General features: G+C 43.2%; 2 protein-coding genes across 3 annotated transcripts; one reads left to right on the forward strand and one right to left on the reverse strand.

Moving 5' to 3' along the window:
• Positions 1-12,923: 12,923 nt before the first annotated feature.
• Positions 12,924-36,226, forward strand: TMPRSS2 (transmembrane serine protease 2). 2 transcript variants are annotated; one of them, XM_066314155.1, is made up of 15 exons: positions 12,924-12,945; positions 21,359-21,515; positions 22,783-22,853; positions 23,666-23,864; positions 24,148-24,231; positions 25,447-25,566; positions 26,877-27,006; positions 27,395-27,505; positions 28,349-28,392; positions 29,783-29,957; positions 31,512-31,687; positions 32,682-32,777; positions 33,398-33,540; positions 34,135-34,287; positions 34,489-36,226. In XM_066314155.1, exons 3-15 carry the CDS (start codon positions 22,839-22,841, stop codon positions 34,498-34,500), a joined length of 1,458 nt encoding a protein of 485 aa, XP_066170252.1. In that variant the 5' UTR covers positions 12,924-12,945; positions 21,359-21,515; positions 22,783-22,838; the 3' UTR covers positions 34,501-36,226. The 2 variants fall into 2 exon arrangements, with proteins under 2 accessions (XP_066170252.1, XP_066170251.1); XM_066314154.1 differs by lacking the exon at positions 12,924-12,945 and having other exon boundaries at positions 21,205-21,515.
• Positions 36,227-37,670: 1,444 nt separating this feature from the next.
• On the reverse strand, positions 37,671-53,397 carry LOC136358200 (interferon-induced GTP-binding protein Mx-like). The gene is made up of 13 exons (XM_066314151.1): positions 53,079-53,397; positions 51,378-51,570; positions 50,455-50,592; positions 48,532-48,686; positions 46,675-46,813; positions 45,990-46,188; positions 45,083-45,161; positions 44,036-44,158; positions 43,122-43,263; positions 42,056-42,214; positions 41,497-41,573; positions 39,990-40,226; positions 37,671-38,198 (listed from the first exon to the last, which is right to left on the reverse strand). The coding sequence occupies exons 1-13, from the start codon at positions 53,307-53,309 to the stop codon at positions 37,965-37,967; spliced, it is 2,106 nt and encodes a 701-aa protein (XP_066170248.1). The 5' UTR covers positions 53,310-53,397; the 3' UTR covers positions 37,671-37,964.
• Positions 53,398-70,862: the final 17,465 nt, after the last annotated feature.

The raw sequence follows: 70,862 nt of genomic DNA on the forward strand, positions 1-70,862 counted from the left end.
TATGAAGAGATAAACTGGATTTTGAAGGAACTGGCTGCTGCCATTTATTTTTCAGTGCATTAATTGCTGTCACTTCATTCTGTGATGAGGTGAGTGCTCGCTGCAGTCATACAGCTGATCATGTGAATGATCTCTAAGATTTAATATGAAAATGTTGCTATATAATGACAAAAATGGACTTGGTAGGTGTTCACGACAAAATGCAAGTGAAGAGGGTTCTGAAACACCCCTCTCCTTATGGACATCACAATCAGAAGGTTTCCTGATTCTCTTGTGTTGGCAGGTGTTTTGTTTTTTTTTTTTTTTTTTTTCTGGAATTTCATTTTTAGAGGGACCAGAAGGGAGCAATGGTCTCGTAAATTTAAGATCAGGGAAACAAGTCAGGAAGAGAAAGAGGTGGTCAAAAGAGGAGGAAACTGGATGGTTCTATGCTGGTTTTGTTGGAAAAGCAGAAGGTGGATGTGGGTCACACAGACACAGAAATGAAGGAGGTGTTGGGTCAGCAAGGAGCTCACCTCCACATCCAGATAACTCCTGCCAGCAGCCCTCAACCTCTGCTAACATGACCAAAACAGCTCCTTTCTAGGGGATGAATGACACTAAAAACCCCAAAGAACCAGAGATGCAGCCACCAGTGGTACCACCTTCTCCTGGCATCTCACACCCTGGACAAAATTGTCTGAGGAGAACCTATACAAGAGGGTGCCCTGCAACCTGATGTTTAGCAGAATAGGAAAGAATAAAGAGCACAAAAGAGCTCACACTAGCCTTAGACTAACTAAAGCAGATAAAAAACCCAAAGGCAAGTAAAAATCTTGCTTGGACAAAAAGCCCCAACCAAAACCAAGAAAAACAAAATCGATCACAGGACACAAAGTAACTGCTTTTCTCTTTGTTTCTCACGTAGCTTTACTGAAACAAGTTTTTCAGGTAGTCTTGAGGCAGCCTGTTTTATGCAATACCCCATTAAATGTTTTTCATCTTGTTTTTCCCCTCGTTGCTGCACTGCCAGTATGAAAAGCTTGTTGCAATTCCTGCCCCTTTGATGCTGATGGAGGCAGGCTGCCTCCCCAGGAGCATATCTGCCCATCAGTCAGTCTCTGGAAAATGTGGAAGATTTTTTATAGTCAACTCTCCACGTCTTCCATCTCTCAAACCATCCTGTAGGAGCTTGTTCCCTAATTTCATTCTTGTCTTTTGTTTGGAGGTCTTAATTTCACTGCTGTATGTTGCTTTGAGGTCAGGTGGTCTGGGACAAAACTAAATAAGGAGGCATATTTGATGGAGAAAGTGCCAGAGTCAGCAGGGCTCTTCCTTGAAAAAAAAAAAAAATTAATTTTTCCCTCTAGGATCTTGAAAACTGTGATTTTTATTTTGCAGTGGGATCCTCCACAGAGTCTGTCACTGCAGCTGTGAAATGGAAATGCAGCATGACATGAGGTGGACCATCCATGAATGTCCACAGGGTAAAAATAGGAATTTACCTGCCTCTTTGCCCTGGGGAACTGGGCTTTAAACCAGACAATTCCTTGGAAAAAAAAAAACAAACCAGTTTGTGACTGAATGTTCCCTTCAGGAGATCTCAGATTTAACTGTGGGTCTCTACACAATCTCTTAATTAAAACAAGGATCATAATGTACCTGAGCTTTCCCAGGCATTGCAGTAACCTCTTAAGCCAGGCCTGTGTAAATGTCAAACAGGCACAAGGAACTGGCATTTCTGAGGAGATGGAAAAGCAAGCCCAAGGATGAAGGAGCTCCACGCTTGTTCTCAGACTGAACACAACTCTCAATTTCTGGACATACTTCTTAAAAAGCTTCAGGGGCTTTACAGTCTGTGCCTCAGACCTTTCCTGGGTGCAGCCATAAAAACACTGGCAAATGTTTCACACGAGTACAGTGAGTGCTCTGTGTGCACCAGGAAGGAGAACCAGCTCCTTCTTGATTTGCCATGGATTTATGGTCCTGAATAGCTCGTCTGTTTTCTTTTTCCAGGCAAGGTTTCAATGGGACACATCAGATATTTGGCAAGAGTTCTTTAATGCTCTTAAATTATCTTTGATGCTCTTTGATATTCTCCAAGTCTTGGGAGGAATGGGTTAACAAGCAGAAGGCTGGAGGAGGGTTGTAAACCAGCCCAAGTGACCTTGCAGCTGGAATAACCCTTGATAAGGCTGTGCAAACAGCAGGGCCAGAGATCCCCTGGCATGGGCACGAGTTTAACAAAGTCTGTGTCTCCTCTCGTGTGCCTCTGCTTCGGGGACCCCCCTGCTTAGAGAGGTAATGGAAATCAATTTATTATTGGTGTTTTAGTCATGAATTCGTGGTTGTTTGTGGTTGTTCTGGCCGCCTGCCTGTGCTGACTCACACACACACCCTGGAGCTGACACAAGTCACACGAGGGTAGGGAAAAGTTCCTCAGTCCAGGTTTAACATCCACCCCATTTGAGCCCTTCCATTGACTAAACCAGGATTTTTACAGATCTACCAGACCTCCCCACCAGTCTTTGAACATACCTGAATCCCCCTGGGGACAAATTTCTATTTCAGGTCTATTTTTGTTAATGACAAACCCTCCTGGGGGGGACTCCCATGGGAACCTGTGCCATTATTCCCCAGCATGATCAGCAGCAGTAATGCCATTGCTGTACATTGATGCCTTGGAAGGATGCCTAAAACAGAGACTGGACAGAGATAGACAATAGAGTAGGTATTTATTGAAATGCCTTTAAATATCCACCGTGGGCAGGACAGGAGCCTGGCCAAGGCTACACCCAGGGTCCCCTAGGAATAGCCACAAAAATGGCGAATGGGTCACAAAACCTTACATTTTTACAGGTTTTGGTCCATTTGCATATTGAGGTTTAATTGTTCAATTACAGCTTTAGATTTTGAGGTCACATCCTTCTTGTTCCTCCCTTCAGCTCACTCTCGTTTGTGCTTTTGAGGCTGAAAGTTGTCCTTGGTCTTCAGCAGGAAAAGGATTTTTGTTTTGTCTCCCTACTCTGTGAAGAGCTGACTGACACTGAATATGAAGCTCAGAACTGCACCCCTGGGCAGCACAGAATAGGAAATATGCAAATATGAAAGCTTAAGCTTAAGGCATCAATCACACTGTGCCCCTCAAACTCCTTTCAGGATATATTTTATAGCTCAGTCAAAACACCCTGCTGACCCAGAAGTTGTGGGTGGCAGCCAATCCACCCCGGGTGACTCAGCCAGGAGGCTTTTGTGTGTTCCATGCAGAGCCCAGGAGGGAAAAATCAAGCTTCTGATCCATAACCCCACTAGACAATGGTCTCAATAGAAGGCAATTTGCAACTGCTCGGCTCCCAGGGGACAGAAATAGTGGCCCTGAGAACAGTGTGTGCTGTGAGGACTGGAGTGTTATGCATAACTAAAAGTGCTTTTCGAGCCCTGGCTGGAACATTGTTCCTTCCAGGGACCTGCAAAGGATGCCGGCATTTAGGAGGTACCTCCAGACAGCCTGGAGTGTGTGACCTAAAAAACCATCAATGTTCTTGTGGACACTTGACCAGAGAGAAAAAAATACCCCAAACCAATAGAGAACCTCAGAAGCATCAGAGTGAAATCAGGGCGTCTGTCTGTATTTTGGGTTTTTTTGTCCCTACACACCCATGCCTTACAAAGCTGCTCTGCAGTTTCATGCTCTGTAACCACTTTTCTCTGAAGCCAAGCCAGCCCCTTCTTTTTGTATCACAGCAACCCCTTTTTCTGAAAACCACACCGAAAATTTGCCTTCTTGCGGGTTTTAAACCAATCTGTGTCCAAGCAAGTGTCTAAACTCCTGCTATTAAAGAAGACTCAATCTTTCAGGCACCTCTGAGAGAGATGCAGGTTTCCCCTTTGGCCATTTGTTATGTTCACTTCCCTTTTATTCAGGCGATGGGAGAGCAATTGGGACATCTGTGATGGGTGTAACCCCACCACTTTCACGTTTTAGTTTAAGCTTTGGGTGAATTTTGTGCATCCACAAGAGCGGACACATAATTTCAGGGGTGTTTCACAGGACTGCACTGGGTCACTGGATGTCCCCAGGGCAAAAGGATTGTCCATCTCTCACAAGACAAGCAGGTTAAGCTCTGGCTGAAATAATTTCTACTTTCCTCCTGCAGGAAGGAAAACCTGAGGATGCTGTTAAGGGATTCCTGATGCTCCTGGGAGCCTTTCGAGGATGACGGCGATGAAGCCATGGGGAAACACCGGCATCAGGCTTCTCTGTTCACACGCACATGGATGAAATAATCCCACCAGAGCCAAACCCCGCTGTCCTTGCCCCGCTCACAGCCCGATCTCCCACCCAGGTGAGAGTCAAGGCTGCACAATTCGCAGTCACACGGCGCTACAATTTTTGGGTTCGTGCGGGCTGGTTGCATATGAATGACATAAAATTTCCCTCCTCTGGGTGCTCAGGATGCAGGAGAACCAGTGGCCTCCTTTAAGCCCTTTCTTGAGTGACTAACTCCGAGTGCTTGAAGGTCAAGCAGGCTGTGCTGATGGAGGGACTCCTGGGCATCTGGGCTGATTTGTCACCTTTAGCATCTCTAAGACAGAAATTCCAAGTATTCCCAGACTGGGATCAGGCAAGTGCTGAAGTACAGACACCCTCCTGAATTGTTAGCTCCAGCTCTGCCTTTCTGGGGCATGTAAGGGGATGCTGAAATCTGGTTATTTTGTGAATTCTCTTCCTTAAGGTCTTCTGACAGTTTCCCAGCACTTAAAGGGTAACTTCCTCTCTGATCTCTGCAAGGATACCCTGAAAATCCTATTTTTCGTCTGGAATCCCACAATCCTTAGTTTAAGTGTAGTCCACTATTAAAAGACTATGTATTGATTAGGCTTTCCCAACAAATCTGATTGGTAGCAAGATACACGAACTTTATAGAGATAACTTTAAAAAAGAGGGTTATTTTGTATTTAAAAGCTGTAGGGGAAAAATATTAACTATTAAAAATAAAAATTAACAAACGCTAAATATTAAAACCCACCCAAATGCTGCCAACACCTATGACATGCACTATGGTGAGGTGTCCATCCTGCTCCTCTTTGAGGGATTATCCAACCCACAGCCTGGGAATTATTATTTTCCAAGGTCTGGACTTCACGTGTTTACCAGCTGGGACCCCTGATAAGCCAGTCTCCCTTGGGAATGAGCCTGGAGAGCTCAGGAAAGGACAGCACACACAAGCACCGAGCTCTTGCATCACTCCTGAGCAGGAATCTCGAGTTATAAACTCTCTCTCTGCCACTTCAGCCAGTTCAAGAAGAGGTGAACTCTTTGCTTTCGTGCAACAGGCACCTTGCAGCTGTGTTCAAAGGTGTGGAAATCCTCTTTATCCAGCTGCAGTAGTTCAGCAGAACTAAATTCACAGGGGTCAGGGGCAGAGGATTGTTTTCTTTTGATGATACAACAAGGGCAGAGAAAAATAAAGCACGGTGAAAATTTCATTACTGCACAGTTGGTATTAATGCACACATGTACATAGGCACAAGGAGAAATTACAAAAGTTACAGAGCCATAAATAGGGGGACAAAATGAAGGGAAATTTAATAACTAAATAAATAAAATTAAAGCTATCAAAATTAAATTTAAGGAAATTAATTTAATAATTTAAAAATTAAAATAATGTACCTTCCTCAAAAGGGGGAGGATGATCTTGAATTAAACTTTAAAAAATAGTGCAGGGAATAGAAATAAAACTGCCCCACAACAAATCCAACTTGCTATGTATCAGGCAGCAGGAAAAAAAAGGTGGCAAAATAAAATCAAATCCCTGACTACAGACACGTGTTCATAAAATTAACTATCAGTTGGTCAGCCTCAGTTACCTGACTTCCATTTATGCCATCCTTCCTTTATTTTTTCCTTCAAAACCTGCCCACACAGGCAATAAAAATCATCAGTATTTTGCAATGACCAATTAGTGATAGTGATAAAACGTTAAGATCTGAAGCACAGGCTTTGTCAGCTTTGGGTATTTGTGGAGACACTAATTTCTTAAGGCCCTTTTCCACAGTGCCCATGCACTCTTGTCAAGTGGAGTTTATTGCACCTGCACTTTGAGCAGTTTCATGTACAGCAGCAGAGCAGATGCCAGCCTTAGATGGTATTTATGAGATTATTGCTGCTGTCCACACAGAAATATTTAAGAAAACAGCCCTGTCACCAGCAGAAACTCGTATCAGCCAGTTTACACTCCTTTCCCAGGATGGGTTCAAATTTCCTTCTGAAAATTACTCACCAGGTGCTTGTACAGGAGTCTGATGGCCAATGTCCAGCCAATCCCAGAGAAAACAAACACTTCCAGATAACTGCTTCCAGCTTCATATGAAGCTTTGATATCTTTCAGTGAGGTTGAGTTTGATAACAAAAGAAATCGATGAACTGAAAATCTGGTAATCAATTTGGTTAACCTAGCATGGGAATTTTTTCCTGGAAAATTTACTTGCTTAATTACAAAGGGTTTAATTAAAGCATCAATCTTTGACCTCTTAGAGGAAAACTGTAATGCCACAGCTTTTGCTGTTGACTAGAAAGGATTTGTTTCCTTGTGCCACCTTCTCTAAAGACAAAAAGTGTTTTGGTTTTATTTGTGCCTTCAAACACAAGGCTTCTTTCCATAGGCAGCAGGCAAGCAAACAAATTCTTTCTTAAGGAATTCAAGCAGCCACTGAACCAGAATAAAGAGAGAGTCAGACCTAAATTAAGACTGATGAAGTAAGACATATTTTAGTCATTAACGAGGAAAATGCAGCAAGAGTGACGAGTGTGTGACACCCTACTCCAAGTTAATCATTTTTATACCAAGACCTAGAAGAGTGGTAACTGTGATTGAGAAATAAGGTCAGAAATCATCTTTCCTCCTCCAATTAAAATGATACTCATAGTGGAAACAGGTTTCATTGAGGCACTTCAGTTCAAATTCAATAGAAAAGTAAAGGGAAATAATTGAACATACTGGTAGCAAAGTGTAACATCCTGCCTTAGTCACAGACAAAGTTGTCTTGTCGAAAGTTATGGGCAACACATTTGGCTGCTTGCATGGAAAGCACAGCTCCCTGAAAACTGCATGTGCAAACAGCACTTCCTCATAACCACAATTAAATAGATTTTGTCCTAAGTGAATCACTGGCTTGCTGAAGAATACAAACAGATGAAACTGAGCTGCATTTTTTTCCTCCTTTATAACCTGCCTGATCCAATGAGCTGGATCAGCTCTTTGTTGGTGACCAATGAGTGATTTACAGTTTTCTGACTTCATCTGCTCCATTTATCACGGAATTAAAACAATGTCCAATTGTTGATAAAAATCGAGTGCTTTTATACCTGGTACAAGAACAGTCTATAAAAGCTCATGTAGCTGCAGGTAAATATAAAGAGGACACTTTATTGTTACCCTTGTCAATCAACAAGTCTCCAAGGACTTTTACAAATATTTGGTTAAATGTGAATATAGCTGTTCTCCTCCTGATATTGAATACCATTAATTCCCTTTTGCAGAGCAGGAAATGCAGGCAGATAGGAACAAATTTGCTGAAGTTATACAGCAAATCTAGAGCTGAACTAGTATGGAAAGTGAAAAAAAAACCCTCTCTTTATTATTCAGACAAACAAAAGGCAATTCTTTTTGGATGGGATTTATCTCTGGTTATCTCATGCAGGTATTCAGAAAATGCAGCTGTTCAAAAGGTCTTGTTCATTTTTTTTTAATCTACCTAGCATAAAATTATTACCAAATAAATGAAAAACACTGGTCTTCATGGGGCTATAGAAAATAAAGTGGTTTTTTTTTTTTTTTTTTTTTTTTTTTTTTTTTTTTTTTTTTTTTTTTTTTTTTTTTTTAATATGAGATGGCACAATTAACAGTCAACATTTAAAAAACTTATTATAAACGACCAGTTGAGAAAATCTGGCTCCATTACATCAATGTTAATTTTGTCCAAGATTACATCCAAAACATAATTTTTGGTTTCTAATGCAGAAAAAAAAAATCTTAATTTAAGACTAAGATAAAAAGTGTTTTGTTTCTTTTTATTTTACTAATCCATTATTTTTCTGTATGCATCAGAAAGACTAAATGTATTTGATTCTAATGTGTACTGAAACACAGTTCTTTCACTGGTTGTTTGAAGATAATCACATCAGAACTGAGTAGGTTTTTTTCTGCAAATAAAAAAAAATTAAAATGTTCAGTTAAAATGCATTTTTGGCATTTCTTTTTTATAAGAATAGTGAGATCATTCTGCATCGAAACTTGAATTTACTGGGGCATTGTAGTTGCTTCAAACCAGGTTGGCATATGAGTAACTAAACCTTGGCTTAATTGGCTGAGCAGTTTGGATTTATTGCTGCTTTGTGCTACAAGTGCAAGACAAAGCTGAACTATCAGATCAGTGGAAAAAAAAAAGTCCCAAGTGTCAGGAAAAAAAACCATACAATAAATGAAAGTTGTGATTTGATTTCCATACCACAGGAGTAAGATCGTTTTAATGTGGATAAGAGGTCAAATTTGTAGGTCAAATTCTCTTCTGATATGGGAAAATGCAGCTGTATTTACATGATACACCCAGAAAAATCCAACAAAGAGCAAAGATTTGATTTTTTCTCCTCTCTTGTTATACAATAACAGAGGAGAAACCCATTGAAACAACACGCACCTGGACTAAGGTGAAGGTCACTTATTATTCCTGTCTTCCCTCTGAGACACAGCAAAGAATTTAATTTTGCAACTCTGAAACATTTCCTCCATACCAGAAAACTGAATTGGGAGGAAAAAGGAAAAAAGAAATTGAGAACTAAAAAGAATCTGAACAATTTTTTGTGTTTCCATCTGTGAGGGGCTTTAAACTCTTAAAATATTTTCTGAAAGGCTGGGAGATAAGTGAGAATGTTCACAAAGACACACCTTTCTAATCTGCAGGCCCAGGAGACCCTCCCCTGCTTCCCAAATAACGGGGTAATTGCTTGAAGGAGTTGTGGTTTTCCAGCATATTTAGTCAGTTAATACCCTAAGGAAGGACCACCTTCTGCTTCATTCAACAGCTGAATAATAATAATAATAATAATAATAATAGGATTGTATTTGAAGAGGTCTGCCCATTTATCTTGATTTTTAACTACACCTGCAGCAAGTAAATTTATGTGTGTGTGTATTCATGGTAATGCCAGCCAGATGCAAATGTACTTCCAAAGTCAACATTCACTCAGTTTAAGCTTAGTTATTAAATGACTAATTACGTTTCCCAGCTTTAGTAGTTTTATGGGTGAGTGGGTACCTGTAGTTTCTGTCAGCCACAGAGATCTTTCACGGTACCAAGGGAAGAAAAAAAAGTTCAGAGAAGACATCACCAATTGAATATCGGTGGCGTTTTTACCCTTTGTGGTCTTTAGCACCAAAATTCCCTGGAGATGGCTCTAATTGTAATTCTATTGGAATGGTAAAAGGAAGTTTTGTGCTTTAATCCCAAAGTGTCAAGGGCAAGCTCACCGTGAGTGTTCGGAGTAAGTACTCGGATGTTTGGATTTAGGGAGACTTTATCTGCCACTGCCCCGGGGTTTGGATTAGACACCCGAAAACCAGGCAGAAATCAGCATCCCAGGGAGCATATGGCAAGTCGGGCATTAACCGGGTGGGAAATGAGCCGTGTTGACAAAAGTGCCCGCAGAAACAAAGGGAGTTATGACAAATGACCCTATTGCGGTCTTGGGAAACAGAGGGGCAGGTGTGATGGTTCTGGTACCAGTCTCTTCACTCTCCTGACCTCAAAAACATCACGGAGCTGAGTCCGGAGCTTTAGGCTGGATTTTAGGGAAAGGTTTTTTTTTCCCCCAGAGGTGCTGGGCACTGCCCAGGCTCCAGGAGTGTTTGGACAGCGCTGCCAGGGACAGGATGGGATTTTTGGGGTGTCTGGGTAGGGCCAGGAGCTGGACTCGATGGCCCTGATGGGTCTCTTCCAACTCAGAATATTCTATGATTCTATAAATGGGTGGGCAGAGCTACCCCATAGAACAGGGCAGAGGAGGTGCCAGAGGAAGCCAAAGGTATCCCGGGGTGGGATGCACAATGCCAGTGATGCCAGACGTCTGAAAAGAGCAATTTATTCATCAGTTTATTTATTTAATCAGATGCTTAGCACTGTGGAAAGGTTAGCTGTGAGGAACCAAAGGAACACATCCGATCATCGTTTTGCTGCAGAAATACAGAGGAGGAAGCGGTTTGCTAAACATTTAACTTATTAATGACTTTTCTTAATAATGCCATTGAACTTATTGATATTCAAGTGCGATAAAGGTGCTCGGAGCGATTGCTGGGTCATGCTGAAGGTCTCCACACCCTGAATTCTGGGCAGTAACCTCTGGGCTGCCCAGCAAGAGCACATCCCTCTGCAGCAGACACCGCCTGCTCCTCCCAAAACACGCAGCCACTCGGAAAAACCCGGACCCTGCCCTGATCTCTCCTTTAGAGGTTGTTTATAAGCCATTAATAAAACGAATGCTCCGCATCCCGCTCCGTCACAGCGCGACTTAAAAACACAATTAGACGCTCGCGGAGATAATTTCAGATGAGCTAACAGGGCCAGGAGCTCAGCCTTCACCAGGGAGGACGAGCTGAACAGACCAGGCAGCTTCTGCTGCCAAGAGGAGGCAATGACCCCCTCCCCAGCGCTGCCTCTCCTGTTCCTCTGACCTTTGTCAGCAAGCTGAGTTAAAGTTAACCTCGGGGAATATTAACTCAGGCTGGGGAACGAAAAAAAAAAAAATTAAAAAAAAGCTTTTACTACTTTAGAGCTCTTTAGTGAGCTAGATACCAGCCAGCAGAGAGGAAATAATGGGGGAAAGAGGGTGGGAATGCGCTGATCGCTGAGCAGCTCGGCTCTCTGCGAGAAGAAAAGGTGTTAACAGCGGTAATCAGCGAGCTGCTGGCCAGCGCCCAAATCTTCAAGGCTGTAACTAAGCACAGCTCCATTCATTTGAACGCAGCTGCCCTGGATCTCACTCTCCTGCAGGTCTGGTGTTGTTTCCTAGAGCACAAAGCAGCGCCGGGTCCTCGTAAAGGGTTTAAACTCCCCTGGCACAGCAGCTCAGAGTATTTTTTACCTCCTGCCGTGTCCGTCTGCCCAGTTCTTCTCGTGACACCTGAATTGATGTCATTCCTTAAAGGTGCCTTCATACAGACTAACAGGAGCCAGGGTATATTTTTTTTAAATCTCTCTCTTTATCCGCAGATATGGTGCAAGATGTTTGGACAAATCCAAACCGAGCTCCAGGATGTTCTAAACTCAAAAGAAACACAGTTTTGAATTAGAAGTTATTAGGTTATGGCTGGAGAGAGGAACGAGACACTTTCAGTCCAGGAGTACATAACCTCCAAAAGACTTTCAAAGAAAAGAATACTGGAATTTCCAAAGAAGTTAAGTGTGCAGCTCCTCTAGTAGAACTGAACGGGTCTTGAGGGATTATTTTTTTTTCTTGTGGCCATGATGCCAAAGAACAATTTGTGGGGCTATTTCCCTCCGTTTTGGTAAGGAAACTTAACAGAGAAATTTTATGACCAGGCACCCTGTTTCAAACCTAAAACATCTCTAAGGTCTGAAGGCCATCTCTTGCTGTAAATTAAAGACAAGGGCATGCCACACAGGTGGGAATGTTAGACAACCACAGAAGGTGACTGTTCTGGTTTTTTGGTTGTGTCTGGGATGATTTTACCTTTTGCTTCAGATGAAGTTTGAGATTCCTGAAACTGGATCCCTACTGGAAAATGACTGAATCTCACTGATTCTTTTTGGGAGCTCAGGAGCAGAAGTAGCCCCCAAAAGAGTGCAGCTTGAAAACATAAGCTAAAGTTTAAAGATGTTTTAGACAATACTCCTCGTGTCTTTGTACTAAGGGATCTGCAGATTCATAGTTCTCTCTGAATAAACACATGGACCAGGAAAAATACTGAAGGAACGATCTTGGTGCTCTTGATATAATTCCTTGATATGCATTTAGAAATATCAACAAACCCCAGACACTTGCACGCCAAACTTGTGTACTTTGCCTTATCTGCAGAGCCCCTACAGAGATGTTAAGCATAGCATGGAGCAATATCGCAGCCAAATCAGAGCTGTTATTGACAGTGAGTGGAATTTCTTCATCTGAGAGCTTACTTTTCCAGTACTGCCCGAAGTTTTGAGATGTGAGTGGAATTTTTTTATTATTATTTGCTTTCTAATTTTTTTTTTCTGTAGAGCTCAGCTTTGGCAGAGGAAAACCCCTCCCTCACTGTAGGTCTGCCTTACAGGTGGCACCACAAGTCACCACAGCGTTGTAAGTAACGCGACCATTGAGCTGGCAGTAATTTTTCCGGCGCACTCCGTTATTAAATGACCCTTAAAAAAAAAAAATAGTCCAAAGAAAACGGAAGTCCTTTTACCCCGGCAGGTATTTTACCAGCAATCTTTATCAGGCGCTGACCTGCCCTGTTCGGGGAAGTGTTGCGAGTCCTTATTTGCCTTCAACACCCTGACACGGAGGCCCAACGGGGACCCGGGGGCCAGTTCATAAACCAGCGGGCTGGGTTAGAGCAGTGGGAGCCAAACCCGGGGTTTTTACACGGGGAGAGGACACAGACACCGCCTGCCCCTCGCTGGGCTCCCTTCGCTTTCCTCCGGCGAGTTGGGTTCCCAACACCCGCGGGAGGAGGAGGAGGATTGGGGACACCGGGAAGGGAAAGGAAAAGAGCCGTCCGTGTCCATCCAGGCCCGGCGGGCTGAGGAGCTCGGGGCCAGCGAGGCGGGCTGGGTCCCGCCCGCCGCGGGAGGAAGGGGCCGGCCGGGATCCACCTGCGGCCACCTGCCCCAGCCCCGCACCGAGACTCCTCCCCGGCCGCGCCGCCCGCTGCCGGCTCCCTCCGCCGCCCTCCATCCCCTGCCCAGCCCCAGGTAAGCGCTGCTCGCTCCTTCCCCTCGGCAATCGCACGGGGGAATCGCCGTCCCGGCCGCTGCCGGCTGCCTTGGCTTTTCCCTGAGAAACTTGGGGAGGATGAGGAGGGAGCGCGGCGGTGTTTGGGAGCCCCTCATTCCACGGGGGAGGAGGCGCCGGGGGATTGAAAACCGAGAGGGGACGTGGCTCTCGCTCCGTTCCCCCACTGCTTTCCCCGCCGTCCCCTGTCCCCAGGCGGATTCTCTCCAGCGGGAGATGCAGCGCGATAAAGTTTGGGGCCGGGGTGTAAATGGAAAACGGGAGCCAAAGCTGCAGGGGAGAGGTGGATGGGGGAGTCAGGGCAGCCGGGATAGCCGGGAGCCAAAGGTGAAGGGAGGAAGGAGGTGGATGGAATAATCAGGATAGTCCAGATAGTCGGGTTCCAAAGGTGCACGGAGGAAGGAGGTGGATGGGGAAGTCAGGATAACCCTGAGCTAAAGGCGCACGGAGGAGGTGGATGGGGAAGTCAGGGTAGCCGGGATAACCGGGAGCTAAAGGCGCAAGGGGGAGGCGGATGGGGAAGCCGGGATAACCGGGATAACCGGGAGCTAAAGGCGCAAGGGGGAGGTGGATGGGGAAGCCGGGATAACCGGGAGCTAAAGGCGCAAGGGGGAGGTGGATGGGGAAGCCGGGATAACCGGGATAGAGGCGACAGTCGGGAACCAAAGGAAGGAAGAGGATGGGCGCTGTGGATTCAGTGATAAACGCTGTCCCAGGAGGTGCGCAGGGCTCAGCCAGCGCCGGCCCGCACCGCTCCAGGTGGAGCTTGTCCATCTCTTGCCCTGCCGATGAAGGGTGAAAGATTGGGCAACTTCCCCAAGATCACCGAGTGAGCAGAGAGAATAAAGCAGAGCGACGTTTAGTTCTGGGGCCTCTTCAGGGTGGATTGATGCACTGGGTTTTAGCAAAAGCGCTAATTTTGGGTGGAAATTGGCACAGCTCGTCAGGTGATTTTGGAAAAGTAACTTGAAGAAGAGGCTCACCATCAAAACTTCTGTGCCAAAGCTTTGCAGGCTGAAGTCAATCCAGTCCACACCTCCTCACAGTTGGCTTTATGTTCATTGCTTACCTGGGCATCAAATCTCAGCCTGGACTTCCTGGGTGGGTGGGTGTCTGTGGATTTAAGGGAGCATTGTCACACTGAGCCTTTGTTCTCAGTGGCCCTGTTTGTCCTGAGTTAGGTCACACTAATATCTCCAGTGCTTTAGAAAGAGCCAAAGGAAGCAGCTTGGGTTATTTGCATCAGCCAGGGCAATATTAGGTGTGGAAAGAGGTGGACGTGGTGTGTGGCATAGATCAATGAACTGGGAAAATGGCAAGTTGTGGCTTTTCCCTACAGGTGTAGACGTAAAGCCAAAAGACAGGTGGGCTAAGATAAATGTTGATGTCAAAGTAAGACTTCATGTACCTTTTTGTCTTTCTTCCTTTCATTCTTAAACTGTTAAAATTTATTCTGGGTCATAGTCAACCTAGAGCAAATCTGTCATGGTAGCCTAGCCTGAAACTGGAAATAAGTTGGAACGACGTTCCTGGATGTTGATGGAAAAACAAAGCAACACGTTATTCTGGCATGCTGGTCAAAATATTTGTCTTGGAGTTGCCAGTTCTGAAGATGTGGGCTTTTCCCTCCTGTGCCAGTCCAGGGCTGGTGCACGCTGAGTGGTGGCTCAGTGGTGCCTGTGCTCTGCTCCTTTGGTGTGTGCATCCTGAAAACCTGTTCCTGGCAATACGAGCCTCCCCATGGAGTGAATTCCAACCTCCTGCCAGCAAGATTTGCTTTTCACTCTTATCTGCCACAAACCTCTTAGAAATGGTTTGCAGCTCCTCAGGACCTGTGGGTCACAGGTTAAAAAAATCGCTGACCTGGACAACCAAATAAGTCTGGTTTGTTAACATTGCTGGGTTTTATTTTTCTGCAGCGTGGGTACCTGCTGCCACCTCACTCGTATCACATTAATTTGCAGCTGAAATATGGTGAACAAGAGTTCTTGAGAGGTTTATTCCCTTGCCAGTGACTTTGAGTGGCATAGACAGACACTTGAGTTTAGCCAGAAGGTATTAATCAAATATGAAGATGATTAGCAAACATGCTTCTACCAGAAAGTGATTTGCTTATGCCTTGGAAGAAGAGCAAGGGCAGAACCTGGGATGTAGTGTAAGGGAAGTAAAAATCCAAAGAATCCACCTCTTGTGATCTGGTCCTGGGTGCTGTGGTTTGCTGTTGTTGCCTGAACAACAATGGGCCCATGTCCTACCATGCCTCTGGTTCTTCTGGGCTCTTGGTCCTTTCTGTTTCAGAAATGGCAGGTTTTGTAGGGTCTTGTGCTACTCATCACCCACTCAGCGAAACGAGAACAAAAGAAAAGAGCATTTCAACTTCCTTCCTCACCTCACTGTTCCTAAGAAAGCGCATGATCTACTTGTGACAAGGCTGTTTGAAGCCATTGTCTGTTTTCAGACAGATAACGATAATAATAATAATAATAATAATTATAGACAATTATTTGTAGTATAAGTATGGCACCCTATAACTTTTAAAAATGTGACTGCCACGTTCAGAGATTTTTAATGACTTTTTTTTTTTTTGCACGTGGAAGTAGAATTAATCTTGGTTTCCTGGCCTGGGGAATACTGCTATGGACTTCTCTAAGCCTCTGCTGATAGTGCTTATCAAGAGGCGCTGTTTTTTAACACCTCTTGATAAGTAGTTGTACAGTATAATGGCATTTTAGGAGCTAATCTAGAATAGCTTCAAAACTATTTCTTAAAAGCTGTGAGAAGGACGAGGTTTTGTTTGTGGCAACCTTTCTGGCAAATATTTGCACGGTCTCAGGAGTTCTCTGAAATACTTGTGATGTTGCTGCACAGGCATGCTGAGTAGAGCTCACCTTTGCTGAGGTTTGTGGAAAGGCCAGGACACTGTAGGACCCTGAATTTGATTACTTTGAGACATTCAGTCAATTTTGTCTTTGATCCCTGCTAGAGGATAAATGGAGTCAATTAAAATAACTTTTTTTAAATCATCGCAATAAAAATACTCAGTGCCATTTCCTGAAAAAGTGTCAAGGAAATCTTGTTAATGAGATGGGATGAAAAATCTTATTTAGCTCCTTTCCTTTTTCATTCATAACTGGATTTTTTTAAATCTTTCTATACTTCATTTGCAAGTCATGATGATTTTTAATACTGATTGTTAAACAGGAATCTTGACCATGTGTCTTTCCTCTTGTCCATGTGAAAAGGCAGGAATTCTCCTGTGAAATTGCTCTGTGAAAAGATCATGAAAATGAACCTGGAATCTCTTCTTTGCTTGTTTTCCTATTTTATTTTATTTATTTTATTTATTTCCTCATTAACATTTCCTCCTTACCATCATGTCATGGTTTTATTGTATTCATGCTATGTTGCTGAAACTCCTAGGTGGCCATACAAAGGTTGGAAATGAAAAAAAAAAAATGAAAGTGTATTTCCTTTCTAGCGTCAATGCCATAAAGTGTTGGCTTGCCCTTCCTTAGGGCTGAGCTTTGCACTGAAATTACTCCTTTGCAATCTCTATGAGTTCTCTTGGTTTGCTGGTTTGCTTGATACAGGGAATTTTTTGGCTGTGATGCAGTGTCTTAGATTCATGTAGAATGTCTGGACGCTTTTGTGCTTCCTCCTTTTTAGATGATCTTGACTTCATTTGTTTTTTGACCTCTGTTCTGTCCTCTTACGTCTTTCTTGTTTATACATGGTTGCTTTTATGAAGGTCTGAAGTGGAGAACTAGTCTGGCTTTCTGTTTGTTTGGGTTTTTTTGTTCTGGGGTTTCTTTTTCAACTGTTGATAACCATCACAGAGCTGAGCAAACAGCTGATGTCGTTTCTGTTTCAGGAAACAGCACACAAAACATGTATGGGAGAATATGTAAATGCAGGAGGCAAGCTGTTGCCAATAGAACTCTGGCTTCTTTGGCCACTTGAATTCACAGTGTTGATTTAGGATATCTGGAGGTACTTATTCCATTCTATTGACTCGGCCATGGAGACAGCCTATAGGGATCCCTGTGTAAAAGCTTGTGGAAACAATTAACAATTGCAACACGGTGTGTGCTGAGGAAGTCCTGTTATTTCTTGCATGGAGAGCCAGGGTAAAAGGCAGCTCTGGTGTCATTACAAAATCCTGCTTAGACCTTTAGGGTTTCTTTGCCTTTCGTTCTGTCTCTTAGCTTTTGGGATGTTTGCTGCTGGCCAGTGAAGGAGACAGGAGGTGTGAGGGAGTCATGAGCTGATGCTGCTCTAGTGAGGCAAAAGCAGGGCTTCATTTTTTGCCCCAAATTCACCAAAACTCGATGAGGGGTTTAGGAAGACGTGGTGGTGAGGAGCAGGTACAGCTGGGCAGCACAAGTCAGTGCTTGGTGTTTCCTGCCCAGGGCACAGAGGGACTGTCACTGTGGGAGGGATGAGGAGAAGCCTCTGGAGGGCTGAGAGTCTGGAAAGACCATTTTTGGTTAATTAGGATGTTGTCAAATGAAATGCAGACCAACTCTGCTGCAGCATTTACTTAAAGACCTGATTTACAGAAATCTGGAAAAACTAATTTAAAAACCGCAAAATGGTATTTGATTAAATTTGTTTTGAATTAGTCTAATTTTTTTTTTTTTGTATTGTTGCTTGGCTGCATTCCTTTTTTGTTTTCATTTTTGACAAATTTACTGGAAATAGTGATGCATTTCTTCAATCTTAATGACCCATGATGTATCATTAACACTCCTGAGGCATATGTAAGAAGCTCAGGTACTTCAAAACATGTGGCAACACAATTTGCTTTATTCATCAGTGGTTCAGTGGTGGCTTTTTACTCTTTGTCTCTCCTGTCATTAGAAACAGTGGCTTTTATTCCTAATACTTTGAGTTATGAAAGAAAAACACACTGAGTTTTGGACCTTCTGTGTTGCTGGAAGTCTAAATGCTGGTTCTGTCCCATCCACATTGGAGTTTTTGGAATTTGAGGGCTTGACTGCATAGGACTAATGAGTTTCTTTCATTATTTGGGTGCACTTTTTCCAGAGCTGGGAGGTGTTAGCAAGCCAACCCTCGAGCCTTTGGTGCCCTGTGACACCTTGAAGCCTGCTCTGGTGGTGTTGTGGTTTTGGTTCACTTATCCCAGGTTTCAGCACCATTTATGTGGTGGTTTCATGTTTGCCAACTGGGAGACAGGATTTTAGAAGAAAAAGGCAAAACTGGCCCTAACTTAAGGTAAACAGATTCTATTAACACACACAAAGAGAATCAAAGGAAAAGGGGGAAAAACCCCACAAATGAATTTCTAAACCAACCCTTTATCTCACTACAAACTGTTCATTTTCTACAAACAATGTAAAGAGGCAAAACTCAGAACTCAAGGTCATAAAATAATATGATAAAAAATAAAATATATTATAAAATATTATAATACTTATTTTATAATCTTTCATTCAATCTTTGAGAGAGAGAAGTCTCTCCTGTTGTTTGGTAACTTTCCACAAGAGAAACAGTCTGCTTGTGGCTTCTAACTCACACAAATGCAGCCTGCAGTAAACTTCTGCAGTGGTGGAACCTCCCTTTTATTCAAGTAGCCTTTCCCATGACTACATGTGGGCTATAGACTCACATATATATTGGGGTGGCACTTTTAAAGATAAACAATTCAAAGGCAAAGGATTCTTCACCTCAAGGAACAGAGATGTCGTCTTATGTCTTTCGCTGGCACAAGGGGCTTCTTCTCATCTTTCTCTGTTCCAACCTCTCATAAGACCACAAGATCACAGCTACTGATTCAATGTTCACTCAGTCCAGCACACATACCTTTGCTCAAATCCACAAATCATATTATCCACGATTTAAAGGATTATTCTAGCATATTACAGTCTGTCACCATAACCCATAGGAGATTTTCAAGCCTAGAACCAAGGCAACTTGTTGTCTCTTCTACCTGAAAAGTCACTCTTCCTTTACAGACTTTGAGATCTCCGTATTGTCCCTTTACATGTCTCCAATTTGGCCTTTTCTTTTGTTATAAATGAAAGTGATGCTTAATTTTCAATCCAAAAGAAAAGTAAAAATCTCCAAACCAAGTTAAATGTAGCAGCAATTTTAATTTGAACATTGGTTCTAAATAATAATACAACCCAAATTTATACTGCAGGATACATTCCCATGGGGTATGGAGCAGGAGTTGGTCTCCTGGCCCCTGTACCAATAAGATGTTCTAAAATTAACCTTTTTAATACTATGTGTCACCTCCTATTCCCTCCTATTTTCGATCCATAAAATTTGCATCACTGGTCTCATCACTGCCTATTTCCACCTCCACTGTGCATACTCCACCATCCCCTTTTTAGGGGTTTCCTCATTTTTGGGGGACACAGGGATGAAGGCTCTCATCTTCCTCTTGTGTCCTTCCAATGAACCCATTGGTTACACACGTGTATTATGTCAGTAAATACTGTATATGCACATCTGAATAATTTCATGGTACATAGAGGCAATAAATTAATTTTAATTAACATTTCTCTGGATTTTTCTCAAAACTTTTCCATCTCCAGACAAATAGCTTTTGTTATCTCAATTTCTTCCTCTCTACTAAACATCTGCTGCAGAACAGGATGAAACTTCCCCCTCCCTCTTCTCCTCAAAAGTTACATTTTAACTACTGCTTTAAAATACTGATTAGCGCTTCAATTTTGTCAGCATGGATCATACCTATTTATCACACTTTTATCTCTGAGAAAGGTTAGAGTCTAAGAAAGTCTCAGTTTGTGTCAGGAAGGAGCTAAAGCTTGGTCAAGTGATCTCCGCCGCGGGAGCTCCAAAGGTTCCAAAGCCATATCGACGGGGTGCAGGGGGTGAAGGCTGATGGATGCCTTCACTTTCACCCTCCATCTGAAGGGGTGAGCTGCTCAAAGCTGCTCTTCAGGGCCCAGTGTAGGGTGATGGAGGAATCCCATCCTCCCCTCAGGGTGCTGGCAGCTGGGATGGGGACATGGTCCTGCCATGACCAGCGCCGGACACGCGGCCGGCGCTACCCAACTGCAACCCTCCTCCTAATCCTCCTCCTCCCCCTGGCAGGAGCTGGGGCGATGAAGAGGGGACACTGCTGGCCCAGGCAGCTCCCCCGCAGGCAGCAGTGACCCCCATGGAGGCCTGGCCCTGGGAACCAGACCCCAACCTCCATCTTATAAAGTGATGCTGACTCCTTGCCAGCTGGAAGAGGAAAAAAGGGCCGAGTCACTTGGGATTTCTGATTTAAGTCTAGGCTCTCCAGAGGCTTGGACGACAGTCCTATTGGTCAGCCAGAAGAGGAAAAAAAGGATGAGTCACTTAGGATTTCTGATTTAAGTCTAGGCTCTCCAGAGGCTTGGACAACTCTCCTACTGACCAGCCAAACCTATCCCCAGCCTTGCACCTGTGCTAAACCACCACAGATGGGGAGCTCCATCCCCAGTTCCCTTGCCTGGGACTTCCAGCTCCCTTTAAAGGACTCCTGAAGTTTGTTTTGTTCAGATGCACCCAGTAAAGTGCTTTAATAGCTCAGCAGACAGCAGGAGGAACGAGGGCAGTGAGAGGGAAGGACAGTTGTACACTCCCACTGAACTCTTCTGCATCCTCAGAGTGGGTTTATGACACTATTAAATGGTCTATTTAAATTTGATGTGTGAGACGAGTTAGAGGCCAAAGTATTGGACTGAGATAAGGCAGACCAGTCCCTTCTAGCTCTCCAGTTGTTGGGATGGGAAATGTTTGACAGGGCAGTTTGGTTCTCCCTGACCCAGCTTCCTTATCTGAGAAGTTGTTGCACTTCCCTTGATGTGTTTGTGAAGCATTTTGAAGTGTGGGAGTGATGTGTGCTTAGGAAAACCTGATTATATCAGTATTGGATGCTACGGATTGATTTTTGCTTTAAACATTTGCAGAAGCAATGAGAGTTTGGTGGTTTTGGTTTCATGCAGTTTTAAAAGACAGGAAAATGTGTATAGGTAATACCATGGAAGTCTGTATTTACCTGTGAGTTCCTGTATTTTATAACAGGGAAACTTATCAGCCAGAAGCTGGATAGGAAATAGATTAACAAGAACTAAATTGGGAGTGATAGTGGAAAACCAGCTAAACAACAGAGATTTTTTTTTCCTTAGTTCATTTGAAGAAAAAAAATAAAGGAAACAAGCCACTCATAGAAACTCCCAAAAAAGAGTGAGGAACACTCTTCCCTGTTAATTTGCAAAGCCATTCAAATGGTAATGTTTAAAAATTATAAGGGATTTTTTTGGTCATGGTCCCTGTTGGCTTACCTCAGAATCACCACTTCTCCCTGGTATCACTAAACTTCCTAACCCTTTTATTCCTTCTCCTTTTCAGAGGGCGAGGAACAGAAATATCCTCCTGTGATTTATTTGTCCTGAAGTCTGGGCAGAGCTGCACTCCCTGACTGCTGTGAAGAGCTGGGCAAGGATGGATGGGACATAAAGCCGAGCACAAGCCCTGGAGCCTTAGTCACCAGTCTGATGGACTTTCAGTAAGTAGGAGTGAGACTCATTTGTCACCTGTCTGCCACACAAATAAGTTCAGTGGAGCATTATTTACACCTGCTTGCTGGCACTGATAAGCAAATACCAGCCTCAGCCTACCTGAAGTGTTATGAGGAGTTGGCACACTCGAGGTGCCCAGCAGCTCTTGGAATCTGCTTCAGTGACATTTGCAGTTCAGTTTTGGGTGAGATGATGCCTTGACAGAAGCAAAAATAACCTCTTACTTTGGGCTGAATTTACACAGCTGTAACGTGCAGGGTTTTGCTCTGCAAGGTGAAGGGTATTTCTCAGTGCAGGACTGAGGCACTTTTTAGGCTTTTTTTCTTGTGGAGCAACATGAGAGGACTCAGCAGATAGACTCAGCATTTATTAGAATGGCTGCTTGTGGAGGTGTATCACTGCCTATTTTAGATCTGCACCAGCAAACATTTTTGTATTTCACGTGTCTGTGGCAATCAGTGGTTTTGCTCAACGTTAACGTTTAACTTTAAAATAAACTGCTGGATGCTTGAAACTTTGCATGCAGAACCTCTCTTTTTCACCCTGTTTGCAAAACTTTCACACTGCTGTGGCACAGATCCGCTGCAACTCTTCTCTCCCTGTTTTTGGTGTGGTGACTACAGCACAACAGCCAAGAAAACAAATGTCTGGAACACCTAAGAGTGGAAAAAAAAATGCAGCCTGTGTTTGCTGCAAGTTGTGCTGCTATCATGAATTGGTTGAATTTGTATTTCCTGATGCTTTCCTGGTTTCTGTGTCATAAACCTCACCTGAGCAAGTGCTGAGAGAGGCAGGAGGACCTGAACATGGGACTGACACTGTGTGGGTGGCTGCCAAGATATTCTTTGACTCTTGTTCTGCCAGCAAGAGTGAGCACTGACTTGACCTTCTCAGTTTGTGCTGCCCTCGTGCTAATGAATAGTTGCCACTGTATAATCCTCAGGCTTGCATTGAGAGGCTGCTGAGATCTGATTTCATGCTGCACCTTAATTCGTACCCTCTCTTCAAATACTTCCGCTTGGTTTGGGGTATGGGTTTTAAATTTTTATTTGGGTGTGTTTTTTTGGTGTGTTTTTTTTTTTTTTTTTTTTTTTTAGTTCTTTAGGGTTTTGATTTTTTTGTTTGTTTTCGGTTTTTTTAAAATTTGTTTTATTTCCTCTTTCTGCAAATCTGGCCTTTTTCCAAAGGGAAAGCCAGACAAAGCCTCCAGTGGTGATTGTTTTCTTTTTTTTTTTTGTCTGTTTGTTTGTATAGGTTCACACTTGACTCCCCGACACTTGAATTGTTCCTGTACTGTTGACAAAGGAAAAATGACCTCCACTCTAGTAAGTAAACAAAATATTCACAATATTCCTCTCTGATTTTCTTTTAATGTGATTTTATTTCTTTACACGTAACAGCCCACTGGGTGATATCCTGATGAACAAGTCCTTTAAAACATGGACTATTTGTTGTGTTTCCTTTTTGGCAAAAATGGGAGAAGATGCTGTGAGGCAGGTGTAAGAGGCTTGAATTAACCAACATTTCAGGTGCTTGGATACTTTCAGGGGAGATTTATGCTTTTGAGCACGTGCTTTTGATTTATTTAAGCTTTTTTTTGGTGGGATAGGTTAGAATGGCTTTCCAACTAGTTCTTAAAGCTCTTCCAGGATAAATATTCCACGACCTGTTGCCAGCATGTGTCAGAAATAGCTGAGGTGTACCTGGTGCTGTCACAGCACAAAATGAGGCAGTAAGCATTTATCCTGGACCTGCACAAAGGCTGTTAGTGGTCAGCATTTCTTTCAGTGATGCTGCTGCCCACAGCTGTCCTCACTGTTTATTTCCGCACCGTCAGACGTCCCAGGGCGAGCGTTTGTGCACACAGCTTGGGAGGGCTGGGCTCAAGAACCCTTCTTAGGTTGCTATGGATCAGCAAACTGATCTTGCCAGAGGTTTTCCAGCCTCTCTCTGTGTTATTTTTATCATTCAAAACACGGGGTTTTAGGCATGCTCTGCGAATCTCTCTGTCTGTGTAAGCTGCAGTCCTTAGTAAGCGTTCTGCATGCGCGGGGTGGGTTTTACAGAGCAGGGCTCTGGAATTCTGCCTTTCCCTCACTTTCTCCTGTTTTTCCTTTCTCCCCACGCCACCCCTCAGGGTCCACCACCGCCATACTATGAGAACAGGGGCTTCCAGCCAGAGCCCATCTACTCTGCCAGGCAGGCAGCAGGTGCTAACCCCTACCCACAGCTCTTCTCCGCCGGCGCTCCCTCCGTGCCAAGCTACGTCCCAAGGGTGGCCACCCACCAGTCCACCCAGCCACCAGCAGGCCCACCCAGGAGAACGTGTGCAGCCAGTGAGTTTTGGGGGGATTTCTCCCCCAGTTTTGGTCCTGAGATCTGTCCAAGTGAGGTAATAAAGGGAAAGGATCTTCCAAGCCGTGAGTTGGAGGAGATGATCCATCTCCATCCTTGTGAATGAAGAAGGGACAGCTAGCTGGGGTGCTGGGTGATTTGGGAGGAAGGATGATGGAAGGGAGAAAAGTCTGGCTAATTTTAATGTCAAATAAGCAGTGTGGTGGGAGGAAATTACTTTACTTGTGAACCTAATTTCTCTTTTCCTCCTTGCTTTCATTTCAGGTCTAAGAAAAACCATAATAATAATATTATCTATATTAATAGTCATCTGTTGTGCAATTGCTGCTTTCTTCATCTGGTATTTTGGTAAGTGTTTTTTTTAATTATTATTTTATTTATTTATTTTTATTTTTATTTTTTTTTTTTGGAAGAAAAGATGTATTAGGCTCAGAAATATCCATTCTCGTTTTATACTTCATGCTGAATTAAGGACATAAAAGTCTTTGTTCCTTTTCTCCTAAGAGATGAGCTTATGTTGCTTCTTAATGGCTCAGTTTTGTTTGTGGGTTGAGGGATTTTTTGGGTTTTGTTTGGGTTTTTTGGGTGGTTTTTTTTCCTTTCTTTCTTTTTAATGCTGCTGTCACTGTCCAAATTTGAGCTTCACTTAGGTGAAGGGAAGGGATTGCAGTAAAGTGTGTAAACCTTAATTGCAAGAGTGCAAGTAGTGAAGATGTGTCTTGTTTTGCTAAAATGGGAATTCCCTTGGAGCAGAAGTCATTTACATCCACAGACTTGTTTCTGTGGGGCTTTTGTGTAAACGTTTCATGAGCCCAGCCTGTCTCAGCACTCTTAAGTTGTCCCATGGATATTTGCCTTGGAAGTCACTCCCAGCTGAGCTCTGAAGAAGGGGTGGACCAATTCTGTTCAGCTCAGGTGGAGTTTGCCTTGTGCTGTCCTAAATTCCCTTTCAGTGAAAGCTGCTTTGCTAAAAAAGCAGGAAACTAAAAATTTGCTGGTTTTAGGAGCCTCTCAATTCTGTTTTTCTCAGGAAAAGAGGAAGAGAGATCTAGTGGAAGATGCCCCTGCTTTTTGCATTGAGGCTGGACTAAAATGATATTTCAAGATCTCTTCCATACTATTCTATGACTTAAGAACTACTTAGAACTATTAGTATGACACTTCGTGTTTTTAGGGGCATTTTTTGGACTCATTTTGATTTAAGCAGGGTGAGTGTAATCCTGTTTTAAGTAAGATGGAAATAATGGAGGCACTCACTCTCCTTCTCCTTTTCTGTGAGTTAACACTGTGCCAGTGCTGACTCCTTTCTGACAATTTAATGGTGCCTGATTATTCAGGGGAGGCCAGTGGCCAAAATCCAATCAGTTGCACCAGACTTGATCTGACAAGTGATACAAAGGACAGAACTATCCATCTTCTGCTGTGGCAGGCGGGGTTTAAGGGGCTTCCCTCCCACCTCTGGGTTTAAGAGCCGCTTCCAATGTTTTGCTCCATCAAAGTGGCAAACTCTTTGAGAGCTGGGCTGGTGTGCAGCCTCGGGGCTGTGTTTCTCTCTCCCTGCAGTGGAGAACCACTGTCTCAGCTCCCTGATGGAGTGTGGATCCTCAGGGGTGTGCATGTCCCCCTCCCAGTGGTGTGACGGAGTGAGCGACTGCCCCAACGGGGAGGACGAGACCCGCTGTGGTGAGTGACAGCATCCAGGGGCTGGGGACAAAATCCTGCATCATCTGCAAGAGCCTGGCAGCAGATTGCCTTGTCCAGAGCTTGCCTAAGCTGCCACAAGGCTGTTTTAGCCTAAGGTCTATCTTTAAAATGCTGTAGGATGTGTGTTGTATATTGGTGTTCAGTTTGTTTCCAGCCTGATTAAAGAGCTGGAATAAAATGCTTGGCTCAAGGGTTTGAGCTGCCTTGACTTTGAGTCAGTTTTTTAAATATCACCTTTTAGTTTGGGTGGGGTTTGTGCAGAACTGAATCTAGCATTGTCCCTGGAGGGAACAGTCAGTGGTGACTTCTCAGTAAGCTCCAGGTGATGACATAAATCTGGTGGTCTTCAGTCAGCCTTGTCTTTTTCCATGTATTTTGCATTCCAAATTCTCCCCTTAGTTCTTCAACCACTTCATAACTCATTTGTGGAAGAAAGCCTGGCTAATCATTGCCTTGAACTGAAAAGATGCCAAGTGAGGCTTTAGTGCAGAGCTGAAGGTAGAAGGTGGAAACATTGATTTGTCCATTCCAGAGGTTTGGCATCTTTTACCAGTGCCACACTGGAAAACTCCATCTGTGCTTTAAATTCCCTCTGTAAACCTTGATTCAGCACATTCTCATGCAGGTTAGCATTTTCTGGCAGCTGTTCCACTCCATTTGGTTGAATAATGGGTTCTTGGAGAAGCCTGTTTCAATCCATTCTTCTGCTTGAACTATTTTTTATTAGATTCTTGTGGAGGCAAATACATAATGGGACATGGAATGTCAGAGCTAGTTGATCCTAGTTACATTCTTGCTCTACAAAGAGCTTCTCTGAAGAAAGTTGGTATATTAAGAGATAATATAAAGTATTTTTAATAGATCATATTTTATTTATACACAGTAAGTGATATATTAAGAAATATATGGTTGTATAGAGAAAAGATCAGAAAATTTTCATTAGTACAATCTTTCTCAGTGGTAGACTATAAAAGAGAATTTTGAGCATAAAGGATGAAATGAAAGTATGAATCGTATCTTGTACATCTGCATTTTAAAACTGGCAGTTCTTCTAAATTGCCTTACATGAAAAGCAGTAAGTCATTGCCATATTTCTGTTTATTGGATATTTAGAATATTCAGAATTTGAGAAGAAGGTAGCATTAAATTAACATCAGTTTGTAAGTGAATTGGATATTATGAGTAAGTACTTTCAAGCAGAGGAAGTGGTAATAATAGCATGTGGTGTTCTTAGTTTCTTTTTTTTTCTTCTTTCTTTTTCCTTTTTCCCTTTCTTCCTTTTCTGGCAGTTAGACTTTTTGGACCAAATTTTATCCTGGAAGTTTATTCACCTGTCAGCAAATCCTGGTATCCTGTTTGCCAAGATGACTGGAATGATGATTACGGGAAGATTGCGTGCAAAGACATGGGCTACAGCGTGTAAGTCCAACTTCTGTCAGCCTTTGCTCTGACACAGAAAGGCTAAAATTCTCCTCTTGCCATTTTTAATGTGTCTGAGGCTCTGCTGTGAAAATGTTCTGGCAAAGGCATCTCTTCACCTTGCCCTGTTACATGAGGTCCATGCATATCAGATAAAAATATTATTTTAACCTAGTGACTGGTGGGAAGCAGAACTTGACAAATGTTTAAAGAATCTGAGACTCTGGCTGGGCTGCACCACCAGGGTTTGGTGTTCAGGGGAAAAACCAAAAATAAATCTTTCTAGTGTTGTCATGTCAGAGGCTCTAGCTTGGCACAGCTCATTGTTATCACTTGTTTGGAAACTGAAACCACTGCTGGGTTTCATCGTGGGTTTTCTGTTTTGCAGAGATACATATTTCTACAGTCGTGGGGTAGCCCCTGAAGTCAGCTTCAAGAGCTACCTGAAGCTGAACACAAGTGCTGGGAATATAGACTTGTACAAAAAGCTGTACATCAGGTATCTTTGTTTAATAAAAGCCTCTCTCCTTTCATGCAGGGTCTCTCCAGATGCTGTGAGAGGTGTAGCTTCTGCCTGCAGCATAATGGAAGCAATATCTTTCAGTAGGGATTGGTTGGAGGGAAAGAGATTTTGGTTTTAATCTAATTGTAGCCACAGTTCTTCCCTCTTTTTAAAAATACAGCTGTTATTTTTCCATCCTCCTTGTCCTCTTCTAAAAAAAGAAGTGTCCCACCGTCTGTGCTGTCTAGAAAGTTGCCATGTCAAAGGTGTTTTTCAAAGGCTCTCTGACCATCAGCAGGAGTTTGTGTATGGTGACAAGAGCTACAAGATGCAACACATTCACAGCAGCTGGCACAGCCTTTTTTCCAGTCACATATACACAGACCATGCAAAAATGGATCTTGACTGTGGAAAGCATCAATTTTACTACCCTTGAACAGCTCTGAAGTGTCCTTTGTCAAAACCTGTAGCCTGTTGTGCCTGCAGACTTCCTGTAGCTCCCTTGTTGAGTTCTTCTGCGATGACTTCCTAAATCAGCTTGACTTTCTCTCAAACTGTTCCTCATCTTGCTTCTAGTAGGCTTACAAACCTTTTGTACTCATGGCTGCAGTGTCCCACAGGACAGTTTTGGGGAATACAAGGCATGGTGGAGGCCAGATGGTTGCTGGTAGGGTAGCTGGAGAAGGTGAAGAAAGGAGGAAGATGAAGCTGAAGGAAGGGCATGTAGCTGGAAAGGGGAGAAAGCAGATGGAGGGTGGACTTTGCTCACCATTTCCTTCACGGAGTGCCTAAGATGCTGATTTTTTTTTTTTTTTTTTTTTTTTTTTATTTCTTCTGCAGTGGTTCCTGTGCCTCAGGAAACGTGGTTTCTCTGCGATGCATAGGTAACTCACTGGCTTTTTCAAACTTTTGCTTCTCCATGCTTTGAAATGCTCTGGCTGACAAGTCCTTTTGGACCTGTGGCACTAATTGCTGTTTTTGCATGGGCAAATGATTTAACTCTGGTTCCCAATTAATGCAGTTTTAGGAGCAACAGGGTGGGAGAGGAGACAAGGAAGACAGTGGACCCCAGTTGCTTTTGGGGTCATTGGTTCCTTTAAATGACTTTGGTGAAGCTCCACATCCATCCCCCAGCAGCTGTGTTGGGATGTCTGTGGCACATTTGCTCTCCAAGATTCAGCAACTGGGTGGGCAGTGCCTTCTTGATGGTGATTCCTGTCCTGAGGAGTCTCCTGGATGTCGGCTGCTTTGTTGCACAGCACAGAGGTGTCTGAATTGCCAGAGATTCCTGAAAGGTGTAAAGAGTTTATGGTGAACCAAGGGCAGCAGCTGCCAGGTGGAGTCTGCAATTTAATGGGGGTCTGGGCAATAGCAGACTTGGGATTTGGTGTCAGGGCAGGGCTTTGAGTTGTGCTGTGTCCAGCAGGTCAGACACGGTGTCTTTGTTTGGAATGACAGGTGTCTGCCTGGGAAAAGCCAGAGCTTCCCTTGGAATGGAGAATGTAAACCCCCTCCCTCTGAATTATTATAACTTTGAAATTAAGGGGCTCTCAGGCAAAGATATGGGAATAGGAGTAACAGTTCTTTACTAGGAATATTAGAAATGTGGTAGTACAAAAAAAAAAAGAAAAAAAAAAAAAAGTAAACGAACAAAGAAAGGAAAACCCTGACAGAGTCAGAACGCAACCTGACCCCCTGTTGGTCAGGGTGTTGCCAGCAGTCCAGTCAAGTCCTCCTGCAGTGACAGATGTGGTTCTGTTGGAGCAGAGATGATCCTGTAGAAGGGTGGAGTTTTCTCTGAAGGTCCACTGGTGGTGAGATGGGTCTGGTCTTCCTCTGGGAATCTAGTGCAAACAGGCTGGGCTGATTCTGAATCTCAGGTTTTATCCAGGTGGGAATGCTGGGCTCCTCCCCCTAGGTGGAGCATCTCCCACTGGGATGTTGTAATTGTCTCAGCCCTGCAGTGAGCCTTGATGGCCCATTAACAGCAGACATCCCTGAGGGAGGATGGGTCCTGGAAGAGATAAAGAACACTGCCTCACCTGGTTTTAACAGCTGCCCCCTCCCACCCAGAGTTATGAGGAATGGGTTAAAGAAAAAACACCTCCCCAGACAGTTTCAGCAGGTGATAATAAAATACATACTTTTGGTTGCATTTTGCATTGCAACCCAAGACACATGGTGTGTGCACCTATCTGCCAGGGAAGCCTGAGTTGCAACATCCATCTCCCAGCTCACTTTGTGATGAACCTCTGTGTGTGACTGACATTTCAGAGTGTGGCCTGTCGAGCAAGAGCGTGAGCATGATGAACAGGATCGTGGGTGGCAGCGGGGCCGTGCTGGGGCAGTGGCCTTGGCAGGTCAGCCTGCACGTGCAGGGCACCCACGTCTGCGGGGGCTCCATCATCACCCACCACTGGATCGTCACAGCAGCACACTGTGTGGAAGGGTGAGTCCCTCTCTCTGTGGCTGTTTGCCTTTCTTCCAGCTGGGATGCATACATTTATTCAGTTATCCCAACTTTCTCCTTTAAAGCAGAATTCTTCCCCCTCCCCACCTGGCTTGGTGCAGTATTTTGTCTGTTTGGTAAATCTGAAGTATTAAGGGAAGAAGGTTGGCTCTGGAGGAGGCTGGCTGCAGTTCATCTCTCTGCTTTCTACAGGAAGCCTTATTTTATGTTTTGCCTTATTTACAGAACGAAATGGGTGATGTTGAGCACAGATACCCACCCAATTTAAGATGTAAACTCAAGGCACCAAGATGTAAGCTTAATGTAAAGATGTAAGCTTAGTGTCAGCCAGTACAAATGTTTTCATGAAGATGTTGGATTACACTGTGAGAAAACCCAGGGGAAACTCTCCCTCTCCCCACAAAGTCTCAAATATCACGTTGCTGTAGATATGATCAATTTTAAGATGCCTGTGCCATTTATTTCTTCATATCTTCTTGCCACAGGGTAGTAAAGTCCAAGTCAGTATTAAATACAGATTTATATCTATCCAAGGAGCACTTTATGTAGCCATCAACAAGAAAAATAGCTGGTGCTTTGTACATTTTTAACCTACAAAAGACAGTTAAGGGCTCTGTGGTACCCTCAGAAAGGGCAGAATTTGTTTAAAAGGTGGCTGCTTCTGTTGCAGAGAAAACCCACAAAGCAAGAAATATTTTTAATGGTTGGTTGGCTGGATCACAATTTGAGGTTAAGGCAAGGAAGATTATTTGCCCTTAACCTTGAGAAAGGAATGCAAGTGTTGATTTCTACCTGGAGATCTTATCCCTCCTTTGTTGTCTGGATTTGAGCTCTGTAGTGCTCAAAAGCTTTGGGGAATGGCAACCAAGCTGCAGCTGGCACAAACCTGGTTTTCAGCCTGATCTGGGTTTTTTTGGAGCTGGGGTGACTTGCAGGCACTGCTGCCTTGGTGCTTCTCATGGAGGGAGTTTTAACACTTGTGGCAAGTTTTTTGTTAAGCTTTTGTAAATTGTGCTGGAGCACAAGAGGCTACTTAAATAACATCCAGCAAGCATGCTTAACGGTAAAAAAAACTCCAGCAAGACACAAAACCAGCCTAAAAAAAAAATCCTGGCATTTTCAAGATAGTGAAATTCTTTCACTAGATCATGTTTTTACTAATTCTGGCTTCTGCTGATACCACTGACATGTGAGACTTCAGAAATACCTGCCTGATCCCTCAGTCATGGAAATCAAAAGGCTTCAGTGTTGCAGTCCCAGACTTAATTTGTTGTGCTGAGTGATTAAGAGAATGGTCAGTGATACTAAAACCATGCAAAGATTTTTTGGTGTATTTTTGAAACTAGAGCCAAGCTTTCCTTAAGTTACATGTCTGGCAATTTGTCTTATTCTCCAGAGATGGTAGTCAAATGCATGTGCATTTTTGGTCACACAAACATTTGACTACAGTTGATGAAGACAATTTTTTGAAGGTCCTGATCCTGGTCTTGTCACTACAGAAGAGAACCTTCAGGCCTTTTCTTTGTTCTGTAGGCGACTTTCTGACCCCCGCAGCTGGAGGGTTTATGCTGGGATTCTGAACCAGGACGAGATGCTCTTCAGGAGTGGATACAGAGTGCAGCTGATAATTTCCCATCCAGATTATGACACAGACTCTAAAGACAATGATGTTGCCCTTATGAAGCTGGAGACACCACTGAGTTTTACTGGTAGGTATTCTGCTCTTCATAAAGGGAAAAATCCAGTGGCAGTTGAGCACACCTTTTAAAACTCCTGAATTTCATCAAGTAGTCCATGTGGATACTTATTGGAAGAACACAGAATGACCCTAGGGACAGGGTATAGAGACAGAGGGCACAGCCTCTGATTTCCTAAGCAGGATTTACTTACATTTGTTACTGGATAGGGGGTTTGGGTTCATCCCAGTAATATGCTTTTACCTCAGAATGTTCTGTGGTGCTTCAGTTTAGCCACTGCTGTATATGCAGACAGCTACAGGTGAAGTGGTGGAGCAGCTGATTAAATCCCTAAACTCAAGTCAGGTCAAATGATGGTCAAAAACCCCTTCAGAACTCAACATTACATGAAGCTCCTTTTGTAAAAGCAGATGTAGATTGTTTGTAAGCAATTGGTACAAAATAGAGAACAAGCCCTTATTTAAACCTGAAGTGCTTTTTGTGTGCTGGCCCTTTGTGTTTCAGTGCATCAGTTTAAAACTACCAGGAGTAATCTGAAAGGGATTTTCTGCTGTTGAGAGCAGGGAGATTGCCTGTTTTCCAGGTTTTTGTGTTGCACATTTCTTATATGTATATATCACTACTGAATCCTGCTTGTCTTGTGATTATTTTCAGCAGAGTTTTGCAACGAGAATAATTTTCATAATTTTTTCTTTGTCTTCTACTGCTCAGAAGAGCTGATGTTAATCGTTCTGTTTAACCTGATGAATTAAGGTAGAACCATTAACTGCTTGTTCCTCACTTTGAGGTAACGATTAGGTGGATCTGAGGTGAAGATTAGGTGGATTTGAGCTGAAGATCAGGTGCCCCTCAGGGAAAGGGCAGCTGGTAAAACTTTCAGCTGCTTCCTGCATTATCTGCCTGCAAGGAATGTAAAGCACAGAGGGAATGCATGGTGTGTAAGTGGTGGCCATTTACAATTATTTTGAGTTCTGTCTGAACATCTGTGGTTCTGTTTGTTTTGCAGAAACTGTGAGGCCAGTTTGTCTGCCCAATCCAGGAATGATGTTCCAGCCTAACCAGCAGTGCTGGATATCAGGCTGGGGAGCAGAGTATCAAGGAGGTAAAAAGCGCTTCTGGAATATTTTGATTTTTTACATAAACTACTCCTCTTCATCCTATGAATATTGCTGCAGTGGCTGATGGGCCAGTTTGAATTAGGTCTGTTCATACACTATTTTTCACATATTTTTCAGTCCCCAATACTTACCCAGAGCATTCTCTCTCAAAGCAAGCTGTGATGTGTTGCATTCATCAGACTGCAAAGGACCCTCAAATCAGTACTAGAGGCCAGAAATTTCCATCCAGGAGATAATTCTGTGCCTCTGCTGGCAAGGCCACCTCTCCTGCAGCAAGGGTTGCTGTGTTCCAAGTGTGTCCTGTGAATGTGGGACAGGGCAGGAGCTGCTCCTTTCTACCACTTTAGAGTGAAATAGAGTGATGCAAGTCAATCTGCAAGACTGGAAAAAGGAAAAGGAGGAAAGAGATTTTTTTTGGTACAAGAAGGGTACTGGGGGAGGTCCTCTTGACATCTTGTAGACTTCTTACATCTTAAATTTCCATACCATTGCTTCTAGGAAGTTTATTTCATTTTGGCTGCTGGGATTTTTTTTTGTGACAGCGAACTAATGTGCTCCTTATTCTGATTTTGTCTTTGTATGTTTGTGCATTTTTCCATTCCAGGTAAAACATCAAATAGCTTGAATTTCGTTGCGGTGCCCTTAATAGAACGTTCGAGGTGTAATGCCGTTTATATCTACAATGGCATGATCCTGCCTACAATGATCTGTGCTGGAGACCTAGCAGGGGGAATTGACTCCTGTCAGGTAATTACTCCTAATTAATAGCTAAAAATGATCTGATTACTTCTGTGGCCTTGCTAGTAGGCTTTTATCTATCCAGCTATTACAAATATATCATGTGCCCTCCCAAAAATTAAAAATTTGCATTATGTCTGATTTGGGCTTCTGGTTCCTTTGGTGGTGCATCCCTTTAAAGAGGAGGGGTTTTGTTTCACCATCTGAATGGCTACCAGGGCTGAGCTCTCATTAAATTCCCAAGGAGGGTGGGGCTCCTTTTTAATGCTTCAGGGATGGTTTGTTACCTGGTACTCGAAAGTGATCAAATGCTCCTCATGACCACAGCGTTATTATCATTATTATCTTATTAATCACAGCATTGTGCTTCTTGTGAATAAGAAAGTCAATAATGCAAATTTTACTCAGAGGGCTCTGGGCAAATTATTTTCATTCCTATTAGAAGCAGACATCGTTTAACATCAAAATTGCCATCATATCTTGTTTCAGTGACTCCCTAAGTGGCAGGTAGGTTTATGTTGAGACTAAAGCTGCGTTCCTGGAGTGAAATGGGTCGTGTTTTTCCTGGTGGCTGTGTCACTAACGAGTTTGTGTCCCCTGCAGGGTGACAGTGGAGGTCCTCTGGTGACTCACCACCACTCAGTGTGGTGGCTGGTTGGAGACACCAGCTGGGGCACTGGCTGTGCCACTCCCAACAAACCTGGAGTGTACGGGAATATGACTGTGTTTACAGACTGGATTTATAGAAATATGCAGGTAAAACATTCGGATTAATTTTTTTTTCCGTAAGTGTTAAGGCCCCACATCCTGAAACGTGGTTTTACTTAAAAAAAAAAAAAAGTTAATAAATAAATGTGACTTGCATGATACCTAAGCTGTTTTGTTGGGAAGCATCCAAGTGATGGTTGAGACACAACCTGAGCCTTTGTTTTCTGTTTTGTTGTGTCTTTTAAACAGGCAAACAGATGACAACACTCTCCTTGCTAATGGATGTTCCCGAGGACAAGAATAAATGAAGCCATGGGGGCCTGGGATATTTATTCACTTTGCGGTTGATTTTATTTCTCCTCGTTGATTTTTTCTTTTCAAAAGTAACATGAAGGAGTGCACACTTGGTTCTGTGCTGGCTACAGTGACGGGTCTTAATCAGTGAAGGATTATCACAATGAGCACCTTTCTTCTCCTTGTGGTGCCTGGCAGAGTCATTCTGTCACCTGCTTGCTGAAAAGTCTCTCTTTTGTTGAGTAATTTTCGCTTGATGATCAGGCTTATAATGACAATTTAAATCACAATTTAATTTCAGATTTTCGTAGCAGGATTGCTGAGACAGTTGGTTTAGTAGTTTTTAAATTAAATGTTAAGTAATGTGAATGTTGAATCTCCGAGCTGCTGGTTGGCAATTTAAAAAGAAATGAATTTTTTTTTTTTTTTTTTAGTATAGAATTAAAAAATGGTTTGGGTTGGAAGGGACCTTAAAGATCATCCAGTTCCAACCCTGCTGCCATGGGCAGGGACACCTTCCACTATCCCAGGTTGCTCAGAGCCCCATCCAACCTGGCATTAAACACTTCCAGGGCTGGACCATCCTCAGCTTCCCTGGGCAACCTGTTCCAGTGCCTCACCACTTTCACAGGGAAGAATTTCTTCCTGAAATCTAATGCAAATGTGCCCTCTTTCAGACTACCCCTTGTCCTCTCACTCCATGTCCTTGTCCAAAGTCCCTCTCCAGCTCTCTTGTAGGCTCATTAGGGACTGGAAAAGGTGCTGAGGTCTCCTCAGAGCCTTGTCCAGGCTGAACAGCCCCAGCTCTCCCAGCCTGTCTCCATAGCAGGGATGCTGCAGCCCTTGGAACACCTTTGTGGCCTCCTCTGGACTCACTCCAACAGTCTCCAGATCTGGAGATCCCAGAGCTGGGTGCAGTATTCCAGGTGGGGTCTCAGGAGAGCAGAGGGTGAGGGATATATATGAAGGGAAGTTTTCATGCACTACAGTACAGGCACAGAAAATAATAATAATACTACTAATAAAATATCCTGTATATTCAGGTAGTTAAAAATCCTCAGGATCTCAATCAAAGTCAGGCTGTTGCAGTCTGGCTGCCTCAGACCTTACAGAAAGTGCTGTTCTGCCTTAAGCTGCTCTGAACCCAAAATGGGCACTTTGATGATGTGGGATTTGGACAGGGATGCCCCAGAGCTGCAGCAGGAAGAGTCTCAGTGCTGAGGTCCCTGGCTGAGCACACTGAAGGTGATTTTTGACCTCTCCCTGCTGTGAAAGGCAAAGGGCAAAGCCAGGCTGTGCTGCACCTCGAGCTGCACACACACACACACACACAACACACAGAGACTGGATGTTTTGTACAAGGAAACACAAAGCTGCGTTTCTGCAGGACGAGATGAACTACCTCATTTGTTAAATTTGGCTTCTGATTCCTTAGAGCTCTTCTTTAGGTATCTGCCTGTATGTTTTTAGCAAAATGTAATTCGTATCCGAATGCCACCTGAACGAGGATTTTGAGAATAATTTATAATCGTGGTAGAGGATCAAAAAGCCATATCAAGTCACTTTGTTAAAAAGGATAAATCTTTATTGAATGAAATGGCTCCACTAGTCTTGTTTTCTCCTTTGGTACTGAAATGCAATTATCTTACATGTAAACACTGCACCAAATAAATTGTTGGTTTTTTTTTTTTTTTTTTAATGGTTTTCCTTATTTGTGCTTTATGTCTGTTTACTTGGATTTTTTTTTTTTTTTTTTTTTGGCAGTTGCTGGATTCAGTGTATGAAATGCTTTGATTAAAAAAACCAAACCCAACAACAAACAAACTCAAGGGGGTGAACCAAGAGATTATTTTAATTCCAATATTTCAGGGCCTTGAAGAAACCCAGGGAAAGAGAGCAGGATGTCCAGGAATGCTGATTGTCTTTGGTGGCTGGGTCTGATGAAGTCACTCTGATTTAATTGAATCAAATAAGGAAGTTTAGCCTGCAGGTGGTGGCTTGAAGGAGTCACACCCTCTTTTGTCATTCCACCTCGAGCTGCCTGCAGCAATATGTCCTTGCCTCTCCTCTCTAGGTGTGAGAGGGGTGTTTTCAATAGCACTTGTGCATCAAGGTGCACCTTGGGGGACGGGGGGACACTGTGAAATAGCCAAGGAGTTTACTTCCAAAACCAGAAATTTAAAAATTCCGTTGTTACAGGTATGAAGCATTTTTTTCTATGGCTTCTGACCTGCAGCACTGTGAGTCAATAATAGCAAAATAAAGGGCTGGAAGAAAGGGGAAACTGGCTCAAGAAGGTGAAGGAACCTGGATGTTGAGGTGAATGCTGTGCCAAAAGCTGCAGTTCCATGCCACAGGGACATGTGTCATATGACAGACACTTTCTGTCATATCTAGCCTGAGGAGAAGGCTTCTTTTGTAATGAACTTGGAAATTCCTACATCACACACTGGTACAAGCAGTATTTTTTCTAGCTGGATGCAGACATTACTTTTGGTGCTTTTGGTTAATAAGCCAAATCTTTCCGTGTGAACGATGTCATGAACACAGCGTGTAGAATGAAAGAGCTTTTGGGAAGGTTCTCCTTGCCCTGGGGAGGGAAAGGAGAAAGGCAGCAAAGCACAGGCTGAGACATCATTGTGATGTTTAACATCCTGGGAGGTTTCTCTCCTTTTGCACATCCAAATCCTGCCCTCTAGTGAGTTGCCCATCAGTCTCGAAATTCCAGATGCAGACAGCTGAGAGGAATGAGCCTCTTTGCCTTCTGCAAATCACACAGCTGGGAAAGGAGACTCGACAGAGCCAATACCATCCTCTGGATGCACCATAAAGTCACAGAAAGTAAATAAACTTTATTTTCCTTCTAGGCTGGAATGGTTTTGTGCCTGCTGTGTGCCCCTCTCTCCCTCCTGGGCTGAGACTTAGTGGTGGCACTTTGCAGAGGTGTCTTTTAGGGATAGCAGGAAAGAGAACAACCCCGAGAGAAAAAAAACACAAAGGGAAGTGGGAGATCACGAGTGTCATGCACTAAGCTTCATTGAGGAAAGCTGGATAATTTGATTTCTGCTGTTTGTGGATTATACAGCTTTCATCATTAAAAAGAAAAAAAAATCCCAACAAAACATATAATTCTGTAATTCATATAAAGTGTAAGCTTTTTAATGGTTATTCCAGTGGTTGCACAGAGTTCATACAGAAAACACTTAAAAATGGGATAATGGTTATTTAATCACAATTCCCCCAGTGGAGCTCTTTATGCAAAAGCAGCTGTTTGCATATAACTGATTATGGAAAATTAAAAAAACCTGAACACTAGAAATTAGTGTTAAAGGTCGGGGCTGACATTACATCTTTATGGGATTATACAAAATTCTTCAGTAATACTAGAAGATGAGGAGAAAAAAAAACCACCACCTTATGAAAAAAACAAATTACAACAAGCTGAATTCTCTCAAGTACTGGCAGGCTTTGCTGAGACGATCAGCTCTTTGGCTGAGATAATTCCTGGTTTTAGCAGCTTCAGAGTCCTCCTCAAGGAGAAAGTTTACCTTGTCTTTTTCTTGTAAAAGTTGCAGCATTGAGGTCTGCACGTTTTCTCCAAAGTCATGAAGGACAGTAGACAGGATGATCAGAGGTATCTGATTAGAGAGGCGTTTACTTGCTCCCTGCAGGATGGGAGGGAAAAGAAATGCAAAATACTAAATTGGTGAAAAGAACTGAGAAATGAAGGGTCTATAGGTAATCTGGTAAAATCAGTGGTTCCAAGGTTTTAAAATGCTGGACTGACTGTTCAAGAAGGGAGTACTGCTATGAACTAAAAAATGTTTGCAACCCAATGTCTTTTGTGCCTCAAATCTAAAAATTAGGAGTCATGAGGATGCTAGCTGTCTCTTTTCTTCCCTCAGCAAACCAAAGCCAAGGCAGGCTGTTCTCTGCTCAGCCCTGTCAGCTATCACTGGGACAAGTTATAGGAGGACATTCCTGACAAACAGAACCTGTGCAGAGTTCCTGGTGTCCAACCTTCACTGAATGCGAACAATATGTTTTGATGTAGGAAATCAGAGTGATTTTTCCTGAAGCTGGTAAATTCCTCGATTAAATGGTGGTATTTAGATGGCATTTCTGAAGTGACTGTCCTTTTAAGACAGCTTTGGAGGAAGCTCACATTCTCTTAAGGAGAAATGTCTTCAGCAGTAGTGAGACCAGACTGTGCCTACATTACATCTATTGAGAGCCCCATGAGATAATCTCCTGCCTGACCTGACCAACTGCCTGGTTGATTTATGGATGCAAACTGAAAGAGATCGACCCAGAAGAGCTTGTGGGGCCCTTTCCCCATGGACATCCACAGGGTTTGGATGGTGCTTCCCAGCTGGTGCTTTTGGGCAACATGAGGTTCTAAACCTCTCCCAGCTCTGGGAAGTGGCTCCCTCCAGCCTGGCTGCAATTGAGAGCTTCTGTCTTTCTTTTTGTAGTACAACTTGAAAATGGCACTTGTAGGTCTTATGGACACTTAAGAGCTTCCATCTCATCCAAACTGTTTTTGGCCTTGCATAAGTCAGCCCCATGGAGCTGTGGTGTCCTGGCATTTGGGGGTTTGTTGAAAATGGCTCTCAGGGCATTTACAAAAATTAACTGCAGATATAGGCATAGAGCAGAGTGTGTAGCAAGGTGGGATGGAAATGCTTATGCACTTCTGGCTTTGTTTCTTGTTCTATGAAAGCCAATGGTTTTCTCTTCGTCAGCCTGAGCAGCCTGACCATTTATAAATGCAGGAATTTGTCACAAAGCCTGCTCTTGGAATTCAAAGTGAGCTGCTACCTACCTTCCTGAGTTATTAATATTGAACTTGTTGCTTTCTGAGGGAGCTTTACAACAAAGCAAATCTTGATACTGTGTGTTCACTTTTCTTTCTTTAACAGGATCCTTTGTTAAAACACCACATTCATCTTCAGACACTTCACTTACAGGGTGCTATCTGCAATACAGCAGATGCACTCTGATCTCTGCAGGCAGCTGATATATTTTAATGTAACATTTTATTAGTGCTCCTCCTACTGTAGTAGTCTAGGATCTGACTGCAAGCCACTGACACCACTTTCTGCTGGCTGTAGGAACATGCAGAGTGGCTTGAGGCTGACCTGAGCCAGGCTGGGAGGCAGCTAACAAGTGATTCAGGAGCCAGCTGTCACCCTGGCACCTTCAGGCTTTGCTAATCACCACATCCTGCAGCCTGCTGATGCAGCCCAGCTTTGCCCTGACACTCTCACCACTGCTCAGAAGCTTGTTTGTACAGAAGCTGAGCAGGAACCTGAATGAGGCACTGAGATATTCCCTGGCTATTCCCTACACAGTGCTAGTGGGGCTATAATGACTCCAGCAAGATCTGGCTGAGGGCTCTCTGCTGGAGCATTCTGTGGGCAGCAAATCTGCTGTATCACAGCCTGGGAACTCACAGAGAAATAGGCACTGGTGTGAGAAAGCATCTCCACGACAGCAGAGGACTCCTTTGGAGCAGGAAACTGCAGATCTTTCCCCGAGGACATGTTGGGGACGATTTCTGCCCGGAGAGCATTCAAATCACCAACGTAAAGGTCATCCTGGCAGTACACGATTCTCTCCATTTTAAACTGTGCTCGGATGTGGCTTTCAGCCTCTGCTGCTTGTTTCTCTCTGATGTCTTCAATTTTCACCTAGGAAAGAAAGGAACAAGAAGTTCTGAGACGTTTGCTTCCTTTGGGGAAGGTGCCAGTGCTTAGCAGTGTCCCCAGGGAATGGCAAGGTGAGCAGAGTGTCCTTGTGCAGCACTGTCTAATCCCAGAACATGGAAATATGGAGTAAAGCTCTGGATTGTGGTCCCTCTGCTGTGAAAGAGCAGGAAAATGTGGCAGTTTTGTCACCTCCTTACACAGGAGTGGGGTCAGTCCAAACCTGGTGCTTGAAACCCAATGGAAAATACCTGTTGTCAGCAAACCAAGCCTATGTAAGCCCTCTCTGGTGCTTTTATTGCAGCCACCTGATGCTTTCTGGGCTTTTTGATACTTCTGCCTAAAAATCTGTGGGGGTGGCAAAGTTTCCTTGCTCAAATTCCCTTAAAATTATTCCCTAGCATCCCTAAGAAAATTCATTCCCTCATCTCTTCTCTCATATCCAGTGTTTGCCAGAACTTCTTCCCTCTTCATTCCTCTCACTGTGTTACACCTAAAGACCCTGCCTGAACATCTCTGTGTTTGGATGAAATAATTTATTTGTTCACTGTCTGGTTGGCCTGGGAGCTCAGCAAAGTTTGACCATGCAAGTGAAACAGCAAACCACCTATTTCACTCACATTTGCCTCTGAGTTTCCTTTTTCAGCAGCACACTGTGAGTGGACTCTGTTTCCTGGCTGCCAGAATTGCTTCTTGTCTTTTCCTCAAAGCTCTTTCTGAGAAAAGGCCTTCAAGGACCTCCTTATCATTGAACTCCACCCCAAAACATGCCAATGCCCAGACTGTGAACAGCCATCTCCTAGTTTTTTCATGGCTGGATGATATTTGGTTTATCTGCTCCTGCTAACTTTAATCAAAGATGAGATTCCTGCACTGGCTTAAGCCCTGGCTTGCTTTCAGAGAGGGAAAACCAGTTCAGCACTCTGACAAATCATTGCAGGACTTAAATCTGAAATTAATATTAAACTCTACAAGGCAACCACATCGGGTTTTCTTTGCATGGTGTTGCAAACATCAAGAACGCGAGCAGAATGAATAAAGAATGTATCTATTAGATTTTGTCAAAGTTGTGCAAAATACACTTTCATTAGTGCCATTACAATCTTGCTATCATTGTCTGGCTCTTTCTTATTTTCCTGCAAGAAATTCCACACTTGCATAAGGGTAATGCACTGAGACAGGTACCACAAGCACGGATGTATTTACAAATGCCATTCCGTCTTTTGAGAGTCTCAGCTTACAGACAGTGCCTCACCTTGGCAGCTCTGTTCAGATTGTGAAAGTTAGCAAAATGCTTGTTAGCAATTTCCATAAATTTATCTTCAACCAGTCCTAAGGGAAGAACAGAGAGACAAAGTCAGGTAAGTAAGTGAGGGTTTTAAGGTATTGTTAATATGAAACTTGGGAGGCTACTCATTTTCTGTGTTCATTCAGAAATAGCTGAGCTGCTGTATTGGTGCACTTTGCATATAAACAAGTAGAAATTCAGATTTCTAGGTCCAAGAGTGTGACCACTTAACACCAGGTACCACCAGTCCTTGCAGTGTTATTTATTATATAGTTCTTTCCTAACTCCCTTCCAAGAAAAGTATTAACACTGGGAAAAGTATTAACACTGGGAAAAGTATTAACAAGTGCTGGAAGCCACGTGTAGAGGTTGAAGGCTCTAGAGAAGGAGCAATCCCCAAGCTGAATCAGATTTACTTCCACACTCTGAAGGATCCTGAGAACATCAGTGAGAACTGATGATTTTCTCCTGGAAAAGAAACTTGTCAGGCGCAGCAGGGTCCCCCACACAAGAGCCTGGGCCATACCCATTGCTTTGTTCAGGATCTCCATGGCTGGCTGCTCCAGGTCTCTGATCTGCTCTTTTATGATGTCCTCAAAAGTCTTGTAGTTGCTGAAGCCTGGGAACTCCCGCCCACGGTACTGGTCTTCGTATTTCCACACTCGATTGGGGACATTTTTTTTAGCTGTAATGATAAAATAACATTGCTTTGCTACTAAATCACTCAATGTTACGTTTCAGGTTTAAGAAGGAAGTCTATTTCTCCTCTTTGAGTTGTTCTTGAGAGGATAAACTACTTGGATGTTTTTTTGTTACCACAGAACAGAGCTAACACCTGAATGAGCTATCTCACACATTGCATCAAGCATCTGACTGACAGAAATTATGATGGGCTGCAAAAATTCTGGTTTTTCTCAGTATTTTTATCCTCACAGAAGTAGCTGGCCATTACCAGTCACTAAACTTTTTTCCAAGTTTAAAAAAAAACCCCTGAACAAAACAAATCCCCAAGCTCACTAAATGCTTTTTCCAGGGAATCTGCTGTTGACTAGTTATTTTTAAGATACCAAAGTCAATATTTCTTCATTGATATTATACAAATTTGCTAATATTTTTTGTATGAGGTCACCTTAGCCCAGAGCTAAAGTGGAACAAACCCCATCCAGATTCTAAAACATTAATAGAAATTATAGTGAAAAACATTAGCAATAATAACAATAATAACAACAACAATAATAAATTATATAGATTGTTATTATTCATCGATGTTGCTGTTATTTAGATTGTTATTAATCATTATCATTCATTGGTGTTGCTGTTATTTAGAAGAACGGTTCAGGAAATCACCAACAAATACTGTGCCAATGTCTTGATTTTATTGCTGGGCTGGGAGAAGAGACACAAGCACTGACCTCTCTGTAATGACATCATTTAACACGACTTCTGTGTCCCCAGAACACCACCACAGATCGATGCTCCTGCCTTCTTGCTCTTAACCTTCTTGAGAAATATTTACTGAAGATGCTGTTTCTGGGTTTAAAAGCAAGGGGATGTGCTCTCAGGTGTGCTGCCAGGGTGGGTTCTGGGCTTACCCCTGACAGTGAACTCCAGCAGAGTCACGCCCCACGTGCGGAATTCTTTGCGGATCCTGGTGAACAGCCTGGCTTCATCTCCAAAGAGCTGCTCCTCTCCCCGTGTGGTCTGAGAGATTTCTTGGTTAAAGAGCTTGATCAGCTGCAGTGAATGGAACAACGAGCAGGCAATTTAGGGGAGTTTCACCTCTTCAGACTAATTTGTAGATGATGAGTAAATCTGCAGTTGTTTGATGTTAAAGCAGGGACACAGTTCATTAAAAAAAAAGAATCCCTTTCTTACTTCTTTTATGCTCTTAGCTCCTGGTTGGTTTGTGTTTTTTATTTTTTTATTCCACTCAAATTGTCACAGCTAGAGGAGAACAAACTTGACATTCTTTTTTTTTTTTTTTTTCCCTGCAGACTTTGAGAACAATTTACTAAACTCTAATAGGGCAGACTTGCATGAAGTCTGCTGAGCTGCCATAAACTCCTCTAATGCCTACTGAAAGTTTACTCAGGGAGTCACTCCCTGAGATGAGGCACTTAGATGGACTTGCAAACCACATTTTGATATCAGGAATACAATTTGATCTTACGAGTGCTGTTAACAATGGATACCCTTCAAAGTGTTGAGCAGCCTGGAGTTTAAGTTTTCCCTTCCTGAGATACTTGATTTTGACCCAATCAACCAAGTTATTTAGTTTTCTTGTCCCAGAATCACAGGGGGGGAAAAAAATTGCTAGAGGGGGCCACGAGCTCCTGTGCTCCATTATTTTTGCAGATGTGGTTTGTCTGTGTGACCCTCACTGAAATGATGGACACCACAAACTTCCCATGGTGGTCCATGCTGATGTTTTGACAATTTCAGGCGGTTTCTTTTTTCTCCCACAGTCACCGCCTTGTTCTGCTCTCTGACCAACACTGATACTTACGTCTGTGAGGAAAAACAGCTTCTCAGACTCTGTTTGGGGTGTGCCTCTGCTGTATCTTTGCAGATCCTGCTGTGTTTTGTGGAGGGTGTCACGAATTTGGCTCTCCAGAGCTGGCATCGTTTTCTGGGGAGGAGACAGGGAAGAAGGACACTGAGATAGGTTGAACCCTTTTTGGAAGGAAAACAAAATCCCTCTAAGAGTGACCTACAGCTGCACGGGATCTTTGCTGTTTTTACAAATCCAAGAGCTTGCTGTCAGTGTCCCATGTATGATATTGGGATAATGTGGAAGAGCAAATATGGCCTTTATTGAGGGAATGCAGGAGCCAGGATCTCCCTGAGGGGTCAGGCTGGACCTCACTGAGTTGGGCAGAATAGCTGCAAGTCTAGGGCAAGAATTCACCCACAGTGAGCCAAAACCAATCTCCTCACAGGTTGTGCCAGGGAAGTGGTGACTGCTCAGTTCCTGATAAATACCTGATGGAACATGGCTGTTTAGTTGCTTATTTTCTGTAAATTTACATAAATATTTTTTTTTCCTCCTCTGATACTGAATTTAGATTTTCCTGATATTTTAGTCCATCTTCTCTTAATGGAATAAGGTGGATTACATGCAGATGGATTTATACCAAATAGAACCCCCCAGTATCCTTACATTAGTTAAATAGAACATCTGGATGTTTTGAAAACATTTTCAGTTGAATAGAAATCACTGTCTCAGTTAGCTGACAGCAGTGACTTGTCACCCAGGTGACATAAACACGCATAAACAAGAACAACTATCACAGATGCCATTGAAAAGGCAGGAATTAGAGTCATAAATAAATGAAATAATTTGCTTATTGGTGATCTGCAGTTAAAAGGCAAATCTTAGGGCATAAGGATTTTTACTTCTGCCTCTCAGCTCAGTTTGTTCTCAGATCACTGAGTTGAAGGATCTTTAAGCACATAAAGATGAAATCCAACTGCAGTCCAAGTTTGAAGGGTTGAACTTGCTTTTGGGTAGTAACTGATACAAACAGCTCAGTATGGGACCTCTCTTACTTACAATAATGTGTTTCACAAGTTCATTTGTGAGTTTCTCTGCCAGATGGGGGATAGTAGCCTTTCCTGCCTCCAGCATAGTCCTGTGAGGAAAAAAAAAAGGAAAAGGTGGGTTTGGATAACCAGGCTGTGCAGGGCAAGGAGGCAGCACTGATGCTCTGCTCTCTTTTCACTATTTCTATTTCACAATTTGAGTAAATAAAGGGTCTCTGGGCCATGCTGGCGCAGATGTGGTGACACCCCAGGACTCTCTGGGCATATTTATTCGAGAGTTGTTTGACAGCTACTGACTGAGCAAAAGGAAACAGAAAAATCTGAAAAATGGAAATTCTAACAGCAGATTAATGTGCTGTTCTATTATTTCTTCGTGTGTGAAGTTCACTGATTCAAACCCCTTGTCAGCTGCCATTCTCTGTGATTGATTTGCTGCTGAGTCATCTGGGCAGTCTGTGCACAGCCCTCAGCACAGCCTTTCCTTCTCATGCTGTTCCTCCACGTTTTCCAGTGAACAGAAATACTTTAGTGCCTGACTTGAAGTGCTCAGATGCTTTCACCTGAATTCTTTGGGACTGTTTGGGACTTCCAAAGTTCATAGCTCTTCCCCCATATAGTTTGCATCGAAAAATCAAACAAAAAAACACCCCCAAACCAAACAAAAATAATTTTAGAAAGATTATTCAGTGTGCAAAAATCTTCTGGGTTACTGAAACACAACCCTACATGGGCAATGAGAAATACTGAGTATAGCTAATACTCAATATATAGTATATAAACTACATATACTATATCTTATTATACTCAATATAAAGTATAACTGTTTGCACCCCCTAAGTAAAATCCCAGCAAATCAACAGGAAGCTTTGAGGTGACTTTAACATGTTTTTGATGGGAAATTTTTGTGTAAGGAGTACCTGAAATGTTTGTGATTCTCAAAGAAGTGTCTCTCCTGTTGGAGTGCAGCAGCCAAAGTCAGTCTGTTGTGGATGTCCTGCTGCCCACGGCACTTCACAATCATGTAGCCTTTTTTGAGGGGGATTACCCTGTTTTGCAGGATGCTAACAATGGCCTGCTCAGTCCCCCTGTCCACCAGGTCAGGTTTGGTGAGGATTCCTGTGAAATTAAAAGAGAAAGTTAACCACCAAGCAGCAACGCTCTGTCCCATGTTTTATAATGCAATTTTTTTTGGTGTTCCCTCTCCTAGAAAGGTCTCAGCTGCTGGGCTGTAGAACTCACTCCACAGTTGGCTTCCCACTGTGGCTTGTGCTTTGCAAACCGTTTTTTAACAGGCAGAAAGCAAAGCTTTTTTTACCATTAACTTCAGATCAACTACTATTAACTGAGATTTCCAGCTTCCAGTTATTCATAACAGGAGTGCCAGCAGGACACCAAGCTAAGGGATTCTTGGAGCTGCTCCAGAACTGTGACAAGAAATACTTGCAAGTATTTTCTTCAGGCTGTTTTCTTTTTTTTTCCCCACTCTTCTTCTAGTAGCTAATTTCACAGATCTAGTGCAGAACAGAACATCAGACCTCATGGGGAAAAAAAAAAAAAAAGATTTAGCCTCCTTTTCAGCTCATATGTTAAAAATTGTCTCACCTATTGTCCTTTCTCCAGTGGGGTCCACCTCTTGAGCCATTTTCAGTGCTTCTGTTGTTGCAATATCCACGTTGCACGGCACCACGACCAAATTGACTGTCTCTTTGCGGCCAATAAGTTTTTTAATTAGCGTTTTGATCTGCAATTCAACACAGCAGTGAGGAGGTTCAGTGAAATCAGACACTGGCTGGTAGGATGGGACAATTTCTAGCTCTATGAGCCACTCCCTGATGGCACTTAAATGCCACATGTGCTGAGGATAGTGTTATGTGCTAGAGGATGGCATGGAAAGGGGTCCGCAGAAGAATGCAGACTCTTTTCTTAAGTCGGGATAAATCCAGACATCTGGTATGAATGAGACCAGGCCAATGTTGTTAAGCTTGGCTGGACAGCTACATGGAGTTTAACCTCTTGTGCATATGTAATTATTCATTATGGAAATGTTAAAGGTCTTTGATATCTAATCACAGGTTAGAAAATCAAGTTCTGATGTGTAGGTGCACACTTATGGAAAGAAAACAAGCTCAAATATGCTGATAAATCTCAAATTCTTATCTCTGAAAGGAGCACAAATGTCTTTGGCTTATTTTTCAGTGGAATATTTGTAGCAAAGAGCCCAAACTGAAGACGCACATGACACGTAGTTGGCATTTTTCTATGTTTCAATGCCGAACGAAACAAGCTCCTCATAATTTGTCTTTTGCAGAAGTTTTACAGAGCTCTATTGTGATTATTCCACAGTAAAATTTTTCCCCCCTTGAATTTTGGTAAAGATGTCATTTTTTTCTACTTCCCACCCATCCTGATTTCTGACAGGCTGCAGAGCTGTAGACTCCATCTCTGGAGCATGCAGACAGCTGGGGACAATGGAAATGTTTGGATGTTATCACATCTGCTGCTTTTTTCTCCATACAATACAAAGATTGCTATCTAACTGTGGAATTAAATTACTCTCCTCCCAGCAAATAAAACCCAGACAATCTGATCTTGTCTCATTTCTATTTGGTATATCTAGTTGAGTGTGGGCTTCTCTTATTCCAAGTTCCCATTTAAAGGTATTTTAGGAAAAACAACACACCCAGCTCCTGCACATCACCCTCACTGCAGGCCGTATCCAACCACAGTTTTATTTCCATTCCCCAGTTTTGTTGGAACCCTGGGCACTGAGAATTTCAGGCTTTCTGTGCTGACAGGCACTGAACCCCAAGAAAACACTGCATTTCACCCGAGGACTTGGAAAAGGCTTCCAAAATTGAGTGATAAAACTGGGATTATGAGTGTGTAGTTTGAATAGAAGTGTGTGATATCACAGGGTGGAAAACTTAGAGTTTAAGGGTTTAGAATATAGTGATATATATATAGCGCAAGATGGAGGTTTTAGGGTGTAAGCTCAGTCCTTTTTTTCCACCTTCTTCTTCATGGTTTTGGATGGTTTCTTGAAATTGGGTAGAAAAATCTGCATTGGGGGCCACGGGTGGTTGGTTATTGGGTTAAAAGTAAAAAAAAATTAGGTGTCATTTCCTAATTGGACAATTTGTGCTTAAAAGACCTTAGAAAGAGTTGGAGACAGAGCCATTTTTCACTTTGTTAGGCAGAACTCACAGCTTGTGAGACTGTAACATAGATAAGAATTAATAAACCTCTGAGTGCAAACACAAACTGTGTCTCTCAAGCATTTAATCCCAGCTCTAATAGAAGAAGAGAAGATAACAAACCCAAACAGTATTTCTTCTAAAAGTAGACAGAGGAAAAGCAGAGATCTCCTCTCCTTATTCTAGTTACTTCACAGAAGCTCTGCTGGGAGCCCTCAAGGCAGGAGACCCTGGGCACAGATTGGCACACGAGGCTGAGTTTTACCTGATCCCCGATGTCTTTTGGCTGGTCCCCCACGGCCACCCTGGCAATTCCAGGAAGATCAATTAGTGTCAGATCTGGGACATCAGGAGACCGAACTTCCAGGGAAATTAAGTGCCCGCTAATGGCAACTCTGGAACCAGCCAACATGTCCTGGGCTGTGAGAAGAGCAAGGCAATGAATGCAAGCTTCAAATGATGCATCAAACCAAAGCTGAGCACAAGGTCTTTGAAAAGTACCAATTACCACCTAAGGTTCTTTCAGGCTTGTCTTTTTCTTTCAGATCCAGCCTCACACTTGAATCCACTAAAGCAAAAATCTAAGGAAATTATCATGCAGAACAAGTTGATGTGAAGTCCTGTTGGAATATGAGCCGTAATATTTTACAGAGCTTATATTTATGGACTCTCGTGTATGCAAACAAACTACATGTAAATAAACCACAACGAAAGGGATCAGATTAAATACTGGTCAGCTGTAGAAATGATTTCTCAACAAGAGACTTTGCAAACATTAATTAATCCTTGGATGCCGTGAAGGAAAAATAGGTGTTGTTCTATATTCTTCACATTTTGTTAGGGAGATTGAAAGTAAATTGTCCCAGATGTTACAAGACAATAATGCTTGAACTGTGAACACAGAGAAGCAAGGAAACCCCACAGACATTCTCATAAGAAATTTTCAGCTCTTTAATCACCTTACTTAATTCATATCAACTTCCTGGCCAGTTTTTAGAGCATCTAAAAAATGTATTGAAAATCTAATTAAAAAAATTAGAAATAATAACAATTTGCAGAGCTGTGCTTGTCAAGGAAGTAAGGACAATCCAACTTTCACACTTAGGGCAGGTGCTTACTGCCCTGTGGGTAAAGAACAATGATTTCTTACCCAGCATGAAATGCCACACCAGTAAAGGTGAGACATGTGAAGGGCAATGACTGAGCCCTGGTCACAGAACCTGGCAGAAGCTTTCTGTCCTCCACTCTGCCTTCTGGCAATTTTCTCTGTCCTGGGTTGTAGCTTAGGATGCATTCTATCACCATCTTCAGTTAATGGCCCATCAATGCCTTGTGCATGACTCATAGATAACACCCTCTGGGAGTTATCTCTCTTTAATGGGCCATCAAGGCCCTCTTCCATGACTCATCATCCCATTGGGAGATGCTCCGCCCATGGGGAGGAGCCAAGCATTCTCACCTGGATATAAGCTGGGATTTGGGACAGTAGAAGCAGCTCTCACCTACTGGATTCCCAGAGGACCAGAGCTACCAGACCTTTCTATGGGATTACTGCTTCAGGAAGACCACCTTGCCTGGACTGCTTCCATCACCCTGATCAGGTTGTATTCTGACTCTGTCACGTGTTTGTTTTTTTTTTGTTTGGTTGGTTTTTTTTTGGTATTATTGTATTTTTTTTTTCTTCTTCTCATTAAATTGTATTTCTGCCTTGGAGCCTCTCACTTGGTTTGTTTTCAAACCACAACATTCTCCAAAATAATAAGATTTCCAGCCAGAGACCCCTCAAACACTCTTTGGGCTTTTGAACTGATGACAGGAACCCATTTAGGTTCCATGTTTTCAATTTGACAACCTTTCCCAAACCAGGGAGACACCACCCAGGTAAGGACATAGCCTGAGCCTTTATCATGGATCAGGATAGAAGGATCATGGATCTAGTGGGTGACATCCCTGCAGGAGGTGCTGGAACTAGAAGACCTTTAAGGTCTCTTCCAATCCAGGCCATTCTGGGATCATCATCATGGATCATCTTCACCTCTAAAGCACTGGTACCACTCCCTTGAGAGTTTTGCTGACCCAGCTTCCCCTGCTCTGAATCCAGCTCTTGGTGTTACTCCATAATCACCATGGATGCTGCTCAGCCTAGGAGGAGGATTCAGAGGAGATGGAGCCAGCCAAATCCACTCACCTTGCCTGATTGCCCTGTCCACCTCAGAGGCGTCCTGCAGCTCCGTGGTGACATTTTTGTAGGAGATCTTCCCTTGCCATGCCTGGCCTTCAGGCAACCTCTTGAGTTTGAGTTCCAAGGGACACCGAGTGACAATACCTGCAGCAGTTCCAAAGGCAGAGGTTGTGCATGAAACACGGCCTTGGAGCATGGGGTGTACACAGGGTTGCCTAAGGTTTCACACAGAAAACATGGAAATCTTCCAAGAGATGCTGCCAGAGGGGACTCGTCCAGCTTCCTGCTCAGAGCAGGACTGTCACCAGTGTTAGATGAGGTCAACCTCTTCCCAGACCTGAAAACCTCCTCAGACGGAGTTTTGCTCCTCTGTGGATGATCTGTTTCAGATTATATTGTAAGCTCACATGGAACTTGCAGAATTTATGTGTGCAAAAATGCACACACACACAGAGCTGGAAAGTGGATCTTCTTGAGCTGTGAAGTCTTCCAACAATCATCTCTGACTTTAATAATGCTTTAAGTAAAGATCTTTGTACACTTTTAACACTTTGTACACTTTTTACAATAATAAAGGTAAGGTGATAAAAATCTGTAAGTAAATGTTGCTTTAAAAACCCAAAACAACCCCAAAAGCAAATTTAAAAACTGTTTTTCCATGTGAAATTAATACTCTGGTGCACTGCTGCTTTCTGGGAAATGCATAGAGTCAGTCTTATACTTCTTACTCCTGGTCTTTTGACCACCTGGAACATGTGCCTTGGATTCACTCTGTGGTGCCTCACTTGCACCTCCATTTCTCAGTCATGGAGTTATCATGACTGAGATTCTAGACCAAAAATAAAGAAAAAAAGAAAAAAAAAAAAGAGGAAAAAAACCTTCCTTTCCACCTCTCATCAAAGTGAAAATGTAAGGAAATGAATTCTTACCATTGCCCCTGGGGAGAGGAACACCAGACAAGGCTTCAAGGACAGAACTTTTCCCAGAGCTCTGGTCTCCTATCACAGCAATTGCAGGCAAGGACAAATCCTTTTCTATCCCAAGACCTCTCAGGCTGTCAATAAGATCAATGCAGGGTCGGATCTTCTCCTCATATTGGTTGTACAAGGTGTGTTCTGCAGCCTGGTAGAGTTAAACTTACAATGAGTTTTCCATAATTAAAGAAAAAAAAAGACATTTTTTTCTATTCATCGTTCTTTAGTAAAAGTTATTTACTGGCATCAAACTCTATTTCATATTACTGTGCCTCCTTGCATCTCCATGTAATAAACATGTGCCTGTAAATATGAAAGAAACAGCTGAAGTTGGCTCACAGACCATTCTTAGTACATCATTACTACAAACACCAAATTTTGTACTAAAAGCCATCCTGAGAAGGTAAAGAACAGATTACTAAGTGTGCTTCGTTAATTTTTTTTAATAACACTTTTTTAAAAACTGCCATTTTCTTCCACTCATCCACAGATGTACTGAAGCCCGTGTATGCAAAGAATCCCAGAAATCACTGATTTTGGTAAAAAATAGCTTATTAGATCTTTGTTTCAGAGTTTGAAGATTTAGTTTGTGCACAGATCCCAAAAGAGTTCTGCTCCAAAGTTCTTAACAGGTGGCTGAAATCTTTTAGATCATCATGACTCTTCCTTCTGTGCCTCATTTTAGGCTCACATAAGGCATGAATATGAGTGGGTTGTTTTAAATGACTGATTATTGTCATTTTCTGGGTTTGATTCAAGTCCAGATATTAATACAGGCTCTTCACTCACATGAAAACAAACCAAACAATTTCCAGTCTTTGGCAAAACTAGTCCATCTGCTGTTAAATATGCTCAGATAAAGTATATAAAGATCAGCTTGGTCTCTTCTCCCTGTTCCTCTCTCCATGTTCCAGTCTGACTGCTGCATTTAGAGACGCAATTTTGGGAACACCAATATGTTTCAGACATATTGGGCCAGGCACAGTCAAACCTAACTTCTTGAAAAAAAAAAAAAAAAATTTGAATTTTCTCTTCATCAGTTTTATCCAAGAAAAATACCTCCAGAAGTATGTCTATGGAGCAGATGCACTCAAACAAAGCAGAATTTTTGGTTAAGATGAGGAAGGCAGAACACATTACCGGAGGCAGGCATTTTAAAGTCCTTTTTGGTAACCCCTGCCAACTCTTTTCACTACAATGTTTAATAGTTAGTAAACTCTCAAAAAACTTCAATAACTGTATCACAGACTTAAAATCCATCTGTGTTCAGTGTAAAATATCCAAGCAGGTAATTATTAAACTTTCTTGTGCATTTCTGTTGAGAGCTGAAGAGCCTCAAGAAAAAAATCCCTGAGCTTTTATGTTTTTTGTTCAACCTTTGTTGCTAGGATGGAAGCAGACACATACCACACATTAAATTGGCTTCCAGGCTGCAGCCATCTCTTTTTTTTTCAGACCTGCATCATTAATGTCTGCAGATTAATTGCAGGTACCTCTCTTCCTACTCATATGAATAGCTGCCAGGCCTCTTCTCAAAAGTTCTCCTTAGACCTAACAAGTGCAGATTGCCCCAAGAGACAAAGGAATTAATTTTGGGGCACAAAGTGAAACAACAGAGTAAGAGTGGGGAGGATTTCTGCCCTCTCCTTGCCTTACATTGTCCTCTTCTCCAAAAATCTCATTCTTCAAGTTGTTCTGTTCATATTTAGGTCTTCTCTCAGACACATCCTCTGGCACCACAGGAGCTTCTTCCAGGTCTGGTGGGAGAGGCACTGTAGCAGCATCAAATGGTCTTCCAAAAGAAAATGAAAACCCCTCGTTCTTTGGGGTATTTTTGGTTCTTTCAGAAGGTTGAGGTTGTTTGAATGCTGTTTTCTTTTTATCCATGGCTTGCTGAGCTTGTGGGCTTGCACGCAGGTTGTCCAAAAGTGGTTCAGGAAAGATTGATCACTATCTGCTCCAAACACTTGGAGGTGCAGCCTCTGAAACCAAACACAGGACAGTGAGTGACTCCACCTCACAACAATGACCAGAGCAACGCAAATCAAACATCACCTTTATTTCCTGATCCAAACCCTTGGTAGGTACCGAGTGCCACAGCTCTTTACAAATCACTAAAATTGGTCTGCAGAGGACAGGCTTGAAATGCCTTTCTCTATCTCTCTTATATATATATATATATATATATATATATATATAATTATTTTTAAGAAAAAAAAAAGCTATGGGAAAAACCACTATTTGTTTTTTGTGGAGAAAAAAAGTTACAGCAGTTTTTGCAAAAAAGCCAACCCTCCTCAATGGAATATTTTGCTGAAAGGCAATTTGGAGAAACTCAGTGAGTATCAGGGCAGGATTGGAGGGAGTGTGAATCCTTAACTTCTTGGGGTCAGAAGTGTAGGGCTGTGGGCTCCTATCCATGGTCTGCTAAGTGGCCATTTCACCTGTTTTGTGGAAGAAATACCTGTCAGAGGAAAGTCTGACATGTTTTTGAAATCCTATGTCTCAGTCTCCTCCTCTATATCTTCAAACCCTCAGCCAAGAGCAGACCTTGCTTCACATGATGTTAGAGAAGGGAGGACTAGGGGCTTTTTATTTCCTTGTTCAGCATTTTCTTATGGAGAAGTTTTGTTTTCTGTGGGTGGCTGAGGAAATTAGTGGCTTTTGGTGCGACATTATCCAGGGAAGGGGATTTCCAGAGAGAGGGATTTAAGGAAGAAAAAAATCCAAGAGTCCTTTGTCAAGCCTCTCTCTGCCAAAACCAAGGTTTGTTTAAATCAAGGACTTCAGAAAACAAATAAGGAGAACCACATCTTTGCCTGAAATAACTTCCTCCTCTGTTAATTATTTTTTGTTGTTGAATTAAGTTTTCAGGTTTTCTAATTTCAAATGCCAAAATAGGATGATCAGACACAATGTACACTATACTTTCCATGTGTAAAACAAGTTTAGAAAAAGCACACACACTGTAGCAGAGCCATTGAGAGAAGATTGTGGGCCGGGCATGAGAAATTGGACACAGTGACTGTGTGGGCATTGATAATTAGATTTCTTGCTAATACAGTATGTAAATATTGCAATATCAAAATAACAACTCTGTCATCTATTACAATGACTATAATCAGGTCATGGTCCTTCTGCTTAGTCACAAGTTGCTTCCAAAACTTCTGAGAGCAATCCAGGTGCAACCTGCTCCACTTAGTCCAGATTTGCTCAGCAGTCCATGTCTAAAGGGTTACAATTTGAGCAGGTTCAGGTGGAAATGTGCAAATTTAGTCTTTGGCCTTGCAGAATTCACTATTGCAAAGCCACAAAGCACCTCTGGAGCTACTTTAGGATTTGATGTCTTTATTTGGGTGAACCTGGGGTATTTTAATACCTGTCCAAGAGTGTTGGAGCTGGAGGTACATTGTGGGCATCCCCGGTGGGGGTGGGGAGAGAAGAGGATGAAGAGGGGGGAAAACCTACCCAGAAACTTTCCTGCAACTTCATGACACCAGTTTGCCCTGTTGTATATCCTTTTTGTGGCCAGTGTGCACCAAAGTCAATCATAAATATCTCAGTTCCCTTTCTCTGGAATGAATGAATTCTGCAAACGTCCAGACACCCTGTAATACCCACCTGGTGGGTTTACTTAGGACAAACCCCATGGCCATCACAGAGGTGGAAGGGATGTGGGGAAGGCTGAGGATGCATGAGGAGACTGACTGTCTTTAGTCCCTATCCTGGGTTGTAGTTTAGGATGTATTCTATCACCATCTTCAGCTAATGGTCCATCAATGCCTTGTGCATGACTCAGAGATAACTCCCTCCTGTGGGTTATCTCTCTCTTTAATGGGCCATTAAGGCTCTCTTCCATGACCCATCATCCCATTGGGAGATGCTCCGCCCAGGGGGAGGAGCCAAGCATTCTCACCTGAATATAAGCTGGGATTTTGGTCCGTAGAAGCAGCCCTCACCCACTGGATTCCCAGAGGATTGGAGCTACTAGACCTTTCTATGGGATCACTTCCTCAGGAAGACCACCTCATCTGGACTGCTTCCATCACCCTGATCAGGTTGTATTCTGACTCTGTCAGTGGGGGTTTTTTTTGTATTATTGCATTAATTTTATTTTAATTTATTTTTTTTCCTTTTTCTTCTCATTAAATTGTATTTCTGACTTGGAGCCTCTCACTCGGTTTGTTTTCAAACCACAACAGTCACCCTTTACAAACCTGGAGATGGGGTGCAGACACAGGGTGTGCAGAAACACGCAATAGATACCTTGCAGCCAGCAGCAGAATAAACAACCGTGTGGATTTCGGAGCCTACCCAGCTGTTCTTCCCTGAAAAGGGAGTGGGTTCCTCGACACTTCCCTGTTGGGACACAGGCGTAGCAATTTCTTTGTGTACTGAGCTGTGACAACATCAGAAGGAAGACAGGAGGAGAGGAGAACAAAGAAAAAAGCTGCAATTGTAAAGAGCCCTTCTACAATGGGCCAGAAGCCACACGTGAAACACAACACCCGGATGACGTGTGATACTGAAAGTCTGCTAACAATTCCCTCTCCCCAGAGCTGCCCCTGCCTGCTTTGTTGGGCCAATACTGATTTCCTTGAGCTGCAGCTTTGAAATTTGCCTGCCTGTGTGTGGGAAGCCTCTCCCAGCACACCATGAAGCACTCTGCTGCACACCCACACCTGCACAGACACCAGCCTGCCCTTGGTTCTGGAGAGGAGTCGCTTTGGTTTTCTCTAATGACCCCTTTGGCTTTGCATCTCTAGAAGATGAAAAGCCCCTTCCGAAAAAAATCCCCTCTCAAACCCAAAGTGCAGAGCTGCCCTGCTGAACCCACACAGCTCTTGGATTTATTCACTCTCTGTCCAGCCAGATAAGCATATGGACTTTTGACAGGTGGACACATCCTGGGACTTCAGGATATTTGGGTAAAGATCACAGTTGCCATTTTATATGTTTATTAACTCGAGCTGTCTTCTCTTAAAGAAAATGAAGCAATGCAAATTTGAAGCTTCTACTCATAAATAGTGCTGGCTAGATCACATTGCTGAATAATGACTGTAAAAAAGCCCTACATGCCATCTCTCAGTCGTATCCTTTTAAAGAGGAAATAATACTAACATATTTTAACATATTTCTTTTTTTTACCACCCCAGAAAAAAAAAAAAAAAATCCTGCTCCTGGTAACTCTGTTTTATCACACTTACTTTAGACACTTTATGCAGCCTTGTCACATTAGAAGAAATTAAGATAACAGTAAAAAATTGCATTATTCTTTTCAGAAGAAGGAAAGGAGAAACTTACCCTTCTAAGTGTCTTGTAGGAAGGAGAAACAGTGTCTTTCTGAAACTTCTTGAAGTGCTCTTTTATTTACAGGCTCCACCTTCCCATTATGACAAGAAACAGCAGAAACGAAAGTAATTCTCACTGGAGAAATATTTGGCTTCTGTGGAAATGACCAGGCTGTTTCAAAAGACAGAGTTGCCACAAGTGGGCACCCCTTGCTTACCTTGCACCTGGCTTAATAAAGAGCATAGATATCTTATCTTAACACACGAATTGTGTCCACAGTGAAGTGGGGAACCTCACAGCCAGAAGTTCAGAGGGTCAGAGAATCCTAGAATCGTTTGTGTTGGAAGGACATAAAGATGACCCTGTTTCACCTCTCTGCCATGGGCAGAGACATTTTTCACTGTCCCAGGCTGCCCCAAGCCCCAGTGTCCAGCCTGGCCTTGGGCACTGCCAGGGATCCAGGGGCAGCCACAGCAAATCTGGGCACCCTGTGCCAGGGCCTGCCCACCCTCACAGGGAAGAATTTCTTCCTAATATCCAATCTAAACCTACTTTCTTTCAAATTAAAGCCATTCTCCCTTGTCCTATTATTACCTGCCCTTGTAAAAATCTGTCAGTCTTCTCACAAAGCCTCTCAGAAGAGGAGCCACACCTCTGTACTGATCTTCAGCAGATGATACCCAGGTGAAGCTAAGCTTAATTATTGCTGGACTCTTAGTGAATTGTAAATTAATCAATCCCTGTGTAGCCTTAGGATATTTAGCACTAATGCAACAAATGCATTTATCAAAGGCAATTCTTAATCTGTTACAGCTGTCACCTCAAACGACAATTCCTCACTTGACCAAAGTGTCCCCATGAAAGTCCTTGGAGGGGCTCTATCAGGCAAATGTGAAATTCATACTGTGACAGCTTTGTAATAGCTCTGGAAATAATAATGCAATGTCTTGGGCTTTTTCTTTCATTTCCCTGTATCTTTAGTGGACAGCAGAAATGAAACTCCTCACAACACAGCTTAGCTCCTCCTTCCTTGGAGGAGATGTCAGGGACAAACGGCAGAGGTATTTGGAAATAATTGAGCAACAACTTGCTTTCTCTCCCCACCAAAAGGCATCTCAGTGAGCCACTTCACTCACACCTGAGGCAGAACCTGTTGGTTCAAGCTGCTGTGCCCCACTCCCACCAATGCTGCCTGCTGGAGATGCTGGTCCTGTGCCATCCTGGGGACCCTTTCAGCCTCCTCATCCCTCCAGGCAAAAAGCAAGTGGGTGAGGCCTCCCTCCACAGGAGAAGGAGGATTTTTTTCCACCTCCAGTGGGACTTTCCAGCCCAGCCTGGGTGGCAAACCATGCCACCACTCACCTGGGGCTGTGCCTTGGCTGCCAGAGCCTGCAGGGTATGGCTGAGGTTGCTGGATGTGGGTGACAAGAGAGCAAAGTGACACAGTGTGATCTGTCTGTTATGCACAGCTTCGGGACAGTTCCAAGTGGTTTCTCATGACCTTGTGGTGTTTTCTCAAAATCACTAGGTCAGGATGCTCCCTCCTCTGCTGTCTTTGCTCTCCTGCTCTCATATTTTTGTGTTTTGGGTTTTTCCCTTTGTTGTTAATTGGCTCTAATCCATTAAGCAACATCAGTATACTTTGTTCAGTAAGGGTTTTCCAAGCTGGATGCAGATCCCTCCTTGCTTCTCACTCCCTCTGGTTTTGCCCATTGTCTCGACTGATCAGCTGTTCTCAATTCCTGGCTGTTCTGGTGGGTTTCAAAGTGCCCTACTCAGGTCCATGGGACTGATTGCACAGCAGCCACACTTCTCTGGACCAGGTACAGTCCTGCTTTATGTCAGCTGAGGTCAGGATCAAAGACACTGGAAATGTAGAGTCGAGTTTGGTCTTGGTTGTTTATTGTCTCTTATCTATTTACATTACTTACAGCGTGAGCTCCAACTTGCCAGTTAAAGAAATGAGACAAAATGGACACCTTTTAGCTCTTACTAAGGCTATTTAAGCGATAATTACTCAATACTAAAGTGACACCTATATTATTTATGCTTTTGACCCAACAGTGACCATTTTAGGGTTCACAATGCAGACATCTTTCACCCAATTAGAGAAAACCACTCAAATTTGTGAAGAAGAAGGAAGAAGGTGAAGAAGAAGAACTCAGATAATACCTTGAATCCTCCACCTTGGCTCACACTATACAGCAAAATCCCAAACCTAAGTTTTCACCCTATGAGATCACACAACACCACTCTAACCACACACCCACAACCTGTGTGCTATCACAATTTTGGGAGCCTGTTCCAAGGCCTCAGGTCAAATGTGGTGCCTGCCTGAGGATCAGCACCCCTCAACTCAGAAAGCCTGAAATTTTCAGCCTCCAGGGTTCCAACACGGACCCAGCACTTTCTCCTCATTGCTCACCTGGCAGTGACTCACAGGATTGTCCCCAAGCTCTGTCTGTGGGAGACAGATTGTGACACACAGCGGGGCTGGGCACGGGCTGCAGCAGGACACCTCAGCTCTGAGCTCTCCTGGCCTCTTTCACCACCTCTATCCTTGCACTTAATCGTACAGGAGATCAGTCTGAAGGAGATTCTCAGTCGTACTCTTGTCCCAAAAATGGCTTTTTTCACCCTGTGTGCGGGAGGCTGATCCTCACACGGAGTTGAAATATTTATTTACAGGAAGAGGTTCTGGGTGGCAAATCCACCAAGCCAGCACAGCAACTATCAAAACTTGTCACTATTTATACACAAACAAAGGCATTAATGGTCACTGGCTGCAAGTCACAGAGTTCTCTAATTAACTAGTATTTGATGATCTATTGATTAAATTATTCTCTCACTTCTTTTGCTAATTATTCATCATGCTCTTTCTCTTCTTTTGAGTCAGTGAGTTTTTTGGGTTGGTGGGGGATGACTCAGTGGTTGTGATTTCCCCTTGCCAAAATTACCCCTTCCTGATTTGATGAACAGGCCTTGCTTTGCTCCCTTCTATCTGGCATTATCTTAGTCAGTAAATTATGACTGGCTGCAGTTGATACATTATGTCAAGTTCCTTCTATTATTTTTTTCCCTATGGCTGCTGCAATTACTGAGACACATTAAACATAATTTATCTTTTAGGGGGTTGTTCATCATTACCTCTGGCTGGGGCTATGAAGCCACAACAGCACTCAAAAGCCTCATTTTTTATGAGCATCACGTGTTTTCCCGAAATTAATCACAGGGATGACTGGCAAGTCAATTGCTTTATGATTTTCTCAAATGCAAATATTCAGTGCTGCAATTAAGACAAAGCATAATAGAGTTAGCATTAGGAGAATGATAATAGGGTGAAGTGACTCACTGAAAACCCCTGTAAGCTGTTGGGACCATCCCAAAAGAGTGTCCCACCACTCATGTTCTGCAGGAATAGCTTCACCTTTCTTCCTGCTGTTGGATTTCCCCACCTGGATGCTAAGACAGTCTGGCTCTGCTCATGCTCCAGAACACAAAAGAAAGCATCTTTTAAATCCAAAGGAATCAAAGAATTATTTGTCCATGATTATTTGATTTATTGCTCCTAAGTCCTGTACCAGCCTGTACTGCTGAGAACAAGGTTTCTTAGCTGGTGTCTGATTCAGACTGACCCTCCCCAAGCATCATTCAGGATGTCATCCTCAGGTTCTTCTGAGCTCTGGTTCATTATTAAACAGATTCAAGCCTTCCATGCCTTTTCTTGTGAGATGCCTAGAGGTTTCCCAAAAAAGGCTTTCAAGTGTTTAACTGGCAGGGTACATCTTGTCCTAGCAATTGAAGGGGACATCCTGGCATACAGAAACTCCTGAGGTAGTTTAGTGTCTCCAGCTGTGCATTCCGTGGGTTTTAAGAGTGGCTGTGAAGCTCATTTTCCTATTACCCCAACAATCAGAATTGTAACTTCACTCAGCAGTGAGTTATTACTGAATGTCTGGCTCTGCTACCCACTAGAAATGCCTGGTTTCAGTTGATGTATTGTCTTAAATTTCTGCCTTCTATTCCTTGTTTTCCGTAGCTGCTGCAATTACTGAGACATGTTAAACATAATTGATCTATCTGGGAGCTGTACATTAATACTAGTGATTAGCTTATGTATTTTCAGCAGAAAATTATGAATTTTCATCAAAATTGCCTTTGTTATGTGATCAGTTCAGGTTTATTTAATGGCAGGACTATGCTGCAAAAAAAGGAGGAGCTCTGAGTAGCATCACTTGCTGTGAAACTGAAATCAGGGTTCTCCTTTCTCCATGTCAAGAGTTTGGTTCTCCGATTTTCTCCTGAAACAGCAAAATAAAAACTGGACCCCCTTAGTGGGAAATGTTTTAGTATAAGGCACTGAAAACAGTTTTTATGCGTATGTAATGATTTATAACAGCTTGTTTCATTGGCAGTACAGTTCTACAGATTAACACAAGAGAAATGTTTAAAATAGACTAAGCAGAATTTCATTCAAATCTGAGAGAGCAGAGTAGGTTTTGAAATAATGTTAATGAACAGAAAAATGGGACATGATGCAAAAAGATGAATGATCAAGCATTAGTCAAAGCCATTTCACATTATAATTTAAAAAGAAATCAGAATACAGTGTAAATGCACTAGCTGGCAGGATCATTCTGTGACATAAACCGCCAGGAAAAATTCTTAATCATAAAGTTAGTCAGATATTATACTGGATGTTGTCTAGTCAAACCTTATAAATCAAAGTGATTCAGACAGTGTTGCCTTGGGCTTTATCCCAGTGAGTCTTGAAAACCCTCAGGTATGGAGACTCCACAGAATGAAATTCATTCAAATGATTGATTAATGATTTTTCTTTCCTCTTTCACATCTGGTTGGATGCACCCCTCATGTTTCAGCTCCCACTGTCTTATTTCCCCACTGTGCATCTCTGCACAGAGCCAGAGGTGCTGGGGGGCTGCTACAACCTCACCCCCAGGACCACCCTCTCCGCAGTGGCCTGGCTGTGGCTGGGACAGAGTAAATTTTCTTCCTGGGAGCTTGTGCAGAGCTGTGTTTTGGAGTATAATGTTAACATTACACAGATGTTTGGTTGTTGCTAACTGCTGTTTACCCTCGGTCAAGGACACTTCAGTTTTTGTGCTCTCGCAGTGAGGAGAAGCACGAAACTCCAGGAGGAGGAAACAGAGCTGGAATGGCCAAAGGGATATTCCATACCATGGAATGCCAGGCTCAGGGTTAAAATGGGCAGAGTTAGTCAGAGGGGTCCTATTCCTCATCAGGGACAGGCTTGGCATCAATCAACAGGTGCTGAGCAACTGCACTGTGCATCACTTGGGCTTTGTTCTTAAAAATTTCAATCACTAATTATTATGATAACATATCACTTGTTCTGATTATTCAACTGTTCTGAATCCCAACCCAGAGGTTTTTTTTTGTGATTCTCCTCCCCACCCCACTGTGGGGGTGAGAGATGAATGAGTTACTGCCTGGAGGAGCTTTGCAGCTCCAAGCTGGTGGAGACAAAAAGCAGCGTATCCCATGTGGTGGGAAGGAGTGAGTGGTGTTTTGAAAGGCTTTAAAATAAATAGAGGAATGGAAATGCCAGAGAGAAAATATAACTTCGGGAGGGTGCATGAAAGGGTCTGAAAAATACAACATCAGTGGGTAGAATGCTCTCCATGGCTCAGAGCAGAGAGAGAGACACCCAAACCAGAGCCATTCTCTTTAGTTCCTGAGCCTTGTTCTTCTCTAGCAAGGGATGAGCTAAAGGGGATTGTGTTCTTTGCTGTGTATGAACACTTCCACTTCTTTCTGCAAATCTCTCAGGTGTATTTGTCTGCTGTTTGACTTGGCTGAAGTTTGGGTCACAGTGTTTTACACGCAGGTTTCATCCTTACAGTGAGAGGGGCAATCCTGAGGAGTGTGAGGAGTGGGATGAAACCAGTCCTTGTTCATGTGAGCAGCCATCACTGCCTGGCATCCTGTCAGTCACAGAGAGGGAGCTGAGAGTGCAATTTTTCTGTGTGTGGTTTGGTGAGGCCTGATTGCCTTATGTAAACTGGATATTGTAACTTGAGGGGATCATTTTCCAGTACAAAAATCCCTGAAATTTGAAAGATGCAAATTACTTGAAGCAGTGGGAGCTGCTGACGCCACTAATACCGAGGTAATCCCAAGAGCATTGGACTATCCAGATAATGAGTTTTCTGCAGTTCAGGTCGTTCCTACCCTCTCCTAGTGGGTTATGTCCTCTTCAGCGGTGTGCAGAGACTTGTTACCTACTCACTGCCTGGGGGCTTTCCCTTCTTCCAGCTTTCCTGCACATTTCTTAGGCATCAGGCATGGTTCAGACTGTGCAGGGCAGACACGGGAGGTTCAGGTTGAACACCACAAAGAATTTCTCCACTGAAAGGGTTGTTAAGCATTGGAAGGGGCTGCTCAGGGAGGTAATAGTGGTGTTCAAGAAATAACTGCATGTGGCACTCAGTGCCATGGTACAGTTGATATTGTGACATGTGGTCAAAGGTTGGACTCGATCTTGGATGTTTTTTCCAGACTTCTTAATTCTGTGATTCTGTGATTTGTTTGATTTCAAGCTCTCTGGGCAGAGGAGGTGGCTCAGACTGTACAGGGCAGACACTATCTCTCCTGTTTTTATTACAGGAATCCTTCCTTCCATCTGTCTGCCCTCTTCCCCCTTCCCCTGTGTGATGCTTGCACAGTTCCCCCCATTTGGAAGTGTCCACCCCACCTTGGAGCCAGGCACATGGAGCTCATCATCCTGGAGACCCTGAGCCCTGACCACCAGAGGAAATCTGCAGGAAGCAAAGGGACCAGCCCCAGCTGTCAAGGTTGGTGTGTGTGGCTCCTCTGGTGAACAGAAGTGTTTTCCTGCATTTGAGTGTTGACCAGTGTTGTTTTTAATCCACAGGAACAAAATAGGAACACGTGGATCTTCTTGGGCTCCTGTACTGCAAATTTTGTGGCTATCAGAAGTGCATGTGGCAGTGGGTAAAAACAAAGTGAAATTCAGATGTTCTGCTTGAGAGGCATGGAAGAGACTGTGGTTTCAGTTGATGCTTTTTTGGGGTTTTTTTGTAAATACACAAATCTAATGAGGTAGAAACTTGGCTTTAACTATTAAACATAAAGATTTATGTTTCCTTTCTGCTTTAAACAAAATATTTCCTTATTTCTCATAAATATTTATGTCCTGCAGCTAGTCCCAACCTCATGTGAATTCCTAGGCTGGTTGCTTTTGGCCAGAGCTGGATTCATCAACCACACCAATGATGTTGGCCTGAAAATGCTGTAACTGTTGGCTCTGATCAGAAATTGTCTGTGCTGGTGTGTTTGCCAAAGCCATTTTGCCTGTCTGGACGCTGAACCTTCACCTAGAGTTTTTCTTTTTTACACTATGAAAACCTCCACTCCTGGCCCAGGAGTAGCTTAAAAAGAGCCTAAAGCAAGGCAGACTGAAGTCAGTCCAGGAAACGACATCTGAACTCCCTCTTTGTTGTTGTCCATGCTCCTGAGTTTGTTTTATTTTTTTTATCTCTTTAGAAAATGATGGAATTTCCTATTGTAGAGGGACATGATGGTACAAGCTTCACTGAAAAAAAAGGAGTAAAGATTTGCTGAGAAGCAACAAAGAGCCTAACTCACCAACAGCTGAAAAGGTGCTGTATTTTTCTGTCTCCAAATTTCAAGGTAATCAGAAGCAAAAACTGAAGTAATGTATCAGAAAAGAAAGAAGAGCTTTCACTGTGCAATGGATTGGACACTTCCCCAAAGCAAACTCCATGCAACAAGACTTCCAAAATTAATTAAATAACCCAAATGAGTAGAAGCTACCAAAAAAAGGGGAAGAAGAAAAAAAGGGGAGAAAAATATCCCCCCTCAAAGACAGGGACCATTTCTTCAATTTATATAGGACAGTGTGACTAAGAAGTAAAACCGTGTTATCTAGAATATTAAACCTATTTGTTCAAGGGGTATTGAAATCATGATGACTTGAAATGATAATGATCATTATGACGATGGCATTTAAATAGTTGCAATCTGGACACTTACAAGTAGTGATATTTTTCTGTAACCATTTTTCTACTTCCATATTTTCTGACAAGGAAATAGAAGAGTGATATCTGTTACAGATAAGACAAATAAAGGCAGTTCCTCACAGCTGTTTAGCATTAAAATATTACAATCTGGGTGGGGCAGGGAGAGTCTGCAAAACACAGCATGTAGTGTTTGATTGTCCATGAACTGCTCAGGTGAAACTGGCTTTGCATGACCTTCCTCCTGTCTGTCTCTTTAATCTTGTTACATTAAAAATTACAGAGGGGAGTTCCTCAATTCATATAAATGGAGGAAAACCAGGAAATTAAATGGTAGCAAAGGATCTGGCAGAACAGTGTGGGGGGGGGTTTGTATCCCTCAAGATGAATTAAGCGCATGTTTGTGCTTAAACGCAAAAAATATTTAATGAACAATATCCAGAGCAGAGTCCTACTGCCATAAGTGGTTCTACAAAGACAGTTGTCAGGGTCCACAAACATATGCAGGGAACCTGATGGTTCATTTTAGAATCTCAGAATGCAAAAGACACAGCAGGGGACAACTCAATACAACAAAAATGCACCTTTATTTAGTGCCACCAAAATGCGATAGTGGGAGAGGAAAATAGAGAATAGTAAGAAAGATAGAAAAGAGGGAAAGGGGATTATAGCTACCAACGTGGAGGGATGAGTCCTCGAGGCCAAGGTGCCCATAGACACGATCTTCTCCAGTGGGGTGATCACGAAGGTGAGCAGGGGTCTCCAGGGTTTTATAGGTTGGTCAAGGCGGGAACCAAAGCGAGTGGCACAAAGCCAAAGCAGGAGCCACCTGTGTTGAGGCAAAGCAAGGGGCACAGAGCCAAAGCAGGAGCCACCTGCCTCAAGGTTGGGACAAAGGAGAGTCAAAGAGCCAAAGACGGAGCCACCTGCATCGAGGTTGGGTGCTCAGGGACAAGCTGCACACCATACTCTGGTATGGACAGACCAGTTTGGGCAAGTAGCCTTGGCTCAGTCCACTGTGACCAGTTCCATTGTTCTTGCACTCTGTTCTCATGGAGATGCAGACCAGTCCTCTGGGACTTGGCAAACATTCCACCTCATCCAGGCCAGGGCTGCTTTCAGAGTCTGGGGTCCCAGTCCTCAGTCATTGGAGATGGTTGTGAGGCACATCACATCCTTGGACAGACTCTGACAACAGTGCAAAATGAATCAGCATGGGCTAATTCCTTACATTTGCCCTGGTACCCACTGTGTGAGAATTGGCACAGGGCACCTCATTCTTGTCCTCCCAGCATCAGCTCTGCTGCGCAAAGGTGGACTCTGAGTGCTCCCATTGCACCACTGCCAGCAAAATGCTGCAGCATTTCTTATCTCACCAGCCAGTGGAACTTCACTCCCTCACAGGGAGCAGCCCTGGCTCTGGCATCCCTGCCTCCAGCCAGGGTAACCCTTCCTTGTCCTCGTTCCCTCCATGCCAGATCATTCCTGACCACTGCTGAGCAGTTACAATTTGAATTATCCCTCCTTTGCCATAGTAGAAAACAGGTCATGGACTTCATCAATGCTTGCTCTTTGCTGTGAAATAGATCAGCATCTCACTGACTCATTCACTTCATGGCAGCAAAACATGAATAGAGGTGCAGACACCAAGCAGTGGATTGTGAGAGAAGGAAAATGCTTTCCCCAAGCACGGAGTTGAGGAATACAATCAGTGCAGGTGGCTCAGAGTGCAGCTGCAGGAGCAGTGGGTTGAGCTCTGGAGGGTGGGAGCCCCAGGCAAGAACTGGCCCTGACTCTTTGCCCCTCAAAAGTCACCTGTGGCACCAGCCAGGGAAATAAATTGCTTTAAGGATCCAGATCCTGAGACTCTGCTGTGGGAAACCTGGGTTGAGCTGCCAAAGCCACAAGCAAGGCATGTCATCTTGGGACTAAACATGGGATAACAGCAGCATGAAATTTGCAGGGCCACATCTGAATTGCATCAGTCATGCTTTATAAATGTTCAACAACTCCAGAAACAGTCTTTTTCCAAGGAACAACAGTGATCCCTGACTGATCACATGTGCATTTCACTGATGTTCTCTGGCTAAATTACATATATTGGAACAAACCTTGTAAAACTCTAAATGCAAATTCCTCAGTGGGAAATTCCTGGGGTATTAGACATCAGGACCAGCAGCATCAGAAAACGATGGTTGTAGTGATATATCCATAAACAAGGAGTATTTATGCTCTGCTGTGCAGGGTGATGAAGCCTTCCTTTCCTTAGTTTTACTGCATCCCTAAGGGAATTAGAGCCAGCCCAAGAGATAAGGGATGTGTTTCATTCCTGCTGAGGTGCCCTGCAATAAAAACTGTGGGAAACTCAACCTTAGGTAACTCCTGAGCCCTCATTTTTAGTATAATGCTATGAAAGTTTTAGGATAACAACAACAACAAAATAAAACCTCCTTTTTTTGTCTGTGAGATTGTTAGGCAAGGGATCAGAGGAGTGCACCACTGGACTGGGGTCCTATCTGATGGGAATGTTACATAATCCGGAAGGAGTGAGCTGGGAAATTTTCACTGTTGAAGTTCCCCTGGGTATTTTTAGGGAAGTCCTGTCTCCTAAAACAAGATTATTCTGCATCGAAGTCTGGCCATCCCTCAGCCCCTCCTCTGGAGTGGGTTCTCAGCTGCCATCAGCTGGAGGTGTACAGAGATGGGGTTTGTGACAGAGGAGCCATGAACTTTCTGTGATCATTCCCTGAAATGACACACAAAAAAAACCCCAAAGCCCTCACTGTTCATCCATGTGAGAAGTGGGACTCGGTAAAGGAGGAGAGATTGCTCTAAATCATTTGCTGGTTATGAGCAGAGCTGCTCTCAGGCCAGTGCTGTAGTCAAAGTGAACAGGGATGCAGGGAGTTCTGGCAAACCCTGTGCTCCAGGTATTTTACATATCACTCACAATCACCAGTTGTTTGGTTGTGCAGATGCTGGAGCTGTGTCCCTCAGTCCTGTCAGACTGAACAACCAGCTCCTAAACCAGGTCTAACTTTAAGGGACTTGCACATGTGCATCTGTGATGAGTTGTAAGTGAAGGAAACGAAAAGCTGGATCAGGAAATCCTGCATGTCAGGAGAAAGCAAGTCCCCCAAGAAATGTCAGATTCTCTGATCTTTAATATTGGACAACTGCAGAACAACTATGGGGTGTGTCTTAAAAGACAGACTGGTCACACAGCAGCGACTTGTGAAGGGGAGATGAACATTAGTTTCCCATTGATCTGCGAAAGGGGAATTGCTTTCAATTTGCTTTTAACGTACCAGCTCCTTCAGCACAGTGAAGGAGAAGTGATTTTCTGCTCTGATTTATTTTCGGCGGGTGCAGGTGAAGCAGCAGAGGTCGGGAACTCGCTCGCTGTGGCCGAGACAATCCCAGGGCAGCCCCGAGAGCCTCTCTGGGAACAGCAGCAAACACAGAGGGCTCCTCTCCGAGCCGCTCCCCGAGTCCCTGCACTGAGAATTTGTCACCCAGGTGTTTGGGGGATCTCCTGGGGCTGTTTGGACCAGCTGTGTGCTGTGCCCAGGGCACGAGGTGAATTCCCCCACAGGGACAAGGGCGGCTGATTTGGAGGTGTCCCTTGGTCCCTAAAGAACCATTTGTTGGGTATGGCAAAGAGCAGCCTCTCACTAAACACTGCTAAGGAGACAGGAATTCCTAGGAAATAAAAAGCACAACCACATCGGATTTATCTGAGAAGTACAAGGTTGAAGTGTGTATTGCTTTTGGCCAAAACATACCTATTAAAAAAAAAATATATATTTTTTAGTAAGACCAACAATAGAGACTGGGACAGGCAGAAGGGTCTATTCTTTGGATAGATTTTGGAAGAAGGAGCTGCTAGTGTAAAGTCTGTGTTTTGGAGGAGAAGATACATTTCCTTTGCTGCTAAAATCTCACCCAGAAAGAAAAACAAAATAAAAAAAACCCAAACCAAACCAAACAACCCCCCCAAAAAACAAATCAAAACAACCAACCAAAAAACAACCTCCCCAACCCAAACAAAAATAAAAACACAGCACGAAGAAAAACCGCAAAAAAGAAAACCAAAAAAACCCAAAAAACCCGAAAAAACCCCAACAACAACAAAATAAAACAAACAAAATGCACAAAAAAAAAAAAAAAAAAAAAAAAAAAAAAAAAAAAAAAAAAAACAACCCAAACCAGAGCAGAGAACTGAAATCAAAACTTTTGAGTCCCCAGAAATGAGGGAGTGCTGTCAGTCAAATGTTATTAAACCACCCATCTCAATCCCCGGAATTCTAGTCATTGTTCAGCATCTCACTGCAGCTAAGAAGAGATCACACAAATCACAGTCATATATTACTTCCCTCCAGGCACTATATTTAAGTAAAAGCATCAGCTTCTCTTTGCTTGTCTGGGTGGATTGCTCTTGGTCAGAATTTTCCTTTAAGCACAGCCTGCCTCAAAAAGAGCATCTTTCACCTTTCTTTTCCTGTCTTGTATTTTCCTTTTAAACACAGTGGAAAGTTCTCACGTTGAGTTAGATAACACTACACAAAGAACATGAAGAAACAGTTGGCACTGACAAACTGAAAATGTTACCCATTATTTGATCAATATTTGCAGTGGCTGCCATCAAATTGGACTGCCAAGGAGCTGTGGATTTTTAAGAGACATGTCAGGACCCTGAAATAATTCTCATGCTCTTAAATGGAGAAATAAAAAAGGAACTCTGTCCAGGTATTTTGTTTTTTATGGGACTGGTTGTCATGTTAACACAGGAGGTAAAAACAGGAGCATCTGAAATGTGTTCCCACACGGGGGTACGAGGGACCCCTTTGTGCGGAAAGCTCTGCTGGGGATATTTGAAATCGGAGCCTGCCCCTGGCAAAGTGTAGGAAAGGTTGGTTCTGGCACGACAAGGCTGCTGATGTCCACCCAAGGTGACCTCCACCCTTGTCTGTGGCTTCCAGTGTCTGCCCAGGACACGTAAGCACAGGAAGGTTGGGTATTTCTAGGGATGCAGAGGATCTGGAAAACCACTGCTGCCACCTGCTGTGCTGTCCCACTTCTAAATCCACAAACCCGGGCTCTGAGCGATGCCACAGCCTAAATAAAGCTCCTGGCTTCCCAAGGGATTTGCCTACTGGGATTAGAAAAAGATGGATTGCTGTGCAGGCTTTAACCTTACTGCATGGTGGTGAGCCCATGTGTGTAATAAGCACCCAGAGGTATTTCCCAGTATTTTCCCAGCTCAGAAGAATGCCAGAAGTCACATCCTACCTGCTCCTTGTGGTTGGAAATGTCACCTGGTATGGAGATCACTGACCTCCACCACGGCAGCTGTTGTATTCTCCTCAGATTAATTTTTCAGGATTAAGATTCCATGAAAAAGATTTTTCACTTCTTCCTAGGAGGCAGTTCCTTTAAGTGTTCAAACTGTGGGTGCAAAGTCAAAATCCCACTTTCAAACCAACTCTGCAAGATCAGTTTTAATCCGCAAAGTGATCGAAAATGTGGCAGGTGATCACTTTTCCATGATTTCTTCAGATCAGAGGCTTGTCCAAGTACTTGAGAGTCCTCTGCTTGCCGTATTTAAGTACTGTGTCATGAACAAATGAAAACAAAGCTGCTGGTGGCTATTCAGCGCTGCAGATCAGTTCAGTCCAGTCCAGACGACTCAGCTTCATCTCTGTAAAACATGGTGGAGTTAAAGACCATTTTGCAGGAATTTGTGCTGTGAGAGGTTCTCAGGGTGGGTTTATCTTTGATTCAGATGACAGAGGAGCAGCTTTTACTGTTGCAAAGAGTGGAGCACCTGCATAGAGTGTGAAGAACAAAGCAAATGTAAAGCACGAGAATGTTGTGCTTCGTAGTAACTGCTAAACAGAAAATCGAAGTGAAATTTAATTGTAATTGATGTGAGATTAATTGTGGCCTGGAGCAGGAGGCAGTGACTGTCAGACTGCACAGAACTCGAGGGCTGCCTCAGAGCCTGGCACTCTTGAGGACTGCCAGCCATTAGCACTGTAATTATGTGATTTTTATAATTCAGGCATGTAGGAAAGGGTGATTACCATGCAAAGGAATAAATGTC

The sequence above is a fragment of the Sylvia atricapilla genome, chromosome 2, assembly GCF_009819655.1.
Source record: "Sylvia atricapilla isolate bSylAtr1 chromosome 2, bSylAtr1.pri, whole genome shotgun sequence".
Lineage (NCBI taxonomy): Eukaryota > Metazoa > Chordata > Aves > Passeriformes > Sylviidae > Sylvia > Sylvia atricapilla.

What these genes read in the sequence shown, in the direction of transcription:
- LOC136358200 (XM_066314151.1), bottom strand. Translation starts at nt 53,309, where the DNA reads ATGGATAAAAAGAAAACAGCATTCAAACAACCTCAACCTTCTGAAAGA. An exon ending in AACTTGTGAAACACATTATT is followed by an intron (nt 44,159 to 45,082) that starts GTAAGTAAGAGA and finishes TCTCCTCCCCAG; the next exon opens with AAAACGATGCCAGCTCTGGA. An exon ending in GATCCTGAACAAAGCAATGG is followed by an intron (nt 41,574 to 42,055) that starts GTATGGCCCAGG and finishes TTCTTCCCTTAG; the next exon opens with GACTGGTTGAAGATAAATTT.
- TMPRSS2 (XM_066314155.1), top strand. An exon ending in GGTTTCTCTGCGATGCATAG is followed by an intron (nt 28,393 to 29,782) that starts GTAACTCACTGG and finishes CTGACATTTCAG; the next exon opens with AGTGTGGCCTGTCGAGCAAG. An exon ending in GCAGCACACTGTGTGGAAGG is followed by an intron (nt 29,958 to 31,511) that starts GTGAGTCCCTCT and finishes TTTGTTCTGTAG; the next exon opens with GCGACTTTCTGACCCCCGCA.